Source organism: Photinus pyralis, unplaced genomic scaffold (assembly GCF_008802855.1).
Source record: "Photinus pyralis isolate 1611_PpyrPB1 unplaced genomic scaffold, Ppyr1.3 Ppyr1.4_LG8, whole genome shotgun sequence".
Taxonomy (NCBI): domain Eukaryota; kingdom Metazoa; phylum Arthropoda; class Insecta; order Coleoptera; family Lampyridae; genus Photinus; species Photinus pyralis.
In genome coordinates this window covers 9,580,625-9,641,572 of record NW_022170819.1, presented here as the reverse complement: position 1 = coordinate 9,641,572, position 60,948 = coordinate 9,580,625, and the positions used below count along the sequence as shown (strand labels likewise).

General features: G+C 38.3%; 4 protein-coding genes across 11 annotated transcripts; 2 read left to right on the top strand and 2 right to left on the bottom strand.

Moving 5' to 3' along the window:
• Window positions 1–376: 376 nt before the first annotated feature.
• LOC116179668 (nuclear protein localization protein 4 homolog) lies at window positions 377–21,950 on the top strand. 2 transcript variants are annotated; one of them, XM_031499480.1, is made up of 9 exons: window positions 377–636; window positions 790–1,059; window positions 1,105–1,518; window positions 4,333–4,471; window positions 4,520–4,846; window positions 4,896–5,056; window positions 20,885–21,309; window positions 21,434–21,586; window positions 21,633–21,950. In XM_031499480.1, exons 1-8 carry the CDS (start codon window positions 616–618, stop codon window positions 21,579–21,581), a joined length of 1,905 nt encoding a protein of 634 aa, XP_031355340.1. In that variant the 5' UTR covers window positions 377–615; the 3' UTR covers window positions 21,582–21,586; window positions 21,633–21,950. The 2 variants fall into 2 exon arrangements, with proteins under 2 accessions (XP_031355340.1, XP_031355339.1); XM_031499479.1 differs by having other exon boundaries at window positions 21,434–21,950.
• LOC116179669 lies at window positions 12,216–19,070 on the bottom strand. The gene is made up of 2 exons (XM_031499481.1): window positions 18,793–19,070; window positions 12,216–16,186 (listed from the first exon to the last, which is right to left on the bottom strand). Exon 2 carries the CDS (start codon window positions 16,182–16,184, stop codon window positions 14,547–14,549), a length of 1,638 nt encoding a protein of 545 aa, XP_031355341.1. The 5' UTR covers window positions 16,185–16,186; window positions 18,793–19,070; the 3' UTR covers window positions 12,216–14,546.
• A 3,177-nt stretch (window positions 21,951–25,127) lies between the features above and the next one.
• Window positions 25,128–36,128, top strand: LOC116177848. 3 transcript variants are annotated; one of them, XM_031496988.1, is made up of 11 exons: window positions 25,128–25,437; window positions 25,490–25,581; window positions 29,941–30,050; window positions 30,102–30,362; window positions 30,763–30,892; window positions 30,937–31,092; window positions 34,015–34,159; window positions 34,210–34,400; window positions 34,448–34,636; window positions 34,780–34,836; window positions 35,221–36,128. In XM_031496988.1, exons 1-11 carry the CDS (start codon window positions 25,362–25,364, stop codon window positions 35,452–35,454), a joined length of 1,641 nt encoding a protein of 546 aa, XP_031352848.1. In that variant the 5' UTR covers window positions 25,128–25,361; the 3' UTR covers window positions 35,455–36,128. The 3 variants fall into 3 exon arrangements, with proteins under 3 accessions (XP_031352848.1, XP_031352850.1, XP_031352849.1); XM_031496990.1 differs by lacking the exon at window positions 34,780–34,836 and having other exon boundaries at window positions 25,129–25,437; XM_031496989.1 differs by lacking the exon at window positions 34,780–34,836 and having other exon boundaries at window positions 25,132–25,437; window positions 34,448–34,648.
• Window positions 36,129–38,504: 2,376 nt separating this feature from the next.
• LOC116177849 lies at window positions 38,505–39,976 on the bottom strand. 5 transcript variants are annotated; one of them, XM_031496993.1, is made up of 6 exons: window positions 39,838–39,976; window positions 39,748–39,776; window positions 39,594–39,697; window positions 39,423–39,528; window positions 39,156–39,367; window positions 38,505–39,103 (listed from the first exon to the last, which is right to left on the bottom strand). In XM_031496993.1, exons 1-6 carry the CDS (start codon window positions 39,857–39,859, stop codon window positions 38,578–38,580), a joined length of 999 nt encoding a protein of 332 aa, XP_031352853.1. In that variant the 5' UTR covers window positions 39,860–39,976; the 3' UTR covers window positions 38,505–38,577. The 5 variants fall into 5 exon arrangements, with proteins under 5 accessions (XP_031352853.1, XP_031352851.1, XP_031352852.1 ...); XM_031496991.1 differs by having other exon boundaries at window positions 39,817–39,931; XM_031496992.1 differs by having other exon boundaries at window positions 39,423–39,510; window positions 39,817–39,931.
• Between the last annotated feature and the right edge of the window lie 20,972 nt (window positions 39,977–60,948).

The following is a 60,948-nucleotide window of genomic DNA, read 5'->3' as shown; positions in this document are numbered from 1 at the left end:
GGTACAATAAGGCATAGAGTCGCGGTCCAGAGACCTCTGCGAATAAGAAGTAATAATGCATAAGGAGACTGGTGCAGGTCAAAGGTAAGTTGATAGTGCCAAAATTTCATGCCTCTAAATCAAGAGACCAAAATTGCTCAATTCCCAAGATAATAATGCAAAAAATTTTTAATTTGAATTTTGGTTCTTTTACATGGGTATTTTGCAGAGACATCTCTCTCCATGTCTCTGGTATTTTGGCTCCTGTGATTTGAATTTCTGGTGCTCACAATGGATGTGGCTCAAGACAGAGTCAAAGGTAATGTTTCTACTGTTTATGTACTCATCCTTGGAGCAAAAACATGGCAACACTGGTTTACAATTTTTGAGTGACAATTTTCTATGAACATTTTCAAAGAAACTTCCCCACAAACAAATAGTTACAAAGTACAAATTATTTTTTAAACAAATTACTATCGTTTGTAGTTCATATTTTTGGTTAATTATTCACGTGACAAAATATCAGCCAATCAACTGCATGATGTGTAAACTTCAGTGAATTTAGAAATCTTTATGCCAGTCATGAAAAGAAGAATCATTTCAAAGTAATAGCAAGGAATAGAAGAAATTGATGAAATGTCGTTCCCTAAGACTATAGTAAGCAGATTCGTACTGGATATCTTTTTGTCAAGAAGTTAACCTAAAATATATTTTTATTTTGTTACTGACAGGTTTACAATAAGGCCCCAAAAGGTCCCTGTCATTAAACACAAACTTTTTTATTTAATAAAAAGGCAGTCTCTCTTTTAGACACTCCGTATTCAATCTCCGGAAGGGACGAAACGAATTGAAATTAAGACGTCAGATACGACATGCCAATTATACGAACGTGTTCATTCCACATTCGATTTAAATAGCTTCGCCTTCGCACTCTACAAGCAGAAAAACCAAAAGGACGAGATTGCTAGTAGTAAATCAAAGACGTTGAAAACCGTCGGTTTATGCCATGGGGACATGCTATATTTAACCCCCGTGAACGGGGCAATTGTATTTTCTCAGCCCTCGACTAGCGCAACCCAGGTAAGAGTGCACTCGTCACAGTGGCAATTTCTAATTGCATTTTAGAACAACAAACCGTCTGGCGAACCCGCCACTACGTCTGACACAAACTTGAGAGCGTCTGCAAGCGGATCATCAAGGAGCATCAAAGAGGACGAGGTGGACTTGCAGCTCGCGAAGCTCGACGGGAAAATCCAGAGAAAGCGCGACGATAAGCTATGTCGTCACAATGCCAACTCACGCTGTGTTCATTGCTCACCGTTGGAGGCGTACGACGAGGTCTATCTACGCGAGCAAAATATAAAGCATCTGTCTTTCCATTCGTACCTTCGTAAATTGACGTCCGGCGTCGATCAGGGGAAGTTTGTCGCGTTGGAGGATACCTCGTGTCGCATTAAGAACGGGTGCAAGGAGCATCCGCCGTGGCCAAAGGGAATTTGTTCTAAGTGTCAACCGAATGCCATTACTCTTAATCGTCAGGTAATCAATTTCTAACTGTTACAACAGAGGAGGTAATAATGAGATTCCTCTGACTTGTATTATCTCGCTGTTGAGGAATCTGGTCCATAGGGGGCGCTTCACTGAGACGAAAAACATAGGCACGGCTGATGGAAGTGTTGCCTCTGATCTCATCGTACTAGGCAATGTACAGAGTTGCACATGAATTATTTCCATTTTTTGTAAAAGTGCTTTTGGTAGGCATTTTTGATGAGAGTGCCAGTTTTTTTAATACAGGGTGATGCATCAAAAATGGTATTTCTAATTAAGTTAGTTTCGGATAGTTAAAAGTGGATTTTCGTGGAATGCTTACACACCTCAATTTTAGGTTTGAGAGGGACAGTGTTTCCAATAAAATTCCTTCATAAACGTTTTCATCCCCTAATTAAGATGTTAAGTCGCTGGGATAGAAAAAATCTCAAAATTTTCAATAGCATGGCATTATAGGGCTGAATGTGAAACTTAACTGTGTTAACTCCATCCACCTATCCGTACGAGAATTTTTCATTTTTAGAACTGACACCATGTATAAAACTGGGGATTTTTGTGCATTTTCCAATTTGTTAAATCCCTTTTTCATAAATACATATTCATTTTGCCCTTTATTTTCTTTAATATACAGTGTGTAAAGCGATGGGGTTATACAAGAGGGAATTTATTTTTAAATATTGATTTATGAAAAAAATTTATTCTTCATGATATTTTTTGCTTGCTTTGAAAGTACCAATAACGTTTCGATAATGTAACATTTATTTATAGAAATCTGGAAAAATAATAAAATTAATTTTTTTAATTGAAAGTTATCATTCTACATTATAATCAAAATAGCGTATTGCTATCAAACCACAAACAATCGAAACGTTATTGGTACTTTCAAAGCAAGCAAAACATATCATGAAGAATAAATTTTTTTCATAAATCAATATTTTAAAAAAAATTCCCTCTTGTATACCCCATCGCTTTACACACTGTACATATAAATATTTTTCAGTCACAAATAAACGTGGATTATGCCTATTGAGGACACCACTTAAAAAAAAGTATTAATATTTTTTTGTAGGAAATTTTTTATTATGAAGCGTGAATATTGTCCTGCAGTTGATGTTTATAATGCTATGGAATTAATTTACTCTTACCTAGAAACCAAACACCACGGGAAATGCCATTTTCTACTGAGCGAAGTACTGAATGTGATTAAATGACGAGACGAGCCTGACCGAATAATCAAATCATGTCTGAACAAAAATATGATGAAGACATTGATAGCGGAAATCAAAAATAAAGTATCTGTTTTTGAGGAATAACTATTTCTGCATTGTTATCAAATTACTAGACTTTTTTTTGTTAAAAAATCGTATGGAAAGTATTACTTTTTTTCGCGATTTTCACTATGCGTTTCCATGGCGTTTAGATATGAACAATAGCACCAATTTTTGAGTGACAGCAAATGGTGAATGTTAATGATATTCAATTAGTAAAATGGGCGATATACGATCACGGTTGAATTACACTTCAGAATATCATCTGACATCTGTGTGGAAGGGTCAAATATTCTGGATAATGGAAAAATCTGTGCGATAGGTATTCTCACACGACTAGCATGTTATAGGGGCAGACCAGACTGCTTTTCCTGCCGCCTATTTATCGGCAGCACCTGTCACATAGCTAAATGTCTGTAATGACTTCTGTCATCACTGACAGATTGACATTAATCAAATGTTCTATATTATGTACTCAGGTGCACCATCCTGTTGAAACCGACAACAGTTTCCAACAGTTTTTTTGTACCGTACATCGTTCTATTCGTAATAAAAGATGCTACTCAATACAGTACTTTTTTTGCGGGTCATATAAAAAAATAAATATAGGACACCGTGTATACCGGCAATGTAGATCTTTCTGCTCTGATTTGTGCTTTTATGACTTATTGAAAAAAGTTGTGATTGGTTTTTTAATCACTAACTCCTTAATTTTTTATGATGGAAAGTTAATTAAAAAACCATTTTGTAGGTTTTTACAAGAGCTACAAGACCTTTGACAAGCCATAACTTGGTTCATATTTGTCATACAGAAATCATTTAAAAAAACATTTTATTTGGTATTTCAAAAGCTACAATTTTGTTCTCTATATTATTTAAGAAATCCATACTTTCCAAGTTTTTCGCGAATAACCATTTAAAAACATTGTTTTTTGGAGGTTCTTCTCTATGAAATCTAATATTTTTAGTCACGAGTAAGTTAAAAGTATTAACTTTCTAAAAAGAAATGTATAGAACACTTTTTTTCTTAGAATTAATCTTTCTATCTATTCCTGTGGTGAAATTGTAATAAAAAATTTCTATCCCCGACACTGGGAGCGCACTAGCTTTTCTCCTTCTTTTACCTATTTAAGGTAAACCATTACTCCATCAAATTCCTACTTCCGCCAATTTCAATAACAGCAAAACAACGCGTTGTGCGTCCCCACTTACGCCGAAATTAATGCACAAAAGAATCATGCACCTGCCTTATTATCAGCCTTAAACGCACGGCGTCTCGAAACGAATTGACTTTCGGGATAACAATGTCCTTATCGCATCCGAACACTACTTAAATGCACTCGACCAGATGTTCAACATTCTAACATGCAAATTTCCAATTTTTTGTTGAAAACCAATCAGCCTGTGCTAAAAGTAAAATATTCATGACCCCTACATTTTTGAAAAAAATAATTCAGACTTGTGACGCGCCCTCTGTGTTTATCCTCACCTCACTTATTTTTAAAATCATCACCCAGTAAATGTAACTTAATTTTAGGCATACAGGCATGTAGATAATATACAATTCGAAAACACGCAACTGGTAGAGAGATTTTTAAATTATTGGCGTACAACAGGTCACCAAAGAATTGGATTTTTATACGGAAATTACGAAATACACACTGATGTGCCTTTAGGTGAGTTTCACGTCCGATCACCGCGAATTGTACCGTCGCCGTTTTTAGGAATTAGAGCGAACGTTTCTGCAATATACGAACCTCCGCAGGAGAGCAGTCGACATTCGATACAATTGCTTCCGGACGAGAACGAAGAATTAGTTAATCAAATCGCGTTAGCGTTAGGTCTGAGGCGGGTCGGATGGATATTTACAGATCTGCTTGCGGAAGACGTTAAGAACGGCACGGTTAAGCACACGAGGAGCGCCGCTACGTATTTCTTATCGGCGCAGGAGTGTATCATGGCGGGTCACTATCAAAATCTTCATCCGAATCCTTGTAAGTTTGCGAGTAGCGGGATTTACGGCTCGAAATTTGTTACGGTGTGTGTAACGGGTACGTATTGTTGCTTTTGTAACATGGAGTTCTCATTTAGAAATTGTAGGTGATAAAAGTTTCCAAGTGCACATGGAGGGGTATCAAGTGTCCAATCAGTGTATGGCGCTGGTACGTGATAACTGTCTGTTGCCGACTAAGGATGCCCCCGAATTAGGATATGTTCGAGAGTCTTCAGAAAAGCTGTACGTCCCAGATGTTTATTACAAGGTGAGTCTGAGTAGTCTAATTTGTTACTGACGATAGACAAATATGCGTAGAACAAAAAAGGTTTTCAGGGCATTGAAAAGAGGAGAGGGCAAAATCTCTTTTATCCATAGGCGTATTAAGAAACAGCTTGTACAGGGTGTCCCATTAATAATGGTCACGGGCCATATCTATGGAACCGTTAATTGCACAGCCTCAGGGAAGAAATTTTGTTAACAAAAGGGGTCAAGAGAAATCCCTGGAAATTATTTTCGCCGCTAGAGGGCGTACGATTAATGTGACTTTTTTCCTAAAATATATCCAACAAAGATGCATAAAAAATACATGCATAGCAATCAATTTTGCATCATTTTGACGCAGCACATATTTTGCTCTAGCTCATAAAATATAAGACGTGGGAGAAGGGGAACATCTATTTAAGGAATTGAATGTCTAGGTTAACAGATTTTCACATAATAGGTCTTGTTGGAAAGAGCTCTCTTTGTGGAATCAGATTTTACACGAATAGAGTCTCTTTAGTAAATGTGATTGATGAGTGGTAGAGGGCGCGATGTGACATTAACATAAACTTTGCAGGTTTTTTTGAAAATTTCAAATGGAACGATATAATTATATGATATTATCAAATAAGATGAAAAAGTGAGAATATCAATGAAAACCGCATTTTGAAATCTGTTGCGAAAATACGACCATTATTAATGAGACACTCTGTACATTCCCGGTGGTTTTAATTTTTTGTGTATTATGGATTCTTAAAAACGAGCTTATAGTTTCAGTAACTGTGGGCAGTTTGGTCCCTTTATAAGCTCTTTATAAATCGATCGAGATTTGGGCAAGGGAATATTGTACTATCGTGTTATTCCTGCATCGCTTAGTCTAATAGCTACGGATCTGTCAAGTCACACACAACGGCTAATTGTCCGTTAGTTCGCGCGCCTTTTATAAATCTACCAATATCTAGATAAAGGAATACCGTAGAGCCTTCTGGTTTTCCACATTAGTGTCGTACTATCGAGTCATTCCTGCATCTTAAAGCTGAAAGCTATTGCTGAAGTTGACAATTTATGAATGTCTCTTTTTTAAATCAATCGAGATCTCGACAACGAAATACCGCAGAATTTTGAGGTTTTCAGTAATAGGTTCGTATTATAGAGTTATTCCTGCATCGATTCCTAAGCAAGCTAAAAGCCATTCTTTTGGCTTTAGCGTTAGTTAGATGTTGGATAAATTATGTGTTCTTTGTTGTGAATTTTTTGTTGATGATCTGTTAATTTAAATTGAACGTTTAATCCTTTATACAGGGTGGTGCCTAGCGCGACGCAGCATAGGGATTTCAATGGTAATTTCTTTATAGTCAATTACTAGCTCCCCTAATTATTTTAGAGCAAAAGTCTAAATACGTTTTTTTTTAGAGAAAAAAATACTGCATCTGTTCATACTTTTAGTTATAATTTTCCATTTTTCAAAACCGTAGAAATGACAAAATAAAAAATTACATTTTTATAAATCAGTGATGCTTTGGAATCTTTTAACAAACTACAAGCGCATCGCATCTAAGTTATCGTTGTTTGATGTCGAACGATTTTCATATTTAATTCTGTTTCAACTAACCGACGCAATAAAAGGCATCTTAGGGTAATGTTTATTTGGAGGATGTATGCTGCATCTGCATCAGATACTACTTGTTTATCATTTTCCGGAATCAGAGTACCTACATAATCGAAGAAAAAAAAACTGATTTGAAGAAGATTTGTTCCTAAACTTATATTCGGATTTTCCGCTACTGCAGCCAAAACGTTGAATGTATTGTCGTTTTCCTGATGGTTTTGACGCAAATTTTGAACGTTATTGCACTTGCAGTTCTTTAACTAATTTATAAACAAGTATAAATTTAATATACGTCAAAGGCAAATAATGAAACGTGATCGCTGTTTTTTTAGGTAATTGCAAGGCATATTTGATTTATTGTAAAATGAACCTTTTTATTTTGTCGATTTCTACGGTTTTGAAAAACGGAAAATTATAATGAATGGTATGAACAGATGCAGTATTTTTTTCTCTAAAAAAAACTTATTTAGACTTTTGCTCTAAAATAATTAGGGGAGCTAGTAATTGACTATAAAGAAATTGCCATTGAAATCCCTATGCTGCGTCGCGCTAGGCACCACCCGGTATAGATGTGTTATTACAAAATTAGTATAGTATAATTTGTCAGCCTTTCAATTTTTTTCAAACTATGTAACAAGTCACATAGCATTCTATTTAAAAAATACGTTAAAACAAATAAAAACATACTTTGTTGAATAAACCAATGATCAATTGTTTTTCTGATTTAAGCATTCTAATTCTCGGAAAAAAATGCTTAATATGCGGTAATTTAACCGACTTAAGTAGCTAGATGGAACACGCCCACTAATAAAAAAAAGATATAAAAATAAAGTCAATTTTACCTTCTGATTTTTATTTTTTTTCTCGATAACCGTCGTAAATACGAAAAAATTATGAGAGACCAAACAGATTTCCATCAAATCAGAAAATTACATTCTTATTTTACAATCTACCAGTGGCGCACCGAAAAAAAGCTCAGAGGTAGAAAATGGAACATAACTCTTGAAAAAACAACACCTCGTAAAGTGTAGACAGGTTTTTCCCCAAATTTTCCGGTTTTTTACCGACAAAGAAATTCAAAAATCTTAGACAAAGGAACTACACCCAAAGAGTACTAAATACCTATAAAGAGATTGTTAGCCTATTTTTATATTATGAAAACCATAAATAGGAGACAGCTCCAACAAAGTAGAAACATTATAGATTTCTACAGCGGATTTTGAGGTTGTGTCGCCCGCCAGTTTCATATAATTATAATATTTACTAGGACGTTTATGTTGTTAAAATTCAAATCGAGAGAGTTATGTATGTATTATGCAATGTGCAAATTTTATATCAAAGTAAAGGAGAGGGATCTGTTTGTTTTACAAAATTCCCATACATTACAGTTAAGTTAGCCAATTATAAAATTGCTCGTATAGGTTTGATTATATTTGTGTACGTCAATTTGTTGTTGGTATTTTCATACTAACTATTTACAATTTGTAATGATTGCTCATTAAAACAATGAATAACAACGGAAGGTTAGATGTCTACCATAAATATATATTAAAAAAATAGAGATGTGAGCTCAATGGTATTGCTGCTTGTAACTTACTCTACTGCATGGTGACATTAAGTTACCAGTGTCTTCAGGGGAGTCCTGATGTCACTGGAGATTCTGATAGTTTTGTTCTTTATCTTATGCATAAGAACTTTCCTTGCACTGAGCGTTAGTCCTACCAACTCTGATTGGAATACAGTAGGAAATTTGCCTAGGGGTTGGGTGATATACAAGTACAGTTCTTTGGAGGAAATACCAGTGCCTGTTCCTTCCATAGTTTTAGATCCATCCGTGAAGATGAATATGTCTGGTTGGGATGGTACATTCTCATCAAGAGAGGTGTGGTAATTTTTCCCTAAGATGAATTGGGTAGTGAGTGAGTCCGTTCGCCCTTCTAGGATAGGGCCTATCCTCAGTACCTCATTTTTCAGACGCAAGGATGACAGGGCTATTTGCTCTTTCGGCTTTAAGTTTGATATGTTTGCTTCAATTCAGTTTTTTTTTCAAGTGTGATTCCTAGATATTTCATTGACTCTGTTGTGGCAGCAGCTTTAAGGTGGAACGGTTCCTTTTGCCCCCCAAAACCAGAAACCCTCGATTTAACAACCCAGGGTTCTAGAATGAGGGCAATTTCTCTTTTACACTGTTGCAGGTATTTGCATAAAATGCTCTTTCATACTTATGTCTGTAGACAATACTTGTCTATTGTTCATCCTGCATCGGACTCCAGCAGCGCCTTAATGTTCGTAAACTCCTCCAAGTTCGAAACCAGCGTGGGTGGAGTTGCTTCCGCAGCTTCATGCAGTTGCCCCTGTAGCAGCTGCTGGTGTTACTGACGTAATCCCCACATCAGGTTAGCTAGGGTTACAAACCCTCACCTTTAGGGAGGAAAACCCATAACTGAGTAAACTGAGTTTCAAAAGTTTCAGCCTCCCTTGAGGTTAATCTTTCACAGCTGTGTAGTGTAGACACCAGCTACCTACATTTGCCCAGCGCCTCTTCACCGCCACCAGATCTTCAGGTTCCCCTGAAACCCAGACGACAGCCTCGCGGAGGCAGTCTTCCTGCACTACCTTTAGGTGTACAGCCTCCCACAATAATGAGAGGTTGCAAACCACCTCCTTCAGCCACACAAGGGAATGGTTCTCGTCTGAGTACCTCCACCCCCTGAACGTGGGTGCTACTGTTGACCAGGTGATCTTGTACCATATCCGCCTGTGAAGCATCTACTGTCAAACAGGGGTACATCCGGCTGTGGGTGTGCTAATTTCGCAGTTTGGCTCAAGTCATCATTAAGCTCTTGAAAAATATTTTTCGTCTCAACTGTCCATTGCACTTCAACAAAAAGTTGTCCGTATGAGTGTGGAAAGCTCTTCTAGTATAAAAACAATCACGTTAATCATCGCAGGTAATCGCCCACTGCAACACTGGTCGCATGTGTACAAAAATTATGCAATTATATTTTCATCTCTATCTAGCCTAGGCATAAATTTTGTAGTGGGCGGCTACCTGCGACTGTTTTTATACTAGACGACGTATAGTTTAAAATTTGGAAGTTGATGAGATGGGTACAGACCTTATTAGCGAGTTTATGAATTTTAACTTTCTGTCCGTCCGTGAACACGATAACTCATTCACAGTTTCGAACTTTCCAATTCTGTTTTTAGCAATAGGTAGACACTGGTCAAGGGACTAATTGACTAAATTTTGGTCAATATTCGTCAACCGGAAGTGACTTTGTTGCCTATATTGGTGCAGTTTATTAGGCAGGGGTTACTGTATGCGAGATACGGTCTACCGTCAGAATTTGTGTCAAATACACAGTGAAGTACTTTTTCAGCGATGTAGTGGTGGGCTAATGAAAAAATCTCCTCGTGCAAACAGTTCTAATGAACCAATAGCTTATCAATCTCCCAAAATCATAAAATCGCAGTGCGACTAGGACTAGCGGGAGACCGAAATTTAGTCGCAGGTACTGTATGTGTGTGTGAACAGCTCCATAAGACGCTATGTGGTTTTAGGTGATTTTGTACCATATCCGGCTAGTTAGCTATTGGACTCCCCAGATGGGATCTATGATCGCTACCTTCAGTTACCTTTCAGCAGCTTGCTGTGTGGTGCTCCAGCCCACGGTCTTATACACAGGTCTACAAACTCGGTTGTTTTGGATGAGGCTCTTACGTGACGTCAAACTCGTAGTCCTTCGCTTAGTTGCTAGGTGGCGTATGTATCTAGGGATGTTGTCAAGATTATTTGGAACCGCTTATGTCGGTATAAGCATTGTTTATAGTATTTTACATTAGCCAGGTAAGTGAGTTTTTACTGGCGATAGGAGAAGTTGATTGGCGAGCCGTCAGGCGAGTCTGTCATCTCCTAGAGCCAGTAAAAACTATTACCTGGCGTATAATGTACAATATTTTATTTGTTACTCATTTGTAAACAATAGTAAACGTAAATAATTAGTTCTTAAATTGATCTTGAAGAAATGTCTAAAATATCATGTTATCCATGTAACAGAGACTTCGCATTAATTCTGGCCAATGAAATTACTAGATTACTAACTTGTAAAATTTTTAAGCTGTCAGTTTTACAGGTCAGCTGTCAGTTTTACAAGTCAGTAGCGTTTAAACATGACGTTTACCCGTTTGCGTTTTGTCTTGTTAATCAACGTTTACAACTGAGTAACAAATAATAGTATTTTACATTATTAGCCAGGTAAGTGGGTTTTTACTGGCGATAGGAGAAGTTGACTGGCGAGCCGTTAGGCGAGCCTGTCATCTCCTAGAGCCAGTAAAAACTATTACCTGGCGTATAATGTACAATATTTTATTTGTTACTCATTTGTAAACGTAAATAATTAGTTCTTAAATTGATCTTGAAGAAATGTCTAAAATATCATGTGATCCATGTAACAGAGACTTCGCATTAATTCTGGCCAATGAAATTACTAGATTACTAACTTGTAAAATTTTTACAGGTCTGCTGTCAGTTTTACAGGTCTGCTGTCAGTTTTACAAGTCAGTAGCGTTTAAACATGACGTTTACCCGTTTGCGTTTTGTCTTGTTAATCAACGTTTACAACTGAGTAACAAATAAAAGTATTTAAACAATGGTATAAGTATTCGTAAAACATACGTCCCTTTGGCGCAGATGGTATAATCGTTGGCATACATTGCGGTTTCAAATCCGAACGTGTATACTTTTTTTTTCTATACGTTCAATAAATGTAGGCGACTTTTTGCATTAATTATTTGAATTACGAGGAAGGGTAATAGTTACACAATGGAAAAGGTACTACGGGATACTTAATATAATACGGTAGTTAGGATAGGTACGATTTAATTGAGAAAAGTTAACTCGAATTGTTCTCTATCCGATTCAAAATGCGCCCTCAAAACATTGGGCGCGGTTGGCGGCAGATTTTTACGCAGCAAATCTGATAAACGGCTACGCTAATAATCTGCTTTTTGGCCAGCAGCACCTGAACGTTAAAACAACTTTTTGGAATCGCATTCATCGGCGGTTTTTTTGCGTAGCCGTAGAGGTTCAAGGTGACGGTAGTCCTTGTGTTTACAATTACAAATGATTACAAGTCACTAGTCAGCTATGACAGTTGTCAGAAAACATCCCTCGACTCATGCTCCACCCGTGACGACTTTCTGGTACTACGCGATCGACGACGTGTAAGAGTCTTACTTCTCATAGGAAATAGGCTTGATTTTCCAGACCTGTATATACGACCGTGCTCCAGCCTTATTGACACCCGCGTTTGGTTGGGGCTGTGGTCTGCCTTTCTTTGTCGGCGGGTGGGTCAGTGGCAAGTCATCCGACCTTTGTTTCTTTTTCTCCCCGCCTGACTGGAGTTAGCTCTAGGAGCGTCAAGGGTTGGTGGCTAGTTTGGCGGTGACTGTTGGCGCAGTTTGACCCATTTGGGTCAGTCTTCTGCTCAGCGCCAGAGATTAGTGTCCACTAGTAAGGAATTTTGTAATGGGAGAAATAAAACGAGCGATGTAAATGCGGAAAGTTATTTATTTGAATTCTATCTCGTGAGGTGGTAGGTACTCAAGTTATCACAAATATTAGTTGGGTCCAAGGCACAGACACTGGCTGCTACACTGAAATCGCTTGAAGGAGGCTAATAAACGTTAAATTACAGATTTTAATTTACTATAAAACAAGCGCGAGTGATCGGCTCTATTGTAAAGTACGGCATTAGTTAACGATGATCGAATGAGAACGCCCTACTTGTTCTATAGCTAATTACATCTGTTTACATTTACGAAACGCATTTAGGATTGTACTAAGCTAAAATGTACATCGATAGTTCTAATCTAAACGATTGCACATGATGCCTGACATTAATATTTTTTTTAATTGTTTTTTACTAATATGAAGAATTAACATTACATTCGTTTCAAATGTTACACATTAAACACTTAAAAGGGAAAACTTTTAATATACCTAAAAATGTACTTTGCTTTTTCCAAGTTTCAAATCTGTCTTGGCATTCTTTCGTTGTATATATCAAAAAGCTTACGGTTGCCCGCCGCCATATGCAAAAGACGACATGAAACTGGGTAAGAGTAATATATATTTACATGCAAGAAGTGATATAATGTAGTACATTAAGATATAGAAACAGGTACTTCAAAGGTCCGCAATACATTTAAAGGCTAACATGTAGACTACACTTTTGCGTTGATGCTACGTTGTACCGATACATTTATTAGAAAACAAACCAAAACCGTTTTGTACTTTAAATCGACACATAATTCCCGCATGACCCTAACTAACATAACCTTTTCTAACAATTCAAAATTTCGCTATAAAATTTTCCTAATCGCCGACCGCAACGTATCCGTCCGTTCTGTACACTTTTTACATTCGTTCTCACGAAAATAATTTTTTCTCTTTTTTTGGTTAAGGCACCAAATAAAGGATGGTACATTTAGAAACGAATTTTGCCAAAACAGGGAAAAGATAAAGAAATAAAAAAAGTTGCTAAAATAACTTTTATTCGTAACATTCAATATATTCTGCTTTTTGAGAGCATGTCTATACCACATAAATATTACCCGAATATTGGATCTATGTGCTAAATAAACTTTAAAATAAGTATAACAATTACCGATACAACCGACTTACACCTAAATAATGTTCATTGGCTCAATTACGCACTTTCGTTTCACAAATAAAAGTACATAACGCTTCGTGATACTTCTCGAATGAACATACTTTGGTAAAATTTACGATTTGAAAATCAGTATTTAAGAACGTACTTTGTTATACACGACTGGCCATTTGCATTACGATTCATTGCGGCATTACGACGTTCCCTCTCTGATTTACAAATATTACACAATTTTAAAAAATCACCAACACAATTCCAGCAAGCGAAATATTGTAAAAAAAACAATGCCTTTAAACTAAGGATAATTCTATAAGTATATCGACATCCTGAAAAAAATTAGGCCTAAGTTACTTAGTTTCCAAAGCTTAGCTCTGTGTACGTATTTAACTAAAAAAATGACTAATCACCTCCCCTTGAACCATTCTTATAAAACGCGATCGTTTGGAAATTTCTAGGAATTAAAATTTGAAATATTAACACGCACTAGCACACTAAACGTTTTGTAACAATATAAACGATTGCTATTTAAGCTACGAATTCTTATAAAGCTAATAACATTCAACGTCAACGTTCGCCATTTTAAAAATATTGATCCATCTGCTTTACGCTATCTTTACGATACGAAAATATAGTTGTTTTTCGGAAATTGATAGAAAGCTAAGACGGTCGTGTTTTAAAAACTATACGATAATGCGCAAGCTACATGAAACATTTATAGTATATAACTTTTTTTATCATTAGTAGTAGTACGATTATCTTTTTCTCAAAGCGAACCATTTGCTTTTCTTTTTGCAAAATCGAAAGACCCTTTTTAATGTTAGAAGCGGCTTAAAACATTAAAAAGCGCCATATAATTTAGATTTCTTATACAATATTCGCAACGATCCTTAACCGAAAACCAAATGATATTTTCAATTACGGTTATATCTAGGTTTTTTTTCCCCCAATACCTAAACCTAAAACTAACAAATTTGTTGTGCTGAGGAATAAGGCTTATCGATATGATCATATATCGAAAGTAATCAAAAGGAAATTGTAAAAGAAAACGATGGCACGTACCACAAATCGCGTGCACACGTCCGATCTAACTGGTTTTTTGTCAAAATGGAATCGCACCGTGTCTACATTAATAAAACGTAAAAATAAATGCCATGCCAAATGAACTATAAAACTATTGACAGAAATCTACCTCTAAACCGTACTAACCTAACTTATAACTTCCCACACTTTGATATCAGTATATTCTTCGTCGGCTTGCCGGCGTTGTCGCCGTACGTACTAATTTTTTCGACTAGGTCCAGCCCCTCGACGACGTGCCCGAATATGCCCGTGAAGCCGCGCATCTCCTGCAAAATGACGCGAAATTGCGAACCGACCATTCCCAGGTTGTCGTGCCGCTTTTGCGTGCGCCGCATGCCGACCGTTCCGCGTACCGCCAGCAGCTTTGTGTCGTCGGGGAGGAAGAAGGAGTCCTCGAAGATCGATCGACCGCCGCGACCGTTGTTCAACTCGAAATCGCCCGTTATCACGCTCTCCCCCTCCCAGCATTGGAAAATTGAGCAGCCCTTGTAGCCCATGCCCGCCTCGCCCGTCGTCAGCACACCGAAATTCTTCGCCATTTTCGGCGCGACGTCCGCGCGTACTTCTATAACGATTCGGCCCATCGGCGTGTTATTTACCTCGATGTTAAAGTAGTAGAGCGGACAAAGGTTGGAGGGGTTTTTGATGATTTGCGGCGAGTGGATCATGTTTTGTACGAGCATGTTGTTGTCGGGGTACATGTTTTTTGGCGACGTTAGTAGGAGGTGCGGCGGCCCGTGCGAGGCCATGTAGTTCGGGGGGAGTGGGGGAATCGCGTTGTGATTGTGGTAGTCGAGGTTGCCGTTTAGGGGCTGTTTCGAGAGGACGTGCCGCGAGTACAGCTGGGACAGACAGTAGTTGGCAAGGAAGAGGATGGGGTTCTGCTGGTTGAGTGGCAATATTCGAGAGTTGCTCGCGAACGACATCTCGCCGCTGTGAATGTTTCCGACCGCTTGTTTTAGTAATTGAAAATCGAGTACGACCGTCGAGTTTCGGATTAAGTCGTCTAATTGGCATTGGAGATACATTTCTTGGTAACGCGATTGCAATCGTTGCTTTTCCATCGTTAGGGACGAGTATAGATTTTGCACGTCTACTAAACTGTCGGCCACCGAGAGGTTCATTCTGGCTTTCGCTAAGTAGTCGCGCGTTTCGGTTAACTCAACGTGAGCGTTACTATTCGTCAGTTCCGCTTCGACGTGCGTTTTTAAGGTGACGCATGCCTCGAGAATTTTCACCAGAAATTCTCGCTGCTGCATCGTTAAACGTTGTATTTCGGACAGGATCTTGTTCATTGATACGAGATCCATTTGTACTTCCGTAACCAATTGGTCTTTCGCTTCGTTCTGCGATTTGATTTGGTGATTCGTGTGTTCACTTGTCGACGCGCACGCGCGGCACAAGGGCGAACAACACGTATGACACCACAGCGCCAACGGCATGGCGTGCGTGTGGCAGTTTTCGGATATTACCTTTGGAGGTTGCTTTTCGGGAGGTTTCGCGCCCAACTTCAGCTGGGCGAAGTTCTTGGTTAAATGCAGCACCGGAGCGTAGGTCGGCAGCGATTCGGGTCCCATCTCACCAAGCTCGGTACGTTTCCAGCAATGGACGCAAAATAGTTCACCTCCCTTTACGAGAGTCGTTCGCATGCACTGCAGACAAAAATAATGCTTGCACGATAACATCTTGGGGCTTTGGTCCGTATCGTTAAATTTCTGTTTACAATATCCACATAACGTTAATTCTTCGAAATCGGGTACTGCTTCCATATCTGAAAACGATACAAATTAAAAACTCCAACACCCGGGACTAAAAATGACTACTTTACTACCGCAAAATCGTAAGTAACGGAGCATTTTTACTCTCAACCATAATGTGAAAACAAACAAAATCTGATGTCGGAGTGAAAGTAATGTCAAATCTGACAAATTCCGTTGACTTGTTGCCATAGTAACCATATATGTGGTAGAGATTCCCAATTAAGGCCAATTTACACTATAGTTCAGGTCACGTGACCAATAATGTGAATCTGCATTTAATTGGCACCAATATGTCGCTTTACTTAAAATTGGGATTTGGGCAAATAAAAACTTCGTGTCATCAATAGTACCAAGTGCCAAATCGGCACTCGATGCATTACATTAACTTAAGAATGCCTTCTCAACTTCATTTTATAGAAAAATGTATGCGAGACTAGGCCAATTTGCGCCGAACTCGCATTCGGCTCGCTCGGCGATCGTAGATGCATTACATTAAATTTTAAAAATGCGTTACATAGAAAAAGTAGGAAAAAATGTAGAGGGATTTTTGCCGAATGAACGGATTACATATAAGCAGAAGCTTTTGAAATTAAAAAAATCGCAGATCAAACATTTTTTGGAGCAATTTCAGTTGTTTCGGTAAAGGGGGTCTAAAAATTGTGATTTTCGACCAGTGCGACCCAGAGTGAAAAACAATTACTGCAAAGCTGTAGATATTTTTTTAAATTTATAAAAAAAAAGTTTTTGGTAAGCATCATTTAGTTTTTAATATTACCATTATATTCTTATATATTATCGTTTTATTGTTTTTAGTTAAAAAATTTTTTTTAAATTAAAAGTTAAAAACGGAGTTGCACTGAAGAAATCACACGATTTAAAAGACATTGTCGATATGCATGTCATCTTATCCAGTTATTACTATAATCTATGTTTTGGCGTTTTGAAACTTATTTTCCCGAAATATTAATTTTTGGTATTAAAATATAATGGAACTAAACCAAACCCAGTTTCGAAATTCAAACAAAAATAATTTTCTTTATTTTATTCTTTCAAAAAATTAAATATTTAACCCCCGTATTTCAATGTGCATATGTTGATCGCAAGGATTTGCAATTGCATAGAAGTTCTTTAAGATTTTTTTATAAAAACCAAAAAATATTGTTTTTCAAAAAATTAAACACTACCGCTAAAACACTATAAGTAAATAATTCTATTTTACTTAGTTCTGTAAACAAAATTTCGTGCTTCCATATCACTCTCCATACGGTTGTTAGTGTTGAATGAAATAGTTCAAAAGCTGAAAATAAAGCAAATGACTAATTTGCACGTTAGAATTATGAGATATCTTTTTATTGATAATTTAGAATTGCGATTTTTCAGTCATTTAAAGTAACCATAATGTTTTTTTAATAATATGTAAAAAATAACCAGAGCTAATGTTTATTTTTCTTTGACAAGTAATTTACGTTTTGCTTGCAAATTTTAAAGAAAGAAACACAACTTACGTAAATTGCACATTCAATTGTTGCTTTAAAAAATTATACAAGACACTAAATAGTTAATACATTTGTAAATTATCACTTTTTTTAACAAGGATATTTATTTAAAATTTTCCATAAATGAACTGAACATTGTTTTTACAAAGAGAACGATTGCCTTTTTTTAATGTTGTACAAATGCTAATCGTTAATTGAAAGTTATACAAAATCGCATCTTGATGGAAAAACCACATTTTTACCCTCAGACTTATTTGACTATGAAATGCACCAATGAGAATCATTAGAGATGGTGAATGATCCAATGCTGTTTTTTGTAAATCCAAGAGTTTCTTTAAATTTAACCCAAAATATATTCGCTTTGTTACTGATGATATCACCCAACACTTAAATTAGAAAGTACATTAGTAATTTTCACTTTTACTTTAATTTTGAATTAGGTATTAGCAAATATAAACAGAAAAAACCCAAAGCAAAAGTGGTTTTTATCTTACATAAAACCTGAATTTTTCCTAACTGAAGAGCTTTGGATTGGGAAAATGCTGTACATAAATTATACATGTTTATTACCGTGTGCAAAATGCCCATCTTCAACTAAAATGGTCAATTCCATGAAGGAATCCCCAGGTTTGGAGGAAAGTGTGCCACCACACCTTATTAATACGTCCATCCTTATCTTTTCATGTGATAAACATTAAAATTTATGACAGTGGAGAATTATTTTATGAAGGCCCGTCGCCTACTTTGCGCTTAAAAGCTACTTCGCAAACAATTTGCCATCGGTTTTGCATTGAATGGAAATGTCGCAAGAAACCTTCCCATGCACGTTTCGTGTAACCAAATTGATAACGTATCGCAAATTTCCTTCCTTATTCCCTTAATTTGAACGCTAATTTGTTTGTCGGGGAAATCGCCGAAAACGAAAACGTGAAATTTCCCGCCAAAGCGCATTTAAAAATGGTAGATTCGACAAGTGGGTCCGCACCTGCGTGTTGACAACAAGTAAATAGAACGTTGCGAGACCAAGCGCTCTCCCCCGTTTCCAACGAGAAAATTCCCTCGATTCCCCGTTTTCGCAAACTCTAAATCTAAATTTGGCCCTTATAAATTCAGAGGCTTACCGTTTTATTTACGTTGTAACACAGCCTTTTAGTAAATCCGATATACAATACGTAACGTTGGTCGTTAAAAAACTTCGATTTTCGTCAACGGATTTCGTGTTTTTGTACTATTTAACGGATTCGACGAATACAGTAAACGAAAAAGTAACTAAGTAAGATTTATATTACATAATTATTATATGCCGACACGATCGGCGAACGAATTTACGATAAACTTAAAATTAATTGTGGCCGCCGTTGCGATGTGCCACATCATGTTGACGACTGCGAGCACTCGTCTGAAGTTGGCCACGGGACGATCGAAGATGCCGCGGCGTACGCATCGACTTTTATTTGCGCGCCTAAATTTAAATGTCCGCGCCCAATTAATGGCGCACAAATCGGCGCAATTAAAGTCGGGGATCGTTTTAAAAAATTACATTATGTATGATGGAGTAGGAAAGTTCCATACAACGTGTGAAAAACAAAAATTAATTAAATTTCTACGCCTAGTAATTTTGGAAGCGGATTAATAATTGGAACCACAACAATTTCAGGAAATATTAATCTTATATCCTCTACGATTAATTATTATCATAGTGCACAAGGAGAGGTAGGTAATATTTTTGATATTTTCGGTTTCATTTCTCTTGCATTGCAGCTGTTTGTAGGCAACACATTATACACAGAGGACATTTTTAGATCTTATTTGGCGCGCCGCTTCAAGAAATTAATTTTTTTTTCAAAATGCACGCGTTTTGTCTGTCCATTCGTCCATGTGACCCACGCTGACAGGCTGTAACATTTCATTTTTCATAAACCTCGTTTTCATTAAGCAATCTATGTTAAAGTCAGTTAAAGTTAGTGTTAGATAAAAAATAATAGGAGGCGTATTTATATAGTTTAGAAAGATTAGAATTTTTACCGTAACTGTCACATGTAATAACGCTCAATCTTGTAATCAATAATATCATTTTCATTAAAGTTTAACGTTGAATTATATTAATCTATAGTTATAATAATAATTACGGCAGCAAAAGAATCGACGAACTCCACAGTCTATGATGGAATCTCTATACATCCAAGTGATTTCAAAAAACACCTGAAAAAAAGAATGTATGAGAAATGGAACTTTGCTTGGCAAGATGCAAATACTTACCTGTATAAATTTCAAAACAGCACACAAGCAATCAAAATAAATTACCATTTATCGAAAAGGGAAGAAATTGTTTTCACGAGGTTACGTATTGGTCATACTCGTATGACACATCAACATCTGCTGGGAAAAACCACACGAGAGGTATGCGATGTATGTCGAGATAGAGTCACTGTGGACCATATCTTAGTAGAGTGTCCAAAATACGCAGATCGGAGGAATGTGGCAGGTATGAGTGGAAACATTGCTGAAGTCTTGGATGGGGGTGAGGAGAGTCTGAGGAGGGTGATGGATTTCCTAAAAAGTATCAATTTGTTTAGAATGCTTTAAATAAGAAGTAACGATTGAAGCGAATAAATTGGGCGTAAGACCTTTGTTGTCGTTGCCTTAAAAAAAAAAAAAAAAAAAAAAAAAAAAAAAAAAAAAAAAGGAAATACTTATATTGAATTTTAAATTTTGTGCAAATACAAAAATGCACTTTTGTTGCCTAAATGGTGATTGTAGAATTTGCCAAATATTTGGGACCATCCTTAGCAGTGACGTGTTGAGGTCACTTGCAACAATCGAAGTGTTGATGTCTGCTTAAATATTCTAAGAGCTCATAAATAGTTCGTAATTTTCGATGGGAACGTGTGGTCCAAATAATATGGGTCTGGTCTCATGCGATGTTAAATTTAGTGCCCTAAAACTTTTAATAGGGCTATGTTTTCGATATTGTGAGTCTTTTACAAGATATGTCTGTAAAACCGTAAAAATACTCTTTTTGTAGGTACATTTTCACACACCCCTCCCCCCCACTTATAAAATTTTTTGTAGGATTTAAATCCGATTCGTTTAATTTGATGGTTTTATTCTACTGTCGTAATCTTGCCGGTGACGTTTCGAACTTTGCACTTTAGCCCTTTCAGCTTAAAAAGTGACACTAAATTACGCTAATTTCTCTTTTTTTTGTTTCAGGAAAATGATACCTACGGCAATGAAGTGTCACGATTGGGTCGTCCGTTACCAGTGGACTATCTCCTATTAGATGTACCGGCGTCGACGCCCTTAACTCCGCTGTACACATTCAACTCGGATACGTCAAAGAAATTCTTCCCAGTAGAAAATAGATTCGTGGACGGACACATTCAGGATTTTAACGCTTTGACTCAGTACATGTCGCAGTTTTCGCCGAACGAATTCCTGGTCGCCGTTAGCGATTTTCATTTACTCATCTACATAGCAACTATGGAAACGCTACCGATGTTAGAATATATGGGTCCTCTTTTGGATGCGATAAGAACTAGGGACGCGAGCGCCGCCTTGGAATGGTCCAAGTCGGAGCATTGGGCTACCGTCGAACAACTTATTGCAGCTACAAACTCGCCGCTGCCAAATTCAAGGTCACTATCGCCAAAAAGTAGTAAATATAACCTTGGCATTGTGTATAACATTCACTGTAGAAATGTGGCGCTCATTATCAAAAGCTACTCTGCTGCCGCCTCATGTGTAATAATTCTGTTGCAGATCTGGTAGTGCAGGATCACCAAACACGTCGGCAACGCCCGGCTCGTCAAGTGGAGCACAGTGGACGTGTCCTTTTTGTACGTTTCTAAATCCTGCCGAAGTTCACAGCTGCGAAATGTGCAACTTACCTCGATCTATGCCCCATTGAGTTTTGTCAGTAAGATGGCACAAAATCCGCTTTGTAATTGTATGATTACAGGTTCTCCGAATGTCACATTATCCGGGATTTGTTTTTCAACACTTAGTGAATTTTAGTTTTGGCTTTGATATTTATTAACGCAATCTAGCAATTTCTAAATATATTGTTCCACTATGATTTTTTAATTATTGTATTTCATTATTTTTTTAAATTTTTTATTCGACAGCGCAAACGTTTGGGTAACCTAATTGAATCCATTGAATTTGTAACAAACTTTTCTACATTTTGGCAAACTAAATTTGCGTCTTAAACGTGACAGTTGTGAATTGAATTGTAAAATGTATGGTGGAGTGAAAGCAAATAAAAATGTTAAAACTCTAAGTGCATCTTTTCCCTTGCACACCTCTTTAGGTAATGGATAGGATGCATTGTGAAACCTCAGCCCAAAAACTCTTCAGTTTAGAATCAATATGCGTATGAGTTGTGATTTACTAATTTCCCCATTTTTTTTTAACTGTTTAACTGTTTCGTCTCCCAGAATGAAATGCCGGAGTGTTAAAATACTTCAGCTGCATTCATCTCGAAAAAGGTTACCGTATCCAGGACCTTCAGATACCTTCTGGACTGGAAAAGCTCCGCCTAATTGAAAATGTATTTTTTGTAAGGGACTTCTGAGTGTTATTTTTCACAAATGGAAAACTGGTGAAGTTGCTTTGAAATCTATTTGAGCTGGTCATTCCTTATCAATAAAATGTTGCTTTAGATTAACGTCAGATTTAAATTATTCAAAAAAGTACGAATTGTTTTGGATTCTTCGCACCAAAATTAATAAGGAAAAGTGTTTTCCCGAGAAATGTTGGTGTAGTGGATTTTTGGTAAAAAAGGAAGGTTATACACTTCCTTTTTTTGAGCCCCGGAAAAAAAAATTGTCTCAGATCGACCCGGAAAAAAAATTTTCTTATAGAATGTGGCCTGCAGAATCCATAATTTCAAACAGTTCCAAGATTGGGCTACTAGTACAAAAGTTACAGCTCTTTGAATTTTCTTTCGAAATTGGTTTCGTCTATAACTTGATTAAGAAGTCTGATCGAAAAAGTACGAATTGATTTGGATTGTACGCACCCAAATTAATAAGAAAAAGTGTTTTCCCGAGAAATTTTGGTGTAGTCGATTTTTGGTAAAAAAAGGTTATACACTGACTTTTTTTGAGCCCCGAAAATAAAATTGCCTCAGATCGACCCGGAAAAAAAATTTTCTTATAGAATGTGGCCTGTAGTATAATTTCAAACAGTTCCAAGATTGGGCTACTAGTTCAAAAGTTACCGCCCTTTGAATTTTTTTCGAAATTGGTTTCTAGTCTATAACTTTTGATTGAGAAGTCTGATCGAATAATTCGTACGAGTTACTTGCCCAGATTGTTAATTTTTGGATATTGTAGGTGTGATAAAAACGTGTGTTTAGCGTATTCCACAGTTACTCTAGATTTCCCTCTATACTTATCCTCTGTGAACAGTGACTCAAAATTTTCTTCGGCTCGGTTCTTTTGTCTGATAGGTTCTAGGGGAACTTGGCATTTCTTTGGCTTTAAATGTATTCTGTCTAAATTTGTAGGAAGCCTTTCAACATTTTGATTCATTTTACACTTCTGAACAATTACGATAACTTTGTTTAGAATCGTCAGATCTCTTTGAAAATTGGTACACACATATTCTTAAGGATATAAGAGAGGTCTCTATTGTTTTTCAGCTACGTAGACTATCGGGCAAAAAGTTACAGCCAAAAAACGATCTCGAAAATCGGTATTCAGTTGTATCGGATCAATTTAATGCAACAAATTATCTTGCGCATTTTCACTATTGTTCATTTAAAATTATATTGACTATTAGAATAACTGATCAAAAAGCAAAGAATTATTTAATATACAAATTATACTATTATTCCATATTACATAGTGTTTGGTTTTGCGTTTCTTCTCTACTGTACTTCAGGTCGTTGTTTATTACAACTACCGAAGGGGACTCGCCTGGTTTAGGTCTTAGACTATTTCCTTCTCTAAGGTTTAGGCTTTATTTGATCACGTGCCACTCTTTGATTTCAAATTTAAGCGGGTGGGATAAACAGCTATTCCGGTAGCCATTTTTAAACGTTGCCAGGTTGATGTTATTTCCGTGTTACTGATGTACTGTGAAGTTAGCGCACTACAACATGTTAGGCTGGAAGTGGCGTTTCAAGGTACCAGGATAGGAACATAATTGGTCTGTTGGGGACCTAGCACACAACCCTTTCGTAAGATTATTCGTGGAAAATACAAGATGCACGAAGGGGTAATCATGCAAGTACCGCCATGGTTCGCCATTTATGGCGTGATAGAAGCAGATAGTCACGTATTAGCACTGTATCTCCGTCGTCCGTGTTGCGAGACGCAACAATTTTATGAAGGGGACAGTGTAGTAGATCTAGCGAATGATATCAAGGCGCCATCAAGTCGATAACGATTTACCTAGTCACCGCGGGCGATAAGGAATATAATAGGGGATTATCATTCTTTCTATGAAATATGATATGCCTTCCAGATTTTTCGAAAGTATGTTATATAAGCTGCAAATTGAATTGTCGCAGTCTTAACATCGTGTCGAAGTGATAAATAATTAAATTCGTGCTCGTGTTATAAATTAAGTGTTGTGCAAGCTACTACCAGTATAAACGATTAATATTGATTCTATTTAAGGACCGTTATAAATTCATCAATAATTATAATTTTATATAAATAAATCATTTAATTAAATTAATTTTGCTATCACATCGGCTTTTATACGTTAATAAACTGTTTCCTATTTGCAATTAGGAGCAGAATACAGTGCGAGTAATTTTTCAGTTCAATCACGAACATTCTTGGTTTCTCCACTACGTACCAAAGAGTACCCACCTAGGCACTCAATATATGAAATCAATATATTTTTAGCGCATTTTTGAAAATTTATTTGTAAAAAGATAGCTTTTAATCTCATTTTGCCGGCTGGCTGGCTGGCTGGCATGGCAGCAAATGAGGGCCTGTAGAAGAACGCTAGTATAAGTACGTAGTGTACATAGAAAGAAGAGGAGTGTACGTAATTAACAACTTTAAGGACGGGGTTTATGATGTGGGGTCGGCAGAAAGATGCGCTGAAATCACTTTCGATCACAAGCGAGGACTTTGATAATTTTTTTAAATAGACAATCTGCATATACCTACAGGTTGCTCTAAATATTTTACCAGCGTACTTATGCTAATTACAATGTAATTAATCATCAAGAGACATATTTCTCGCTGCATTAATCTGTCCTTAAATAAATAAAGTAACTTTTTTGTATTAAAAAGCAACAAAATTTTATTTGAAAAGATTGAAAATAATTAAAGATAATTTCAATAACCTGGGGTAATGTGAAACTATTCGCGGAATGGGAAGAGGTGGTAAATAAGCACGTAAAGTTAAAAATAGTCGCCTTTAGGTGAACCACATTTCGAAATAATATGCAGTGCATTTTACGCACAAATAATATTTACACAGTGGCATTTGACCAACTGCGAATTTGAAATCGTGCGCTTTTGATGCAACAGGAATTAGTCTGTGTTGACAGCAGGCTCAAGGTGTCACAAAAAAACTGGTCATCGTTCAAATTTTCCTCGTTATTCGCCATTCTTCAAATTAATTACCACTGGAAAGTCGTAATTAATTCGAAAAATAACGCCAGCTTACACCTTTACCTTTCTATCGCTCGGAAGTCGCGCCCGTTGCAAATCTACAAGAGATGACCTACAAGGTGGAGGTATACATTTATGATTTATCTCGAGGAGTTGCTGCGATGGTGTCTCCTTTACTGATAGGTAAGTTTTCATTCATAATTCTTACGCATTGATCTTTCTTTGTGCGCAAAAGGGAAACGTATCGACGGTGTCTGGCATACGTCCATCGTCGTCTACGGACGAGAATACTTCTTCGGATCTCAGGGTGTCGAAAGTTGTAGTCCGGTAAGTCTCCAGGTTAATTGCAAGAGTGACGTAGTAGATCATTAGCAGTTTGTATATAAATACTTCCAGCTCGTGTATAATTAGGCTTGAGTTTCTTTGTTTTTGTTTGCAAGTTTTTGGAATGTTGCTCTTATATAATGATTAATTACTTTTTTTGTCAAAGTACTTTGTAACTAGTCACAATTTTGTAGGTTTTAAACGCCTCGAGATTGCAAGCTTGATAGTTAGTGGAAAGAATTTCCCCGCGATTATCATAGTGGAAAGGACCTGTGACCCTCAGACTAAGGTCTGACACTGATTTCTTTGCCAAGTAATTAGCGTGGAAACTGTTGCATAATTAGTATAAATATTCAAGGGACATTCTTACATCATTCCTTCATGGCACGTAAACACTTCAAGAGCTCTAGAGTTTTAGTGCATGACACTTTTCTGGATTCCCAACTCTAAATGCATTATATTTCAATATTTTTAAACATTTTGTGAAATGTTCAGATTATGTGCTTCCCACAACACCATTGACGGGTCACCAGCCAATGATAGATTTTCCATATTTCATGTGAAGTTAGCAATAACAATACAACAATAAATACACAAAAATATGAATATGTATGAGCAAATCGTTTTAAATAATGTGAAATTATCAGTGGCGGCTGGTTATTCTAAAGGGCAGCAACGGCGGACAGTGCGTAAATTTTACCTCTCTCTGATGACCTCTTTTATGACCCTTTATTGAATCCGAAATTTTTAGATTTTGTTCTTCGCTTGTTAAAAACTTATAGACATATATAAATATCTAAAGTTATTCTAGCAGCCATTTAAGTTGCACCGAGCCCACCACTGTAGTTCTCAACAGTCCCTGGGAATATGTATCAAGAATAAGGTTCTTTTGTTTACATTGTTGTCAGATTGGTGTGTAAGGTGGGTTGCATAACTGTCAGGCTTATCAATGCATTGACTTGTTAATTTTAGAATTGAATATAGGGGATTTTTATGTTCAGAGTTAAAATTTATGCGCCGTGTGCTTTCGCAAGGTAAATGTAATCGGAGCGTACAAGTCCACTTTCAGACGCCAAAGTACCCCTGAATTGGACTACTCCATTTACTCTCGCATTTACGATAATTAAGGTTTTTTTGTTAGTATTTCTACAGTTGCAAGCAACTACATGCAGCTAGCCTGTTCTAGCTTTCTCATGCAGGTTTTAAAAACCCATGGATTAAGAAAATAAGGCACAAATTATAATTGTTTGAAAAGTTTTTTAAAAAATCACCACCTGTATGTGTTTAAGTGTTGATCTGACCTACGTTAAATTACCACCCAACAGTTATCCGCCATTTTTTTAAATGGAAAGATAGCATATTACACTCTCTTTTCGAAAATAGACCACCAGGGATGATATTAAAAAAAAGATTCAAGCGATTCAAAAATTTAAAAAAAAAACAATTCAAACAATTTAAAACAATTATAAAAGGGTTCATATGATTCCAAAAAATTTCAACAATTTTTTAAATTCCTTTAAAATCTTTTTTGTAAATGATAAAAAAATGGTCAATTTTTCTAATGGCCCTAAGTATATTTTCTTAGTTAAAAAAGATGTTTATTGCAACAGTTTCTTTATAATAATTGTTGAACAATCGACCGTTTTCAAAATAAGTATCTGGCGTCAGGTAAATAAGTTATTGGACCTAACCTCATTTTTTTAGTGGAAAAATACCATATTACATTCTCTTCAGGTTACCCTATATTTTCTGAGTTAAGAGAGATGTATTTTACAAAAGTTTCTTTATAATGACAAGTGAAAAAAAATTTCAAAAAAGATTCAAACAGAATTAAAAAATAGGCTCAAATGATAACGAATTCCAAAAAATCTTTTGAAGTCTTTTAAATTTTTTTGAATCTTTAAATTAATGTAGAATTTTGTTAGGTGCATATATTTGAAAAGAGAATTGAATATGCCACCTTTTTAGATTAAAATAACCAGGGTGTTCCATTTAAAAAAATGAAGTTAGGTCCGATAACTTTTACCTGATCCCCTTAACTGTTTTATTAAGTCATTTGGGAATTGACAATTTTTTAATTTTCCCTCGGACCTCTTAAGCGAGTGAATATTTTTAAATTTTGATTTTACCATTTTAGGTTTGACCAAAAAAGAGCACATTACGTCTACTTATATTACTGTTTTGATAGTATTAACAATTAGGGAGATAAGTAAAATAGGTAAATAGGCGGATTTCTTGCTACACGGCCATTACATGCTATTTTGAACAGTTTTTGTAAGTAACAATTTTTTCGGATTTCCTTAAAAATTCAGTTTAAAAAAACCTCAAAAATTCAGTGTAGGTCCAGGCCCAGTTTTTCATTCTGAACAATAATTCGTAATAATGCTTGTGCGTCTCTAACTGACCAAGACGCGGTCTATGGAAGCTGCGAAAGATGTCCCTTCACCTTTCGCATGACAAGGCAGTCGATGCTCGTCACCGGTTGATACGGGGGAGTTAAGCGGCGGCCGCTAACAAAAGACGCGGTCTATCCAAGATGCGAAAGGTGTCCCTTCCCCTTTCGAATGGTAAGGCGGTCGTAGCCAGTCACAGGGTGATACGGAGGAAATATTCGAAAGTTTAACCGGCGGTCGCTAACAAAGAGGCGGTCTATTGAAGATGTCTCTTCCCGTTTCGAATGGTAAGGCGGTCGATTCTAGTCACCGGTTGTTACGGAGGAGGCGTTCGAAGTTAATTGGTGGTTGATACGAAATAATTGGTATATGGAACGTGAAGGGGGTGGTCGATACGGAAAAGTCGATCTTTCCGGATGCAAAATGTAATCTCTATGACATTCTTCTTCCCTAAGGCATTCAAGTTTAGATTGTATGCACTTCCAAAAGTGGTTTTATTGAAATGTATCCACATGTGACAAGGAAGTGTCCCTTATTTGGTGTATAAGTCGAACTAAACCTAAAATTGTATAAATGATACTACTCTTTTATTACATTAACTGTTAATATACACGTTAAACCCAGCATATTTCAATTCAGTAGACGAAGTAGTTAACATAACTTCTTAGTCTTACAAAAATCAGCTGTCACTTCAGATTTTTCAGTTTCCCAGTAACAGCCCCAGATTTCGACGAACTGAAGTGAAGTTTTAATTAAGATTTTGGAAAATTTAGGACTTCTCCCGCAATTTTTTTGTTGAACACGCCTACATAAGTGCCCTCTAGCCATTTTTACTAATTTCATGATAGTACCTGGGGGGCTTATTTACGTCTATTCGGTATTCTCGCAGGATTAGGGCGTTGTGCGCGGGTGCACCATCTTGTTGAAACCAACCGTGTTCAACTTTTGTTTATTTTTGTGTGCCCTACATAGTTGTACCTATGTGTAATAAAAAATGCCACTCGATACAGTACGTCCTTTTTTCACGGCCCATATAAAAATAAAGTTGATGATTTGTCCGAAACGAAACGTTGCATTTCAAATCTCAACGGTATGTTGTAGAGCTCAAAAAGTGGCAATGAAAATAAGTTTTTTATTTTTCTGTATATCTGCTCAAATAACATCAGGAAAAAATCGACCAATTTCGGTTTTTCTGGCATAACTTCGGAAGTGATCGGAATTTTCTGATTTTCTTTAAAGCATGACTTCACACTTCAATTGCGCATCTTTTATCTAATTTGACCATTGTCGTATCCTCTATGGTTTCTGAGATTCTCATGATGGACATAGTGTGTAGAGGAATTATGCATATTTCCGGTTCTTGGTTCGTTTCCGATTTTCTCCCCTGCATTTGTTGTTGCGTTCTGATTTCTTGTGGCCTGTGGATCATCCTTTGCTGCATTTGTTTAAAGTAGTTACTACACTTCCATCCATTTTAGTAGTGGGTAGATTGCGTGTACTGTGTACTCTTTCACACTTCCGGCGAATGGTTCTGTCTAAAGGTATCGACATTTGTTTAATTTATTTAAAATCTGAAAACATTCAGGGATGCTCAATCAGAAATATTAGAATAAGGCGAGATTAGTTATTTTCCTAAACTGTAACCGGTAACACGGCGATTTGTTTTTCATTTAATTCCTCTATGATGTGTAACCTGTGTAATTCTAAATTTGGGAAGCTTCTATAAATAAACGAACTCCTACTGTTATACTTAAAGTTAAAATTGCGCCCAGTTTTCCATTGCAGCGTCTTGTTAGCGTGCGTAAGTTCGATTTTTTCAATTTAGTTTGTGCGTATAATCGAGTTTGTGTTTTTGTTTGCGAGCGGCGCGCCTTATTTTTGGCCGCAATTACGGTTTTAATCGCAACCGAAATAATAGGGCAGTCATTCAACTTGATTTACGTTTATAAAAATAGAACTTTTGCTTCAGGGATCGACGGCTGTGAAAAATCCGCTACAAATCGAAACTTTAGGCGAAACTCAAATTCCGTACACCATCTTCATCGATTATCTCAGTGGACTTAGCGAGACAAGCTATGCGTAAGTACTCTCGAACAACCACCTTCCTTCGATTAATGAAAGCTCCCTCAGAATAGGCACGTACGATCTATTAAGGCACAACTGCAATAACTTCTCGCAAGAACTAGCTCAATTTTTGTGCGGCGCGAATATACCGAGATATATTCTCGATTTGCCTAACGAGGTCTTACAATCGAAACTAAGTCCCGCCCTTCAGATACTCGTCCAGCAGTTAGAGCATAGCGCCCGACCAATTTCGAACGAACGAAGCCCCAACCATCGAGGAGTACGTAAGGATCCCAGTCCGGAGTTTCTGCAAATCGAAGAGGCCAGGTCAGACGCTAACGCTAAGAAAGATGACAATAACACAAACTAATTGCCGAAGTTACTAACTTATAGAGTGTTGCGGTTAATGATACTTGTTATTGTTGACGTTTAGGCTTTTTTTCATAGATTAGGACTTTGTTTTTGACTGTGGAAATGGCTTTTAAGTATAGGAACCATCATCTTAGTGCTAAGAATACGAAAATTTGAAGGATTCAGCGTTAAATTGTAACACGATTCATTACACACTTTTTGTTAACCGATTTTAATAAACGATGCCTAAAAATTGCACGCTTGTAGTTTGCACTAACTGTTTTCTGTGACTAACTCTCGGACTGAACTAACACTAATTGTAAGTATCATTGTACGATGTACCTGTGTACTGTGATTTTAAAATTTTCATATTTAGGAGCACATCACAACGAATAGATGAAAAACGGAACAGTATTAAAGATAAACTAGTCAAGAAGGAGAGAAAGAAAGAAAAAAAACGAAAGAAACTACTGAGAGAGGGATTATCGGTTCGTTTTAGTACAGAGGTAAGTTTTAGTGGCGTGTTCACTGTAATTCAGTTTGTTAATAGGTTAGTATTATGGCTGATACCGACACAATAAATTCGGGCGAGCCCAATCAGTTGCCGTCCGAACAGGCTTTGCAATTTGAGGAGGACGAAAGGCGGCAAGAAGAGGAGAGGAAACGAAGTCGGGAGCCGCCGATAGTTTTTAGGGATTTAGTGGATGTGAGTATCGTGCGCTTGTTTTTCAGTGCAAGTTCATCAGAATTGTCTTTTTGATAAAGCATAGGATGTGATATGGGGGGGTAGAAAGTTCAGTTTTTTTTAGAAACGTTATGTGGGTAGAGAGAGTGCAGTTGTGAACTTACTCAAAACGTTTTCAAAATTGCCAAATTTCTGTTGCCAAATGTACTTGGCACATGCCTACTATATACAGTGTCCATAAAAAATGATCAAGTTCATTCTTGTGGGTGGTTCATTACACTCCAACCCATTCAACCATCTAACAAAGTTTAAAGTTTAAAGAATGCCGAAATTAAATGAAGATCTATATATTGCTCTTTAGCAGAATAAAGATTACAATGTAATTAAAAGAAAAACAAATAAATTTACAAATTATTGTAAATAAGTCACACCAGCTGACGAAAGCGGTTTGCGGAAGCCTCAGGTAATCAGTTGGAGAAAACGGCCAACTCCATCGATCACAAAATCAGCAATTTCTCTATCGAGAATACAAGCAACATAGCATGAATTAATTAACGGTAGCTACGAGAAACCAAATGCAGGTCAGCAAAGCAATATCCTCTTATAAATAACGGAATGGTCCTAAAATGTACGCCTGCACCTCAAAAATGCCAAAAAAATCCCCTAAATCGTGCTGTTGCCCTATATAAACTTCCTAAAATACGGAGAGGGAATCGGAAATTCCAGCCAGTCGTAGCTCAATTTTGACTACAGTTTTTACCACCCTCGTGACTGCATCATTCACGGAGAAAATTGTTAGTTACCAACAACAAGGCAGTACATAAATCAAACAAATCGGTAATTTCCACACATTAAAATAAAATGATCAAAACTTATATGAATGTTACTTTAGGGACAAGACCAAGTAATCAACATCAATAAACATAAATTAAGCAAGCTTTGCACCAAAAACGTAAGCAATTACAAACTATAGCATAACGGTATCACATATGTGATTATGCATTGTGGTTAAACGAAGTAAATTTCAAAAACAAAGATTCAAACCAAAACCAAAATACAAAACACTAATACGATATAAAGAAATGCAAAGATTACTACCTGCATTAAAAAAACACAAAATAACAACAAACATTTATGGAGCGACGCGTTCACGACCGCTATTCGAGACAAGATGCCAAACGTAACCCCCGTTCGTGCTTTTTAGGTGGCACAGGCAGCTTTTTCCCACCTAGATATTGCATGGTTGCCAACTCTCAAAAATGTATGTATCGTCGTAAGTTGTATATACAGGGTGGAACCTTTCAATACTGTCAAAAAATTAAAATTTCTTTAATTAACAGCGATCATCCTAAAAATTTAATTAATTAAGAAGCGCTTCTTTTGAGACCAATTGTGTCCTAATTGGAAGCTGTTTACTGCAACTTATTTAATTAGAAACTGTTAATTATTGTCTCTTGAAATTCCTCGGGTCTCTTATCAAACTGATACCGACGTAAACCTGCATAACCTTGCAATTTTAATGCTAATAATTACTTAATTGAGTTGAAATTCTAAGATATTAATTCGCCCTTGTCTTCTACATGACAAAAGCTTTTGACCAATACAAAAATAATTTAATTATTCCTACGGGAACAGCTACAAATGGAACAATTATATACGGCCTCTTGTTTTCCTTACCGGGCGGCTCTACAAATTAACTTCTAAAACAGAAATAAATTTTTCCGGAGTGACAGTCTGGTAGACAAATATACTGTGTGGTCATTACTTTGGGTATGGAACTTAAGTGTTTCGTTACAACACTTCATTGAAATGTTTGAGCTCGGTCCCTGGCGTCCTAAAAATCAGGAAAACGGCTTAAACATCTTGATAAATTAGCGCGCTTCCAATGACACTAAACACAACGGTAATAATTATGGTTACTGAATTGACTGGAAATTTCAAAATTTGGAAGTTCATTTTTAATGGCAATTCTTGGGTCAAGGGAGAGGTGTGTTTATTTACGTATACTGCACGGCCTCCAATAATACAATAATCAATCTGGTCGTAAAAATTTTGCGATATTCAGGCGCACTTAGAACTGACACAAACACGACATGTTTTAGTGAATGAAATGACAAAATTTGGTGGCTTTTCGGGCAGTAGAACATTTTTAGTTTTGATGAATGACAACCCTTGTTGAAGGTCTTCAAGGGTGGTTTACTCACACTTGAATTCCTTTTTCCGTTAATGAATAAAACCCTTTAAAATACTTCTCATGAACTGTAACTAACTCACTTGACGACGTTGTAACTTAAATATTTCAATACGCACACACTTTGTTATAATAACGATTTAAATTAATCACATAGGGCCGACTGCCTAAAATAAGCCCGTAACAAATATTACGTGCTCAAAAACACAAACAAACAATAAGCTCCGTTTAAACGTTGTCCAGTCTCCAGTATTTAAAGCATCCATAATATATATATAATAATAATCTCGTTTTTGAATTTTCACATAAAGCGCCAATCACAAGTAGACTTAACGCTGAGAAAAACGCCTAGTTCTTCGTAACACACCTGCAATTTCTTATTAGAACCACATGTGCACTAATTAAATTTCGTCTAACTATAAAACTTCTTATCGCAAACGACCAGATGTGTCTTATTTCTAGCACCTTACCTAAATTTCCAATTCGATTCGCCAACTACTTGACCTGGATTGTGATGGCCGTAATCATACTTTTCAGGACTCTTTCAGCCCCTGGTGACTTTCCTTGTTTCCACAGAAGATTCTACACTTGAGATTTCTTCTATGAGATCAATCAGGATTTAGCCTCGTCTAATAAGTAATCGATCACTGTCTGCTCAACCTTTATGGGGGTTCTTAAGGGAGGGATGTGTCTAATAAATTAAGGGGTCAAGTTTTTTCAAATTCATTACTGAATATCTTCAATTATTACAGACTAAAGGGGAGTACGAAGTATTAGCAAACTCACTACAAAATCAATTATCCGAGGAGGAACAAAGAGCCTTAGACGAACTACGTCAGTATATGCTGTGCGATGAAGGTAGCTGGGTGGTCGGTGATGGGTTTCTCAATTTTATTGGTTTGTATTGGAATACACGTTAACGTCGCCGCTAACACGCTCGATTGTAGGGCGGCTACTAAACGACCGTGACGTTCAGAACGAGGTGCGAATACACGTGTTAAACATTCTCGCGGCCGCCGCCTTAAAGGATGACGTCATATTGGTGTTGCATCAAGATAGGAAAGATCACGTTTTGATGAATTACGCTTATGAAATCGACCGAATCAGTGTAGATGAGCAGCTCGCCTTGGCTCTTTTTGTAAGGATTATTTTAATAATCGACAATTGTACAGTAGGTTGATTTAGATTGCAAACATGTTCGAAAACCTAAGCTCATCCGAATGGCTGTTGTATATTTCCGAATGGACTTATAATGGTCAACCCATCAGTAATATTAGGGTGACGACCAAAGTTGCAGTACATTCCTTGTTGTCGGATGTACCAGACCTGCAAGATCGCGGCTCCGCCATTATTTACAACATGGCCTGCAAGGAGGTAAAATCTGTGGTCTGTATCTTTTTATGGCTAAGGTTTATGACTCAAAACTCACGGCTTCTCATTAGGCTAACTAACATCATATGTTTAAAAGGACTATGTTTCGAAAATTATAAGATATTTTAGAGCATTTGTGCTTTCAGAAAATGTTCAAAAACTTTCGCCTACGGCAGATTTTACCCAAAGGCACTTTATCAAAGGTAGCTATCAGTAATCACTGTGTCGTGGCCTCATTCACTAATGCTGCAACATTTTCCATTACGAATTAATTTAGCGCCAACGACATTTTCATTTAACCTCCATTCATTTTACTTTAACAAACTGTGTTCACACTTGCTAGAATAGCGATCTTTTATAAATTAAGCCATCGTTGCCAACTGACCGATCCTAGAGAACTACAGTGATTTTAATCTCTTATAGCCGTGACAAGAACCACTTTACCCAAGACAACAACCAAATCTTTAAGTCACTTTGGGATCGGTCTTACTATACTTAACATAACAGAAAATAGAAACACGACCTCTACTTATGCATCATTAATTAGAAGCACAATTGTTTCTATTGGCTCAATTTTATCTTTGCAGGTATTTGATGACGTCGCCGTGGAGTTAACGATGGCGCTCTTACAATATTTTAACACCAAACCATCCGAGGAGCAATTGTGGAGATGTATGAAATCTTTAGCGAAGTTTACACAAATTTCGGGACAAGACGTGCCGCAATTAATACAAATGATTGGACCGAACCCTACCACGTTTAGGGGCACAAGCTCGAGAATCGACGAGCAAATAGACTTGGTCCTCGCGAAAATGCGCTAATTTCCTTGATACTACGGTTGTGATTGGTTGTTGATAATATTTTTTTTTAAATATTAACTTTGGTTTTTTTTTAGTATTTATTTATTTTGTTGAGTGATTTTTGTTAATAACCATTTATTCTAATTTAGCGGAAATGCATTTTTAATTTATTTATAGTTTAATCATTTTATAACCGAGAATGATTCAGTTAGTAAATTCTGGATTATAACAAATATTAGTTAATAATTCAACTATGTAGTTTATTTAAATGGAATTCCACATTTAAATCCTGTGCAGAATCTAAAAGTAGGTACACATTCGTGTGTTACTAATAGTGTTCACATAGATACAGTCGCAGACAGAATTAATAACCATTAAATACCTCTCCTGTCTTAATGAATGTCATTTACTTGGCCAGGTTGCAGTTTCAAATCGTTGCATATACTTTAAACTAATCATAGTCCAGCCTTACACTGATAAACGAAATTAGTGGGAGTGCGTTATCCTAATAAAGAAAGGGTAAAATATCCAAGGACTATAAATAATTGGGCCAGTGATTAATTTTGTCAAAACGATGTGCAAATTTAGAATAAACGTTTATGGTGAGAGGCCTTCAACATCTACAGTGCCCCAAATTTAAAGGTCCACCCTGTAATGAATTTGAACAAATAAAATAATAAACATTTTTAGTTTTACTTTTACGTTTATTTTGTACTAATCTGAAAACAAAATAAGGTTAGCGATTTAAAAAATAAATCGTTAAGTAGATAATTGGAAAAAAGTGAAGTGTTTAATAATAAGTACTTAGAGCTATTGAAAAAAATTTCAATGGACGCAGAAATTTTTTTCAAAATTACGATTTTCGAGATATTGACCAATTTCCTTATTTTAAATGGACGCCATATTGGATTTTTATTCACTTTGATACAGTTTTGTTTTCTCTTTCTAATCATGTATAATCATGAACTATGTTGTCTGTGGTATAACTAAGGTATCATTCAAATAATAAAAATAGGTAAAATTACAATTTTTTCATTTTTCATTTTTTTCTTCATAGTCAAGACTACCCTTACTTAAAATGAACGTAATTAATATTTCACTCTGCTTCTATCACATAGAGACCGCGGGCGCGCTTTCTTACATTCGATGCCACCCTGTGTCCTTCTCTTTCACATGGAACAGTACGGTGGTCGCAATGTTAAGTAGCGCGCGAGAAAGAAACCTGTATTGGTCCATGTGGAAGTCATTTGGTTATTAAAGTCACCTTTAAATGACATGTGCCTCTAGAAAATCGCCTATGACCTTTATTTGGTTCCCAATGCCGTATTTAGTTTTTTAGCCACCTTCAATTTTTAAATGATATCGACATTAGTAAATCGCCCTATGGGATTTTACTTAAGAGTTGAGTTAGGTTCAGCCCTATATGCTCACCTCGAAAATTAAATGACATCTCAAAAGTGGGGTCATTGACCTACATGGAACTAAAAAAGAGGTCGTTGACCTGTGCCCTGATCGATCGATAACCTTGAAAGCAAATGCCCTTAAACATCACCTTGACCTACTTTCCAAGGTCACCGCCATGTGCCCTTTGAACTTGACCTACTTTAAAAGGTGATCGCAAGGTAGCGAGCGACTTTGAATTGAACCAGGTTTACCTTACCTTACCTTTATTTTAATTCACGTGGAAAAGTGTTGACCTTTAAGATGTTCTGTCAACTAGGGGCAAAGCCAAGTCTAAGTTAGATAACTCATTAACAACATGCATCCAACAAGATCTTTTATTTGTTGCCACGTCAGCTTTTCCCCTTTTTTACAACAAATTTGTAAATCCTGGCATATCAAAAAACTATTTACTTTTTAACAATTTAGCTTTCAAATATATTAAATTTATGTGCCAAATTAGGACCTCAAATATACGAAGGTTTAAAGCAACTTTTGATGGTGTTACTTACAGAATAGATCTTACAGACATATGCAGTATCTGTAACAGTAATTCAATACAATCTTTCCAGCATGTATTCTTTGAGTGCGTGCCACTTCGACAGGGTCTAACCTTGGATACGGAAATTGTTAGTAACTGTGAAAACCTTTTATATTTTCTTAATGATATATCAAAAGATAATGTGAAAGCTGTAGTCCATTACTTTTTAAATATTCTTCGCTTGAGAAGCTTTATTTTAAATGAATGATCAAATTTTCTTTTTTCAAATTTTATAATCATATTAATAATTAATAACTAATTGCTAGGTTACATTTATTTTGTGGCATTTATAATGAAGCTAATTAGTATTATTATTATTTTTTGTTAGGTATAATAAGCAAAAACTTAACTCAGTTGCTATAAGTATACTTTGTACTTCAAAAGCAATAAAGTTCTATCTATCTATCTATCTACTGGACCCAGGTCTGGGTTGTACAGGTGGTGGTGATGAATAGAGCTTCAGCAAAGCATACCATACCATCATCTGCCAATTGCAGGGAGGACGAGCGAAGATAACTATCTAATTACGCAACAAATGTTACTTTGGTACAAATCACAAATATATTTAAATACTGTTATGCATTTACCAGGGCAAACTAGACTATAATAACAAAAACAAGAGATATAATTGTCAGATTAAGGTATTTAGTGCAATAAATAATAGTTCAAAAATAAGGGAAAGTATTTAAATTTTATTTATTTTTATTTTATTGCCTTTTTTATAGTGGGCGGAGTGTTAGCAATTAGCTATTCTTCCCACTCAACCCACTATACAAACAACCATGCCTTACCTGGGATTCGAACCCAGGACCCTTGTAGCCAAAGTTGCTACTAATGTAAACTCATCTGAGCTACGCAGGTCGGCGAAGTATTTTTATTATATTAATATTAGTATAATTATTTAAAAATTTCAAATACTTTCCACCATTACTGTATACTTATACAATAGCAGAAAACAACTTAAGACCTTCTGCAGAGGCACCTCTAAAAAGCATTATGCGGGTCTGTAATTGGGCGCAAGCCTGTTGAGGGCCCAGAACACGAGAGGGATAATAAACAAAATAAACATGAAAAAAGAGTAGAACTGATGTGAAATGGGTCAGAGTCACTATTTCATTTTCAAGTACCCCTACACCTATTCCATTAGCATCTAAAGAATTATTTTATTTTGACAATCTCCTCCGGTAGATGTAAACAACAATTAGAGCTGCCCCTATCCACAACCACCAACGCCATCTACGTCCATGATTATCACTAGATGGCCCTGGCCATTCTGCAGGATTATATCTACTGTCATATCTCGACAAATTGTCGTATTGATAATCATATTCATAATTTTTGTCATTTGACTGTACATTTTTTATCGAACTGAGTGTGGAGGATGATGTAGGAGCAAAATTATCTCTGCTCGAATATCTCCACGAACTATATTCATAACTGTCGTAAATTCTCTGTACATTTTTTGTCGAACTGTGTTCGTAGGATGATGTAGGTGCCAAATTATCTCTGCTCGAATATCCGCAGTCCCACGGAACAGATTCATAACTATCGTAAATTCTCTGTACAGTTTTTGGCGAATTGTGTTTGTAAGGTGATATAGTGGATTGGGATGATCTGCTATTATCTTTTATTAGTGAAGTGGATGAAGTAGGTTGGATAGATGATACAACAGGCCTGTTAGAGGACGGCCTGTAACAGATAGCTTTAGTTTTAACTTGAAATGCGGGATTCAAATGTATACCATTGAATTTGTCTATAAGCGATTAAATATTCCGGGTAACGATCGCTGTCCCTTTCACATGGAAGTTGGCTTAAAGTTTTTATTATTAAGATAAAGCCATGTGAGTGGAGGCGATGCTCTTGACTGAAGCCCCCTAGTCTACTATCACAATTATAGTGTAGTATGGAATCAAGTTTTGAATGATCAGTAATTGATAGGATAACTCTGTTTGCCTGTAAACATATAGGTGCCTATGTAACATTACATATTGATGAGGGATATTCATACTGTTTGCTCCCGTTTATTAATCAAAGTCAACTGTTGTTTTCGAATCAGGAACCTACCATATGCAAATGGATGTTGTATCCTTTGAATTCTGTCGATTGCGACATTACTAAAGGTATTGTGTATGATCTTGTCTACAGTTCGATATTCCTCTGTATTTTTGTTAATACCTACTTTAATATATATTGTATCCTGGTAGGGGTGAGGCTGCCAATATGAAGGAGTATAACATAAAACAATATCCAGCGCTGAGCGTTGCATTTCTCTGAAGAGCACTCCTAATCAATTTTTATACAATTGTGCTTAATCGAGTTTTTTTTAATTAGACCTGGCTCGACAAGCTCCTAGAAAACACCCCTACGGACAAAAAGGTAGCAACTTCAAAGCAGCTTCTTACTCTGAGGTAGCACACACTTACACACAAACAAACTTAATACCATTGCATGATATTATATTTATTGTATCATGATCTCAGAGTAAGAATCATGATACCATTGTTAATACTAATTAAAAATTAAAAATAAACAAACAAACATAACCTTAAAATATACTTTTATCAGTGTTGCCAACCTGACGGATTTTCCGTCAGATCTGGCGGATTATGATTATCTTTATTATACCATGTGATTATACGAAAACGGCGGGTGATGGATTTTTTAAAGGAAATACATTTCAATGAAAGTAAAATTGAATGCATGTCCAAACAATGACAATAGAAAGATGTCGGAAAATGGAATACCGCTTAATTGTGGCGTAAAATAACTCCTGGCGGTATTTAGCGGCGTTACTCTCAGCGGTATTTTACACCATTATTAATATAAAGTTATCGGATTGGCTATGAAATCACATATTTCTATTGAAATACTGGCGTCTCTATGTTTATTATTAGCAATGCGTTGAGACATGTTTTATTCTAAATGATACAGAAAATAGTTATTTACGTTATAAGTCCGGTAGGTTACTTGTAACAGTACGAGTTAGACATTATGGACGAGGCGACGTCAGGAGCCGAGTCAAGAATGTCTTAAACGAGTACTGTTACAAGTACTACCGGACGTATATCGTAACGTATTTTATTTCATACTGTAAGTCTGTTTTGTATCATATTTCATTTCAAAGATTACAAAATTTCATTATATTGTAAAAATCGCATTACCTGGTTCCTAAGAAGTCGGCCGCAAGGTATGAAAAAGAGTACTACCTAAGTGTTTTGCCAATGGAGGAACGAACATGGTGCGAAACAAGTAGAGAAAAACGTCATGTTGGCATACTGTTTGGATGCAGTAAATTTTTGAATTGAGATTTTTTTGCCTGGGTTTCGGTGTTAAAGCGTCATGGGGCATGGAAAAGCTCATCGACGGCAGAAAAATACATCGAAGGCTCGGTAGAAGGAAAAGTTAAGATTGCCCGTATGATACAACTGATAAGGCGGCGAAAATTTCATTGAAGTTCTACAGCAGAAGGAATCAAACATTACTAACTCGACATCCAGTAATAACCCAGGCGTTAGTGTTGAGGGCAATACAAATTGTTTCATTACAATCAATGTTAATGTTTGAAATAAAGAATTACAGCGAAATTTATGTTGGGGTTTCTAATTAATTGTGTGAAGATGTCAAATTTGATGTATACAAATAACAGTCCGGTAAGTGTTGCTTAGCGACACTTACCGGTTCTGATGCTGTAATATCTCACCTACCGGACTCAAAATGATAGTGTAATCGGACATCTACCGGACAGTATGAAATAAATGTAATATTCACATTTCACACAACATAACTCACATAAGATACGGTGCAGAGTTAAAGAAAACCAGAAGATTCCGATTACTTCCGAAGATATGCCAGAAAAACCGAAATTTGCCGATTTCGTTTCGATTTTTCCTGAATTAAAAACACTTTCTCATTGCCACTTTTTAAGCTCTGCAATACATCGTTGAGAGATTTTCAATACAACGTTTCGTTTCGGAGAAATCATCATCAACATTGCTACATTATCTACAATCTTCAGCATTTCTACATTTCACCATAACCAGTAATGATGATCGTTTATGTAGGATCATTGAATAAGCAGTATAACTACATAGGAAATTGGTGTAAGGTGTGTTGCATACACTGCAAAGTAGTTAATTACCATTGAAGGATATTTGGCCTCGGGCGGTAAATAATGACTATTTTAAACAGTGAAACCAGTTATACTTAGGGGCCCTTTGTTTCCCTTGTTTATCAGAGTTGAACAGTGTTGTCATATTTACCAGATCCTTATATGGAGCTAGGTAAAGTTTGATTGTTTATTATGTAAAGATAATGGTCCTTAGAACAGTTCTTGTTGTTTTTTTATTAGATTAAACTACATTTTTTACTTTATTTATTGTTCCTTATGATCTATTGATCTTACATTTCAGATTGATCCTCCCTTACATAATATTGTTATTGGCATTGAATAAAAGCTTATTCAATATTTTAATCTAGTTTATTCAAACTCAAAGCGCTTGCCAAAAATCTGGCAACGTTGGGATTTTAAAGAAGTAAAGAAATTGCAAAGTCGGTAACTAGGTTTAAATTTGTGGTTCACTTTCCCCCACAACAGAGGGACGACAGAATCGTGGGCAGATTTTCTTATTTCATCAGTTAACACGGGCGTTATACTTCTTTAAGGTGCTTATTCAATGGTAGGATGTCACACAGGCCCGCAGGATCTGCTACCCTACATAATATGTTCTCTATAAAAATAAAATGAATATCTGTAAGTATGTCGCATATGCTTTCCTAACCCGTTCATCCGATTGCAATGAAACTTTGGGGAATGGTTGAACGTATGCCCGTGACGATTTCTGATTTAGAACTTCCCCAAATTTACACGGGAGCGGGAAACAAAATAGATACACGCCATTGACTATAGGCGGTACGAAATCGCCGGGAACGACTATAAAAAATAGTATGAAATAACAAGACTTTTAATGCTGAAGAGTTTTATGGAATATTGTAATATGAAGAGTGTCCTACAATGCTCGCAAGAAGTAATTTTAGTGCCAAACACAGGTTTTTAATTAATAATGGCGTTTTTTATTGATTTATAATTTATACATCATTATGTATGAAAATTATCATTGGGAAAACGCATTATTATGACATTTCACATTGCAGTGCCCGCTAAAAAACCCCCATAAGGATTGCATTGCCCTATGTTTCCTGTACTGTAAAGTCAAGATGAGACGGACTATAGCAGGTTTGCAAGTGAAATTATGGTAGGTACTAATTTGAAAGTGAATTGAAAATGAAACATGCAATTACCTTAATTTTCAAATTACAAATAAACCCATAAAGAGCGTTTAAAAAAGCGGCAGAGCACCTCGGAGTCATTGGATTTGACCCATTTTCAATTGGCTTGTTACATGTGGTATATATGTTAACTGTGCAAAGTTTGAACCGAATAGCTTCAAGCGTTTGCCAGAGGCAGAGAGGCGTGACCCTACGGGGTCATTGGATTTGACCCATTTTCAATAGACTTGTTACATGTGGCATATAAGTCTACTGTGCAAAGTTTCAACCGAATAGGTTCGAGCGTTTGGCAGAGACAGAGAGGCGTGACCCCGAGGAGTCATTCGATTTGACCCATTCTCAATAGGCTTATTACTTGTGGCATATAGGTCAACTGTGCAAAGTTTGAACCAAATCGGTCCACGCGTTTGACAGTTATCGTGTTCACGGACAGACGGACACCATTCGACTCCCCTATAAAACTTGCATCGCTTTTCTCTGTCGCTTAATAAAGAACGCAATTTATATTCCACATCGAATATGTTTTAAAACAGCCTTACTGTTCGTGGCACAATAATTACACTGACCACAATTTAAACAATATATTTTGTTGTGTAATTGGACTGTTCACAATTAACTTTGGAAATGTTACGCAGACGATGATTCTTTAACTTATCCTTATGGTTGTGTAATTGCACGGTTCACAATAAAAGACTTTGTAAATATTATACGTTATAGACGACGATTTCCTAAATTACCTATCCTTATTGTGGATTTCATAATTACACTGATCACATTTAAAATGTTTAAAAGTATCGTGACAAAATGTGACGTTTTAAACTATACTCTTGCTCTTTAAGGAGTGTAATTATATTGATTACGAATGAAATTTTTACAAGTGTATCTACTTTTAGAGCCGTAAAAACTACAATACTGATTACTTTTGACTATTGGAAAAAACAAAATGGCGGTCATATACCAACAATTAATATTAAGTACCTATGTATACTTAATTACATTACAATGTGCTGGCATCAGCGGTCTCAGTGTTAATAGGATTGCAAATATTCTGGGAGATGGTGAACATTTTGAGTTCCCTATCGTTCTTTTAAGAAAACGTTTAAATTTCTTATTCTATTCTGGGTTGGAGTAGGTAAGTACTTTTTCGATCGGCTGGCGATATTGTATTTCCTTCAGGGTGTTTTTGAAAATCGTCTTTGTTGGATTTGTTAGAAACTTGCAGATTTATCCTGGGTTGTGATATAGTCCATGGAGGTATCGTCTCATTAATTTTTAGTGTAGATACGGGTAATGGTTCAAGGTTGAAGACGTTGTGTGCTTTTCTCAGCCAATGGGGAACTACTCACTGGAGGAAGATTTCTTAGTCTGGCTGAATGTCATTTGAAGTGATGGGAATACTTAGATATTTTTTTTTGTCGGGTGATTGTTCTGAAAGCACCTGTTGATATTCGGATTGCATTATTTTGGATCGGGTCCAGAATTTTTAAGATTGTATGCTTGGTTGAGGAATGTATGTATAATACTGCCATAGTCGATCTTCGACATTAGGATATTTGGGTTTTGCCTGTTGTTCTGTAAAGTTTTGAATAAATTGAAATTGAAAAATTGAAGTTCAGCACCCTCTATACAACTGGAAAAGCGGCTGTCTTGTAACAAAATACGCTCAACAACCCCTGATTGTGATACAGCAAAAGTCTCCACCCACAAAAAGCAACGATTATTGTTTACTTGTAACGAAGCACCCGTGCTCCGCCTGGAAATTACGTCCTCCGATTATGTCCAGTTTACATACGTTAAATGCGCCCTTCACAAATGAATTTTGACACCAGTCGCGTATTTTTAGGACGTCTGGAAAAGACGTAGGGGGAGGTTGCCCAAGAGTACGCACTTAACATTTTATTGACATTATTAAGCATCCATTTTGTACTGCACCTTTAAACAAATTGAAAAACGGACACATACTATATTTACTTTAGTTTACTAAATACTATATTATGTTAATAAATGGTAATTACAACAAAACGAAACATATTTGTAGAGTGGCATTTGCGCACTCTTGGGAACAGTGCGCCTTAAGAGTGCGCAGTGACGTTCTTAAGAGTGCGCAAGACCCTAATTACAAAAATCACACAAATATTGCCCTCCTGAATAGTATGTGCAAGCTTCGTGCCACCAATGAGCACACTTTAAGCACTGTATCCAATCTTCATCGGGCGGTTCCACAAATTTTTCATCACAACCTGGGCAAAATACATCCTCTTCTGGTGTCTCTGTTTGTGACATTCGTACTGACTCTTTTTCTTTGGACTTCTTAGAGGATTTGGACGTAGATGGCACAATTTTGGAAACGTTTGCTACTTCACACTGCAATCGTCTCTTAACAGAATTGGCTTTTGAAGGTGGTGCAGGCGGTGTTATTGTAATGGAGTTTTTGAAAGGGGTGCTTGTTAAAATTTCAGACTTTTGGGCATTCCTCCGTCTCACATTGGAGGTTTCCATTTTTGGCAAGGGTCTAATTTGGTATGGTGTCACAATCTCATTACTTTTTTGGTTTTCGCCTTCTAATATTATGCTGGAAATGGGAACATTTTCCAACTGCACTTCACTCATGTCGATTGTAATCGGTGATTTTAATAGCTCAAACCTCGAAACGTTTGTTTGGTCTGGGAATTCAATTATCACTGGAACAGTGTCCACTATTGGGTTGTCTGACTTACTAATGGAATCGACTCTTGATTGCGCAGAGTGTTCGGTTTTTTCCTCATTTGACAGTTCTTCTGAGTTGACCAGAATAGAGTGCTTTAATGATGGATCATCACCTTCTTTCGCCAATGCAATGGAGCTGAGATATGGTTTATCACTAACTGCAGATGGTGCAAAATCTTCCTCTCCAAACACGTTAGGATTGTATGGCGATATACCTGTTGTGGAAAAAGAATTTGTGGCCTTCTCAATGTTTGATACTTTGTAATACGCTTTCCGAAATAATCCGGCAACTTCTGATTGAGTGATAACCTTACCCGGATGTGTGACAAGGTAATTATCACATACCTCACTATAGGCTGATTTTAAGGGGCCGAAAAATCCTTTATCTAATGGCTGAAGCCTATGACTCGAATGAGGCGGAAGCGATAGGAGGTGGATAAAATTCTCACGGCAGTAATTTACTACCGCCAGTGTTCGGTGAGATACGTGATTGTCTAGCAGCAGGAGAACTGGCTCTTCTGGACTTGGTTTAACACTCGATTTGAAATGTTGTATCCATACAAGGAACAAATCAGAGTTAATAAACCCAGAATCAGATATCATTCTCAGCGTTCCAGTTGGGGCATCTTTAAACAGATCTTCCTTCATTCTCTTTCTTGGGAAAATTAATGCCGGGGGAACGTATTGAAACAACACACTGCCGTTATTAATTGACCTCTTTCCGCACTTGCAACTTTACTAACAGCTCTTTTTCCTTTCTCACACATTATTCGAGGTAGTTTGTTCGGAACCGTACTAAGCCCAGTTTCGTCCATGTTATACACTCGCTTAGGAGGGAAATTATATTTGACATACAACTGCTTCAAGTTTAAAAAAAATCTCTCTATTTGAGGTTTATTAAACCCCATTATACGCCCCATAGAGCATTTTTCAGGTTGTCGAAGAGCCATTTTCTGTCTCTTACAGAAATGTCTAACCCATTTATCACCTGCCACTTTTTTGTCCATGTTAAACGGATGTGGTAAATTATTCATAATAGCATATTCAAAAGCAATGTGTTTGAGATCTTTTCGTGTTAGACCATAAAACCTTGTATCCATTTGTTTTACATATTCAGCTAACTGATTCTCCATGTCGTTATTAAAAACACATTTAAATCTTCCTAAGGATTGTGGGACTGTTCCAAGTTTCAATCGTTTCCGAATAGTGGATTCGGGAATATTCAATTCTCTAGATAACTGTCGTTTTGATTTACCATTTTCTATTTCCGTTCGAATTGTTTGCATTAAGTCTTCTGTAAATGCAAGTCTCCTCTCAGACTTCCTCACATAGTAATTAGCCATTCTCTGCAAAAAAACGAGATGTAGGTACCTTAAACTCTTAGGTATTCCCAAGAGTGCGCAGTGCGCAGTGCGTACTCTTGGGAATAGAAGTGTGCGTACTCTTGAGACAATGAATCGGTTTCCTGTTTTGATCTAATATTATTTAACCTTAGTAGGTAACAAAATTCAAGTTACACCTTATTCTGCGTGTAGCTAAAGCACTGATGTATGTAGTATATCATGCTATATATAGTTAATCCAGATACTTACCTCTCAAAGCCTTACTTCGAACACAAATAAAATTGTAATATTTACTGCTGTCTGTCACGATGCACCGTTAACGCGGGAAAACTAATCACGTGATGACTGATTGTTTCTGCACTAGTGCACTCCATCTTTAAATAGTTCATAATTTACAAAGTAGGTGTCAGGTAGTGTTCTAAATCCTTATATTATAAAATAAATTACTCGCGCACTCTTGGGAGAGTGCGTACTCTTAGGTAACTTCACCCTAGTATATTGAAAGACAAGTGTTACAATGCGCAAGATAGGAGTATTACAATAAAGCATTGTAACACGCGTTTTTCATACTATTTTTTTCTATTTCGGTGCTTTAATTTAATTAAAAAATGGTTTTAAGTTTCAAGCGTTATCGGTCAAAGTTGGCGTGTTTAATAGAAAGTCCGATATTCCCGCAAAAATTTAAATAGGTGAGCAGTTCCGAACTTTTCCGAGTTTAACACTAAATTAGTCGATATATTTGTCGCACCGTTTATTTCTGAGGTGAGCTTTATATTAACAATTAACTGACAGTTAAAAGGGGTTGTGTTCCCTCTGTTTGTTATTTCTAGCCGTAGATAAATAGTTGCTGTTCCCGTTCTGGGAGATCATAATTGTCGTCTAGATAAAACTGAAGGTAGGTAAATGAAACGAAAAAGGTCCTGGTTAACAGTGGCAAATCCCTTTCTTAGATAGTGGTAACTGTAGTAAAAGTTTAATAAAGAACTTAAATTGAAATATAAACACTAATCCCTCGCGAGGATAATTGAATGTAACGGGAAGTATATACGTTCCTGCCGGAAATCCTGGTTGCAGTAATTCCAATTTAGAATGAAAGTAAGCAAAAGAAGGCAATCTCAAGTTTACATCGGCCTACTCTGTTGGATCGTAAAAGTAACCATAAACCCGCGACAAGAACCGCCGTAAATGTGAAATCTTAACTGGAGATAAGAGCCGCAGTCTTACAACCCCTACAGTCCACCCCCTCATATTCTTATTTCTTTCATCACTTGCTGGGACCTTTATTGTAAAAGCTTTTCTTCTTAAAGTTTAGAGACGCTCTTTGCTTAGCTACCGCAAGAGGGTCATTGAGAGGCAAGGAAGGGCTAGATCTTTCCCTCGTCTTTCTCTCGGCGTTCAGATTTATCAGTAAAACGGGAACATCATCCGTCACTGGTTCGGACTTTCTCTTTCGAAATTGCCCTATAAAAGCTCGGTTATTATTAGTATTTTTCTGTAATTGGACCCTTGTGCTGAATATACTGCCACATAAACGAACATCCACTTCTTTAATGGAATGAGTGGACGTGTGCCAAGCCATAATTTTAAAGGGGATGTCCAGCATGTCAAAGCTTACCTAGAATGTACTTAAACCGATTTTATCTCTTTTTATATTTCACCCCCATCGACACTTCTTTAATCGAAAAAGTAGAATTAATAATTGTTCGGTTTGGACCGTTGGTGAGCCATGCTGTTGTAAATTAGGGATTTAAAACGAATAAAAGATCTGATTAGGTCGATATTGGACATCGTAACTGTTTGTCATTGTGAATTATTAGATAACAAAACGAGGTGGTCGTACATTAACGATTTTTATAGTTCATTTTCGTATAATTCTCGCCGTACAATGCATCTATCGCGTTCGGTCGATAATGCTACAAATTTATACGACAGTATAGTAAGTGTTATTTCTGATATATGGATTTTCTTTTTGGATTCGCGCCAATAACTGAAAAAAGATGTGTCCGATATTAATCTACACTGTTTCTGTTGTTTCCACGCATCTACATCTTCGTATCACTTCCAGCATCCCAGCAAATTAAATTTGAGCAATTGATGTGGAAACGTGATGCGTTCCCCTAGAGCAGGCATGGGCAACCTTTTTTTCCAAGGGGCCAAAATAAAATTTTTCATATGCGCCACGGGCCAATGTTGAAAACCCAAATAAAAAGTATGTTTAACGAAATCTTTTTGGTGTTGACTCATTTTTTGCTTTCGTAAAAATCATTAAAAACAGAACATAAGTACTCTTGAAAATTGAAACGATTTTGTATACAAAGTTTACCAGATGTGGATAAAAAATCCCTATATTCAGCTTGTATCCAAATTTTCATTTATGCTCTTAAGATTTGTTGCAATATATGGCTTAAAAATGTTGCTGAATCCCAAAACATGTGTCGTTTTATTGCCCCACCCGGTATATATCGCGACGAAAATTCTGGAAAATACCTGGCGATATCTGTGAAAAAAGAAATGCATCTTCAAAGAGGCGTTCAAACGCCTTAGAAGCTTCGGATTGGGTCCACTAGATGCTGCGGTGTAACATAATCATAATTAATTAATTAATTCGAATTTTTAATCTAACTTGGCGGGCCGTATGAAGTATTAACTATGAATTATGTTAGCGGGCCGGACAAAACTTATCGGCGGGCCGGATTAGGCCCGCGGGCCGTGGGTTGCCCATGCCTGCCCTAGAGCCTGACTGCAAATTATTTAATCACAGCCTGAATCGGTTAGAGTTTCGGATTTTTAGCTATTTATAACTGGGCCGACATTTTAGGAACGTTACGCAAAGTTTATGTAACAAACTTTCCTTCAATTTGAAACAAGTTCAAAGACCGCGTAGTTTTGTTCCGTGACAACTTTGCCATGCTGATGAGACCGCAAGTTGGGCAGTTCGTAAAGAGGCAATCAAAATGGGGTCAGTCTATGCTTTTTTAAAATAAAGGTACCTACTATATTATAGTTGCTATGAGAGTTTGTTATACGTAGCAGAAAAAGCTTGTTCAATACGGGACAAAACAAGTTGTATATTATCCATTTGAGATGTTGTAAGAAGCTAGAATAATAATAATAATAATTTTTTTATTTCATGTGCAGGCAGTACAAAAACAGCTTACAATCGTCATACAAGGGAAAATGAACACAACATATTTATACATTTATAAAGAAATAGCGGAATTTAGATACTCATCTACACTGTAAAACGCCCACTTTACTAAATAGCGTTTGATTATTTTTCGAAACTGATGAGGTTTTAATGTTTTTATAGACTGAGGTAAGTGATTATAACATTTTAAAGCTACGACGTTAGTACTATTTTGCGATTTGGCCAATCTACAGAAAGGTATTCTGTACGATAGCTTGTCCCTAGTGTTATGGTCGTGAACATCACTTTTTAATATATTATTTATTGAATTGGACCTTATAAAACAAACACATTCTAGAATGTACAAACAAGGCAAAGTAAGTACCCCTAATTTAGAAAAAATGTGACGACATTCGTCGCGGTACCCAATATTAGCAACAACTCGAATATAAGCTATATGTACATTTTTGTGCTGGTTTATTTAGAATTTAATAAAACTATAACACGTTCAATTTCAATCAATGTAACAGGATGCTGGAAAATCGGTGTTGCCTGCATTCTCCTTTTATAGATTTCTAAGATTTCCCACCTTGATAAAGTAAATCTGGATTTGAAATTTCTACTGGTAGTTAATGTAGCTTAGAAGACCTAGAGAGGGATGAGATACAAAGAAAACAAGTACACATTGTGCACAACTCTTTTGCAGATAAAGCGCATTTTTTAAAACCGAAATAGCTTAGTAAATGGTTGCGACACAAGGTAGTGGGCATGCTATGTTTATCGATGATTACATTTAAAGAATCAAGCTCCTAGAAAAATTTTCTGAAATATTGCATTTCCCCTTTAGTAGGTACTTCCACCAACATTTTCCAGATATTCGCAATTAAGTTTTTACATCGCCGGTAGCTGTGCCTCGTCTAGACGTTCTTTCTGAGTACCGTCCTTCGACACTCCGTTCTGCGGATATTTGCACTGAAAGATTTGACATCATCAATAGATATGTCTCGGCCTGAAGTTCCACTTACCCTTTATGAGTATCCGCCTTCCGACACTTCGTTTTCAAGATATCCGCTTCGATTTCACCAATAGATATGCTCGTCCAGACAATTCATTTTGCCTTTGTGGATACTTTCCTCCGACAAACGCTTCTCGCTCTTAAAGTTTTGAATCACCAATATTTCATCCAGACGTCCCAACTGGCCTTTGTGAGTAGGTACCTACCCTCCTCCGACAATCTGCGATATAAGGAATTATTTATATTAGATCATGATAAGGGACCGAGGATGAGGACGATGGTTGGTAGAAAGGATACAACCATTCCCCTCCCGTTCACTCCAGCTAGTTAGCAGAAAACAGTTACTTTTGTTGAGACTTTTAATTAGAATACAATGAAAGATAAAATTAATTTCTACTCTTTCCCCCACCCACCTAGGAAATAATTTAGGGGGGGGGGCGAAATCGGATGACCGTCTGGCACACCTTGACGGTATAGGCTACATATTGCAAACAATTCTAGGACTCTAGGACCATTTCCCTTAGAGGAGTTCAAGATCGCAGAGGTGGGACGGACAGATAGATGGATAGACGGACGGACGGACGGACAAAACCCAGACAATTCTTAAAAAAATGCGCTAAAAATGGAGAAGTGCTCTACGGTAGATAGGTATGTAACATCGCGCGCGGAGAATGACCCGAGAGAGCAAGAAGAAGTCCGAGGGCGAAAGGGAGAACTCGCCTTCAAGAAAAACACCTCGAATTACGGCACCAACTTTCAAAGGTGAACTGATGTCGTTAAAAGGGGGAATGTCGACTTGTAGGCAACTTGTGTTGCGTCTTCTGGTGGAACGGGACCGAAGCCCGTTCTGTAGACGGTCGGCGGTGTGAAGTGTCGGATGCGCGTAAAAAATAAATTCAACAATCCACGTGCTTTCTTCCCCTTGGTGGTGCGAAGAGTAATTGCCTTAGGGCTTGTGTCTATTAGTGAACTGTAATTCGATCAATTATTTACAAGGGTGTATATTCCGGTGGTATGGACACTTTCACGTAGCCTTTCATTTGGGTACTGAACGGTGAGCTGCCCTTCTGGTTTCCCAATACGGTAGGTTAGGATTAACCCGGCATACGGCCCTTAAATTGAATCTTCCGAGCGATTCAAACAATCCTTGGATCTTTCGACAGTTACGGAGTACTGCGTCAATCGTGTTCGCGTCAGGTTTACCGACCTAAAGCTCGAACCTAAGAGATCACTGCAGTACTAGGTAACGGAAGTTAGCAAGCTATTTTCCTACCCGAATTGTAGTTACGACTAACAAGGCACATAATGGTGGGATTATACAATCATTATCATTACTTCACTATCATTCAGAATTAGAAACAAATGTATGGTTTCGTTGCCCGTGTGGTTAGGCACCCATCGGGCGCGTCCCCAGGTGGCGGATAGGGGAAAGCCCATACAGACACCTGAATGATCGCACGTGACTCGTGCTTCGGTGTGGGTAGTGACGATTACAAGTGGCTCGTCGGGGCTAAAACCCAGACTGGTAGCGACGAAGGTCGTCGCCGCGGACCAACCTCCCAAGTCAAGGTGTTAGCGACCGTGCCGAGGACTGCGTGGCACTTGGGTGCAGTGTCGATAACGGTGCCCCTCGGATACCGGGCGACCTCCGAGTGGTGGCTCCTTTCCTTCGGGAAGGGGCTGGCAGCCAAGCCCTGGGCAAGCGGCTCTGCCCAGGTGAGACCGCATTTCCGCACTACTCGTGGGAATTGTATGGAATCTTCTAACAAAACCTTTCTGGGCTCCTCGTCAGAGGGGACCAACAAGCCGGGCCCTCAAAAGGGGTCCGGTAACGGGGCAGGCTCCTCGATAGAGGGGACGGCTCCAACGCAGGGCCTTACCCAAGGACCTGGTGGTGGGTCAGCTCCTATTCGCAAGAAGAATAGGACTGGCGCACAAAAGGCGATGGCCAGGAAGCGCCGGCTCGAGGGTAAAACCTCGGGTCAAGCGGGCTCTGCGCCAAAGCCTAAGGCTGCGTCTGGGTCGTTGGCTCAGGGGGGCAACCCGACGTCAGGGACTAAGCGTCTCAGATCAGAGAGAAGCACTCCAGGGTCTGGCTCAAGGCAGCCTGAGAAGAAGCCTAGAGGTTCTGATGCACCCAAGGGTGCACCACGAACTTATGGGCAAGTCGCTGCGGCAGGGCTTAAGGTGGCCGTCGTTCCGGTTTCATACCCGGAGGTGGACATCTCTGAGGCTCAGTCGAGGTGCATTATGGCTGCATTGAATGCAGTCGTAGACCAGATGGAGGGAGGGCCCTTTCCTCGGCTGGCAGGGTTCCGCTGGAATCCGCAGGGTGCCATCGTGGCCGAATGCGAGGACCAGTGGATCTTGGACTGGTTGGAGAGGACCGTCCCTCTTATCCGGCCCTGGGATGGCGCGTCGCTGAAAGTTCAGAGGCACGTCCCGAGGGTAACCAAGGTGATGGCTGTGTTGTACGGGCTCCCGGATGACACGGACACCATTTTGAAGCGCCTCCAGAGGCAAAATCCTGGTTTCAGGACGAGTCTATGGAGGACGTTCTTTCGCAGGGAGGAGCCTGGTAGGATTCTCCTCGCATTTGGTGTCGATGAGACGTCCTATCAGGCACTCCAGCGACAGAACTTTCAGGCGCACGCGGGGGTCTCGCGCGTCACTTTTGTGACGAAAGCGGGTGCTCCGGCTGCGCAAGGTAAGGGAGAGAGCTCCACCGAAGCAGCGGGACCTAGTTCCGTTGCGACGGAGGGGGCTCAACCTCGCGGTGTGGATCTCGAAGAGGCGGCGGGATTGCTCCCGGCACCCGAAGAGATCGAGAAAGATGTCAGCGAGCTTTTGGCTCGTGTGGCGGTTCTTGGCTCCGACCAGGGGTCGGAACCGTCGGCATCGCTAAAGGAGGAGGGAACCTAGTACATCAGTGATGGACAAAGTAACCTTCTTACAGAGCAATTTGCAGCACAGTAAGGGGGCGACCTGTCTAATAGGTCGTCAACTTGCTGTAAAGCAGACAGGCGTATGCCTCATACAAGAACCTTGGGTTTACAAGGGACGAGTAAGAGGTCTGGGCCAGGTGGAGGACTCTCTTTATTATAAGAGGGACAGCCAACTGAACCCGAGGACTTGCATTTATGTCGATAGACGAATCGAGTCTTATCTAATGGCTGATTTTTGTTTCAGGGATCTCGTAGCTCTACGACTTCAGCTGAAAGATGACAGAGGACGGGGCAGGCACTTGGTGGTCTGCTCCGCCTATCTCCCGTACGACTCAGAAGGGGCTCCACCAACCAAGGAGCTGGCTGAGTTGATAGAGTACTGTCGAAGTAGTGGGCTCCCTCTTGTGGTTGGCTGTGATGTAAACGCACACCATGTTGTGTGGGGCAGCACGGACACGAACTCGAGGGGCGACCACCTTCTGGAGTACTTGCAAACAACTGATTTGAATGTTTTAAATCAGGGAGCAGCCCCTACCTTCGTCACAGCGCGGAGGCAGGAGGTCATTGATCTGACGCTGGGCTCCTTTTCAATAGCTCACCTGATCACGAATTGGAGAGTGTCTGATGAGCCGTCGCTTTCGGACCACAGGCACATTCTCTTCCAACTGAACCTGGCATTGCACTGCGGGCCCTGTAGGTTTCGGAATCCCCGATCCACTGACTGGGAACTGCTATGTGGCAAAACTGTCGGACCGGTTGGATAGACCACCTTTGCTCTGTCGGAAAGCAGGGCAGGTGGAAGAGGCGGCCGCATTAGTAAGTGACGCCATAACAGCGTCCTATGAGGACAGCTGTAAACTGCGTACCTTTCGAGGAAAGAAGAGAACACCTTGGTGGAACTCAGACCTTGAAAAGGCTCATAAGGAGGTTCGCAGGCTCTTTAATAGGGCCATGCGAACTAAGTTACCTGCGGACTGGGAAGATCTTAAGATCTCCCAGCGCAGGTATAAGGACCATATTCGGAGGTCGAAACGAGGATCTTGGAGGACTTTCTGTGGTAACATGGAAGGTCTTCCTGAAGTTCAAAAACTTCGTAAAATCCTTTTGAAGAACCCGGGGCAAAAAGTGGGGACACTGAGGCTTCCATGCGGTAGATATACGTCTACCGCGGGTGAGGCACTCACATGTCTCCTGGAAACACATTTTCCAGGCTCTGGGGACTACTTAACTTCGGACCCACCAAAAGGAGCTACTCGGGTCGGTGTAAGGCCGATCAACTGGAAAGTAGCTTCCCGGGTGGTTACCGAGGGATCTCTGAGATGGGCGGTCAACACGTTCAGCCCATTTAAGAGTGCAGGACCGGATGGGATATTCCCGGCTCTTCTACAGAAGGGCCTGGATCCGCTGCTCTTGCACTTGTTGCATCTCTTCAGAGCCTCTCTGGCTTTAGGGTATATCCCCGAAAGCTGGAGGAAGGTAAGAGTTGTGTACCTACCTAAGCCGGGTCGTGCTAAATATGACGTGGCGAAGGACTATAGGCCCATCAGCCTATCATCGTTTCTTCTAAAAACGGTGGAGAAGCTGGTGGATGCATACATAAGGAATGGCGTACTGGTTAGTAGACCACTACATCCGTTCCAACATGCTTACAGGGCTGGTATGTCCACGGAGACGGCTCTACACAGCCTGGTGTGCAGGCTGGAAAAGGGAATGTCTTCCGGGGGGATAGCTCTGGGAGCGTTTTTAGATATCGAGGGTGCGTTTAACAACACCACGTTCGATTCGATTAGTGAGGCTGCTGAGAGCTTTGGTATTGATGGGTCGATCGTAAGATGGATACGAGCCATGCTCGAAAGCAGAATCATTATATCCTCAATTGGGATGACGGAGATGAGCTCATCGGTTACTAGAGGATGTCCGCAGGGTGGGGTATTGTCTCCACTGCTGTGGTGCCTGGTACTAGACGGGCTCCTCCGCACCTTGAACGAGGGGGGAGCGTATACACAGGGATACGCGGACGATCTCGCGATCGTCATAACTGGGAAGTTTCCAAACACCGTGAAAGAGCTCATGCAGGGGGCTCTTGAACAGGTGGATAGGTGGTGCAGTAGCCATGGCCTTTCCGTTAACCCGGAAAAGACCGAGGTTGTTTCATTCACGAATAGAAGGAGAGCGGATCTTACTGGGCTCGCTCTTCGAGGACGTCAACTGGGTCTGACCAGGTCAGTGAAATACCTGGGAGTCAACATTGACTCCCGCCTGACCTGGAAAGGGCACATTGAGCGCATAAGCAAAAAGGCCACTGCATGTCTATGGGCATGCAGAAGGGCTTTTGGTTGTACATGGGGCTTGAACCCTCGATTGGTATACTGGCTTTACACTGCAGTGATAAGGCCAATAATACTGTATGGTGCACTTGTATGGTGGCCTGCCATGCGCAGGGTAACCTACAGGAAGCAGCTAGGAAAGGTCCAGCGACTCGCCTGTCTGGGAGTCACTGGAGCCCTAAAAACCACGCCAACCTTGGCCATGGAGGCACTTCTGGGACTAGAGCCTTTACACTTAGCTGTGGAGGCAGAGGCTCGGAAAGCTTCCATACGGCTAAACGATTGGGATGAATGGAAGGATCGAGGCAGCCTTGGGCACGGGCGGATCTGGGAGGAAACCCTCAGAACCGATCCCCTCCTTGCAAGGAGGGACGTGGTCCGGGCTATCTTGCTAAGACCAAAGCGTTATAAAGTCATTCTCCCGGATAGGGAGCAGTGGCTGAACTCGGATTGCTCGTTCCTCAAACCTGAGGGGCTCGTGTGGTTTACAGACGGGTCCCAAACAGAAAGGGGAACGGGCATGGGTATATATGGTGATCGACCGAGAGCCAGCGTCGGCGTCTCCCTTGGTCAGCATAGCACCGTGTTTCAGGCAGAGATGTTAGCCATCATGACCTGTGCACAGGAAAACCTCCGTAGAGGTTACCGTAACAAGCATATACATATGCAGTGATAGTCAGGCGGCGTTGAGGGCCCTGTCGGTAGACAGGTTCCGATCAGCTACGGCGCTTGATTGCAGGCGAACCCTAGATAGATTAGGTGAGTCTAATAGGGTAAGCTTGATTTGGGTGCCAGCGCACTGCGGAATAGGGGGCAACGAAAGGGCGGACGAGTTGGCTCGCGAAGGCAGTGGTGGAGTCTTTGTCGGGCCCGAGCCTACCCTAGGGATTGCTCCCTCCGTTGTTAGGGCCAGGATTAAAGATTGGTTGACCAGTCAATTCCAGGCTCAGTGGCAACAAGTAACCGGACTCCGACAGTCCAAGGCCTTTCTAACAGGGCCCGTTGGCAAATCGGGGTCTTCTAAGCTTCTAAAACTGAATAGAAGCCAGCTTAGGAAGATCACCGGTGTCCTTACGGGACACTGGATGGTCAACTATCACCTGCATAACATTGGGCTCGCGGAGGAGTCAACGTGCAGGTTCTGTGGCGAGGCATATGAAACTACCGAGCATGTGGTCTGTCACTGTGACGCTTTGATCAGGGACAGATATCAACTCCTTGGAGACAGATACCTGGAACCGAGGAGGGTGAAGCAACTTAGGCTAAACAGGGTCCTATCCTTCATTGAGAGGAACGGGCTCTGAACTCAGTTGCGAAGAAAGGGGGTAGGCACAATGGGCCTCTGGTGTGCCTAAGTGCTGCCCGGTCGGGCTCCCCTGCGAATAGAATAGATGGTTTCGTTGGTTAGCGACGCTCAATAAAGTTTGGTTTCTATTGGCTATTTCCTAATGATTAAATATGATAATGATTGTACAAACCCACTATAAGATGGACAAAGGAGTCAAAACTGAATGAAAATTAAAGGTCTGCTGAGAAATTAATAACTAGTTAAACGAAAAGTTGAGTGAAAAATAAACGGAAAAGTAATTCTGATATCTGTTCAGGAATGTACAGGATTAAATTAATAAATGATCGGTTCTGGAATATACGGAATACGATTCTGGATTAATATATCTGGTCGGCTAGTGAGTTCTGTTTGAGTGTCTCAGGAAAAAGTGGAGAACTAAGAAGGGATTTAATTCCAAAGGATGGAACGACAGGGAGAATATAAACGACATTTACTGTAAACTTCATACACCACGAGTACGAGCCTTGACCTAGAGGAATCCGCAATCAAGCTCACTTCTAGGGAGATCTATGCGACCTCAGGCGACCTGCGTAGCTCAGATGAGCTTAAGTTAGTAGCTCTAAGTTTGGGTATAAGGGTCCTGGGTTCGAATCCCAGGTACGGCATGACTGTTTCTGATTGTATCTTGATCTAAGGATTGTATAGTGAGTTGAATGGGAAGAGTAGCAAATTGCTAACACTCCGCCCACTATAAAATAAAGGCAATAATTAAATAAATAAATAAAAAGACGCGTTATAAGATATTCGGCGTGAATTAGATATATCAATTGACAGTGCAATTTTGTCTTTGTTGTTTAATTTAAACCTTTCAGGGATTACGGCCACCTGTAAAATTTTCAATTACCCAACAGGGCTCCTATTTTATGTGTATTTTAATACAAATTAACTGGGAAGGGTTAAATGTTAATTCATTGGATTACTTACTGTTTATCAAATTCGTATTCAGTTAGCTAACCTCCTTTCACTTAAGTATACAAATGCAAATAAGCTTATAAAATTCCCAACATAGTTAAGATAATTATAAAGCGAGGGTCAGATTACCTGTCAAGTGATCGCTTAGGGTTGTGCTCTTTTTACCTTTATTGGTAAATACCGTAGTTTAACGTATTGTAAAATCGAAATGGGCGTCGTTTAATTGCAGCAAACTGGTTGTCCAGAATAATAGCATTTGCGGAAAATCGTTATTAACTGTGTTAAAAAATAATTAATTAGAAGTTACCTATTACCCCGATCACTGTTAGTACCGTGACGCGGCTTTCATACTGTGTGTATTATTTTAATGTCTTTAAAGCCTTTATGGGACACTTCGAGTGTCGCGAGAAGTTTTATTTTTATTAATGTGCCAATGCGGCGTCTCTCCTGAGTGCAATGTTAATTTTTTAACCCAGAAAGCGCTATGTGAGAACAGCCTGAAGGGAATGAGAGTGTGAATTATTTGAACAAAAAGGTTTATTGTATGAACGTAATAAATAAGGTAACCTAAAACATTTAGAACATAATGTGCTAAAAGAAATGAGCCCTTCCGAATCGAAGTCTATAAAGTGTCGCTAACGCGGAAAAGCTACTGTTTCAAGTTCGTTATGATTTACACCTAAGGGTAACATAGTGCTGACGACATAAAAACTTCCAATAAAGTCCTTAACCATAAAACTCTACGATGACTACGCTCGAGTGTCGAAGGTGGTCGTGGAAAAAAAAAGTTTTATCCGGCAAATCTCGCGATCGTTTCTTTTTTAATTTACGAAGCATTATTGTCGGGAGCTGAAATCGGGGTGAAATGACCCCTGTTAATAATAAATTCGATAAATTTGGCAAATTTCCGATTTTGTTTGTGTTGGTTCATTTTCCTATACATATTTAAGCGTATATCAGTTACGAGCGTTTCCAAATTGCCATTCTTTTTCTATGAAAATTTAGGAATAAAATCGAACGACACTCTTCAATTTTATATGCGCGCTTTCTTCTATTTGAGAGGTAAAAACATGGGGAATAAAAAATTTTGCAGCTCCCATAAAATCAAATTGTCGTTTTGTAGTGCTACCCTAACCTCAACCTGCTTTCAATTGCTATGGGAAACGATTTTATTTTAAAGTAAAACTTTGAATATTGTTTGGGTGGGTTCATTTAGTTTAACGTGTTAGGGGTCCATTTTCAGAGTCGTTGACTTAAAAATGTGTGAAAATAATTCTATTGTCCTCGTTGCGCTTTCTTTCTATCCCATTGTCACCCGCGTTCAGTTTATATTTTTATTATTGACACGTAGCTACCTGAATACCTATACGTGTTGTAATTCACCCAGCACTTCCGATTCAGTTCACCGTACATTTAACGAATATGGCACATGACAATATCCTAATAGAACTCGAAGCAGGCGTTGTTATATCATCCATCACTTTAGAGGCCTTTAAAATGACACATCTTCTATGTAAATATTTTAGTGATTTATAATCAATAATTCCAAACTGGAAACCAAAACATTGTAGGATCTTGTAATGAACCTAGGAGTTCCTCAGCCGGCGTTGAAAATATTGACTTACCCTGTACTTACAGTTGACAACTCTGGGGAAGAAATTGCAGACAGCGCCATTTAACTTTAGTTGTCAAACTGTTGGACGTTTCGCGCCACTTTCAAATCTCGGTAACATTCGGCTTGGACGGGGTGGTACGAATGGACTCCTATGTTGTGGTTTTCCTATGGCGGTTTTTTATGTGTTTTGTACGTAAAACCCCTCCCACTGATAAATAAAGGCAAACTAAATAAATAAATAAATAAATAAATAAATAAGTAAATAAATAAATAAATAAATAAATAAATATCAAGGGTGCGTTGAACAATACCACCTCACTAATTGAATCGAACTTTGTGTTTGATTTAATTATAAAGGTTGGCAGTGATGGGTCAATCGTAAGATGAATTCCCACCATGCTCCGAAGCAGAATAATTATTTACTCCGTCCAGTGGCAAGGTAGGCAACGTCTAGGAGCCCCACGTCGACTAAAGGCTCCCTGCATCTACAAAAAAAAAATTATAAGGTTTCATCGTGAAAATTCGAAAATAATAGAGTCTTATAAAAGTATCTATTTCGCTGCACACCACACTTAAATACTTTTGTGACGTTCTGTTGTGTTACGTTCACTTTGAGCAAATGAGACCCGCGTGAGACTTGCGCGATTATATCGCCATGTCTGAACGCAGCTTAAGAGAACCTTGTTCTGATCTTAATAAGATAAAGAAATAAAATAATTGACAGGGGTACCTAGAACATAAAGAATAATTGTTATCACAATCGAGGGTAATTTAATAAATGATCTCAAAATATTAGAAATAGGACTCTGTAATATACACTGTGTCCCTCGCTGTGTCCAAAACAAGAACGTCTATCATGGAGAATTCCGAAGCCATAGAAGACGATGGTCAAGTTATAATGTATGCGCAA

Bases quoted from the DNA above. Each gene is read 5' to 3' on its own strand.
- LOC116177848 (XM_031496988.1), top strand. From the start codon at position 25,362: ATGACCTACAAGGTGGAGGTATACATTTATGATTTATCTCGAGGAGTT. The intron at 31,093-34,014 runs GTGAGTATCGTG...CAATTATTACAG, and splicing joins TTTTTAGGGATTTAGTGGAT to ACTAAAGGGGAGTACGAAGT. The intron at 34,401-34,447 runs GTAAGGATTATT...AGGTTGATTTAG, and splicing joins AGCTCGCCTTGGCTCTTTTT to ATTGCAAACATGTTCGAAAA.
- LOC116179668 (XM_031499480.1), top strand. From the start codon at position 616: ATGTCGTTCCCTAAGACTATA. The intron at 637-789 runs GTAAGCAGATTC...TCTCTCTTTTAG, and splicing joins TGTCGTTCCCTAAGACTATA to ACACTCCGTATTCAATCTCC. The intron at 5,057-20,884 runs GTGAGTCTGAGT...TTTTTGTTTCAG, and splicing joins TCCCAGATGTTTATTACAAG to GAAAATGATACCTACGGCAA.
- LOC116177849 (XM_031496991.1), bottom strand. From the start codon at position 39,859: ATGGTATTAAGTTTGTTTGTGTGTAAGTGTGTGCTACCTCAGA. The intron at 39,698-39,747 runs GTCTAATTAAAA...AAAATTGATTAG, and splicing joins CTAGGAGCTTGTCGAGCCAG to GAGTGCTCTTCAGAGAAATG. The intron at 39,368-39,422 runs GTATGAATATCC...ATATGTTTACAG, and splicing joins TTAATAAACGGGAGCAAACA to GCAAACAGAGTTATCCTATC.
- LOC116179669 (XM_031499481.1), bottom strand. From the start codon at position 16,184: ATGGAAGCAGTACCCGATTTCGAAGAATTAACGTTATGTGGATATTGT.